Source organism: Patagioenas fasciata, unplaced genomic scaffold (genome assembly GCF_037038585.1).
Source record: "Patagioenas fasciata isolate bPatFas1 unplaced genomic scaffold, bPatFas1.hap1 Unplaced_22, whole genome shotgun sequence".
In the NCBI taxonomy this organism is placed as follows: Eukaryota; Metazoa; Chordata; class Aves; order Columbiformes; family Columbidae; genus Patagioenas; species Patagioenas fasciata.
In genome coordinates this window covers 228,181-299,848 of record NW_027288644.1, presented here as the reverse complement: position 1 = coordinate 299,848, position 71,668 = coordinate 228,181, and positions in this window count along the sequence as shown.

Here is a 71,668-nt window from a genome sequence, read left to right as displayed (position 1 = left end):
TGTGTGCTTGTGGGAGAGCCTGTGTCTTTCCTGGAAGCGTTTGGGAGTTTTGCTCAGACGCGTGTTTCCTCAAGTTCAAGAATCAAGATCTAGGATACCTGCAGACAGGTGCCTGTTTGTGTGGAGACAGTCTGTTTGAAACTGCGTTCCTCAGCGCCCGCTCTTTCTCCCCGTCGCTCCACACGCCTGGGAGTCCCTTTCTTTCTCTCCACAAGCACGTGTGTTGACTTCGTCGCACATGTGCATCTGCACAAGCGTTGAGCTCAGCAGAGCATGTCTCTTGACACTTGATGTGCGTTGGCTGTGTCTGCCTGCTCCAGTGAAGAGAGAAACGGGAAATCATCTTGGTAGAGGCAACAAAGCAAAAGCGAGGCAGGATTGACATCTGCTCAACAGAGACGGATTCCCTGCGCTGACACAGTTCACAGTTACACGAGAAGCAATCTGAGCGGTCCGTCGACCGGAGACGTGTTTCCCAAGAGGTCGTTTAGCGAGTGAACAGCAGTGTGCGCGACTTTCAGGAGTGTGCCTGGAAAGTGCCAGAATCACCAGGAGCATCTGTGCAAAAGCTGCTGCCTCTGTGACCGCATTGAGGCACGTTCGCGTGTCTGCGAGTATATAGACGGCTCTTTCGCGTTCACTCCGAGGGAAACGGTCCGCTATTGCTTCTGTGCGCACAGACGCGATTCCCTTGTCTCTTGCGAACACAGGGAACTCTGTGCATCCAAATCTACAGGCTAAGGACGCGTCTGCATATGTTTTGGTGAACAATCGAGTGTGCGTGTTCTGACAGCTGCCTCTATGCAGACGTCTCCACAGAGCCACTTCTGAATGCCCCGCAGCCCAGGACTGAATGGATACACTAACAAGTGCACCGGTGTGAGCAAGCACATATGCAGAAGGACGTCTTTCATCTCACAGAAGCGCGAACGTCTTGGCGTTCAAGCACATGGCAGAAACAAGGTGTGAACAGATGAGCTGCTGCTATTTTCTCCGTTCGGCATGCTTCGTTGTAGCTCTCTTGCCGGTCGCCGGCTTAGCGGCTTGCTTTGCGCGACTAGCTCTGGGGAGAGAAGGAGATAGCGCCGGAAACCTCGCCTTTTGCCTTCTTCGGCGCTGGAACCTGGTTGCTGCGCCTTCTCTTTGTCCATGTGCACACACACGATTCCTCAGCGAAAACCATGCAGAAACCTTTCCACGAGCACCCAGGGATGTGCACCCAGCACCACGTGCACGCACACGCAGCTAGAGAAAAGCACCTACCTTTTCACACACTGATGCCTAAGCAAACGCGTGGCCACACACACGCACACATCCGCAAGCGCGCCTACTCCCATCTATTGAGGGAAAGACGGACGAGCAACGTCCTGACAGGCTTGAGGGGAAAAACGTCCGTTGACGGTTGGCGTACTGCACGCCCGCCTACGGGGCTGCAGGGGAATCCACATTTGGAAGGTACCTGAAGATGTGTGCCTGTTCTTGGAGCTCCGCTAGTAGGGTAGAAAAGACACTCGTAGGCAGTACTGAATGCTGCTCCGTGCTACTTCTCCTCCGCTGGCAAATGCTTCACAGTCGCCCTAGGAAAGACGTTTAACAATCGATCTCCAAGAGGAACGAAACACATGATGCCGTAAGGCGAAAGAATAGCAGGGCATCTCTTCACAGGCTTGTCCCTGATCTATAGCTGAGGGCAAACACTTGTGTGCTTGTGGGAGAGCCTGTGTCTTTCCTGGAAGCGTTTGGGAGTTTTGCTCAGACGCGTGTTTCCTCAAGTTCAAGAATCAAGATCTAGGATACCTGCAGACAGGTGCCTGTTTGTGTGGAGACAGTCTGTTTGAAACTGTGTTCCTCAGCGCCCGCTCTTTCTCCCCGTCGCTCCACACGCCTGGGAGTCCCTTTCTTTCTCTCCACAAGCACGTGTGTTGACTTCGTCGCACATGTGCATCTGCACAAGCGTTGAGCTCAGCAGAGCGTGTCTCTTGACACTTGATGTGCGTTGGCTGTGTCTGCCTGCTCCAGTGAAGAGAGAAACGGGAAATCATCTTGGTAGAGGCAACAAAGCAAAAGCGAGGCAGGATTGACATCTGCTCAACAGAGACGGATTCCCTGCGCTGACACAGTTCACAGTTACACGAGAAGCAATCTGAGCGGTCCGTCGACCGGAGACGTGTTTCCCAAGAGGTCGTTTAGCGAGTGAACAGCAGTGTGCGCGACTTTCAGGAGTGTGCCTGGAAAGTGCCAGAATCACCAGGAGCATCTGTGCAAAAGCTGCTGCCTCTGTGACCGCATTGAGGCACGTTCGCGTGTCTGCGAGTATATAGACGGCTCTTTCGCGTTCACTCCGAGGGAAACGGTCCGCTATTGCTTCTGTGCGCACAGACGCGATTCCCTTGTCTCTTGCGAACACAGGGAACTCTGTGCATCCAAATCTACAGGCTAAGGACGCGTCTGCATATGTTTTGGTGAACAATCGAGTGTGCGTGTTCTGACAGCTGCCTCTATGCAGACGTCTCCACAGAGCCACTTCTGAATGCCCCGCAGCCCAGGACTGAATGGATACACTAACAAGTGCACCGGTGTGAGCAAGCACATATGCAGAAGGACGTCTTTCATCTCACAGAAGCGCGAACGTCTTGGCGTTCAAGCACATGGCAGAAACAAGGTGTGAACAGATGAGCTGCTGCTATTTTCTCCGTTCGGCATGCTTCGTTGTAGCTCTCTTGCCGGTCGCCGGCTTAGCGGCTTGCTTTGCGCGACTAGCTCTGGGGAGAGAAGGAGATAGCGCCGGAAACCTCGCCTTTTGCCTTCTTCGGCGCTGGAACCTGGTTGCTGCGCCTTCTCTTTGTCCATGTGCACACACACGATTCCTCAGCGAAAACCATGCAGAAACCTTTCCACGAGCACCCAGGGATGTGCACCCAGCACCACGTGCACGCACACGCAGCTAGAGAAAAGCACCTACCTTTTCACACACTGATGCCTAAGCAAACGCGTGGCCACACACACGCACACATCCGCAAGCGCGCCTACTCCCATCTATTGAGGGAAAGACGGACGAGCAACGTCCTGACAGGCTTGAGGGGAAAAACGTCCGTTGACGGTTGGCGTACTGCACGCCCGCCTACGGGGCTGCAGGGGAATCCACATTTGGAAGGTACCTGAAGATGTGTGCCTGTTCTTGGAGCTCCGCTAGTAGGGTAGCAAAGACACTCGTAGGCAGTACTGAATGCTGCTCCGTGCTACTTCTCCTCCGCTGGCAAATGCTTCACAGTCGCCCTAGGAAAGACGTTTAAAAATCGATCTCCAAGAGGAACGAAACACATGATGCCGTAAGGCGAAAGAATAGCAGGGCATCTCTTCACAGGCTTGTCCCTGATCTATAGCTGAGGGCAAACACTTGTGTGCTTGTGGGAGAGCCTGTGTCTTTCCTGGAAGCGTTTGGGAGTTTTGCTCAGACGCGTGTTTCCTCAAGTTCAAGAATCAAGATCTAGGATACCTGCAGACAGGTGCCTGTTTGTGTGGAGACAGTCTGTTTGAAACTGTGTTCCTCAGCGCCCGCTCTTTCTCCCCGTCGCTCCACACGCCTGGGAGTCCCTTTCTTTCTCTCCACAAGCACGTGTGTTGACTTCGTCGCACATGTGCATCTGCACAAGCGTTGAGCTCAGCAGAGCGTGTCTCTTGACACTTGATGTGCGTTGGCTGTGTCTGCCTGCTCCAGTGAAGAGAGAAACGGGAAATCATCTTGGTAGAGGCAACAAAGCAAAAGCGAGGCAGGATTGACATCTGCTCAACAGAGACGGATTCCCTGCGCTGACACAGTTCACAGTTACACGAGAAGCAATCTGAGCGGTCCGTCGACCGGAGACGTGTTTCCCAAGAGGTCGTTTAGCGAGTGAACAGCAGTGTGCGCGACTTTCAGGAGTGTGCCTGGAAAGTGCCAGAATCACCAGGAGCATCTGTGCAAAAGCTGCTGCCTCTGTGACCGCATTGAGGCACGTTCGCGTGTCTGCGAGTATATAGACGGCTCTTTCGCGTTCACTCCGAGGGAAACGGTCCGCTATTGCTTCTGTGCGCACAGACGCGATTCCCTTGTCTCTTGCGAACACAGGGAACTCTGTGCATCCAAATCTACAGGCTAAGGACGCGTCTGCATATGTTTTGGTGAACAATCGAGTGTGCGTGTTCTGACAGCTGCCTCTATGCAGACGTCTCCACAGAGCCACTTCTGAATGCCCCGCAGCCCAGGACTGAATGGATACACTAACAAGTGCACCGGTGTGAGCAACCACATATGCAGAAGGACGTCTTTCATCTCACAGAAGCGCGAACGTCTTGGCGTTCAAGCACATGGCAGAAACAAGGTGTGAACAGATGAGCTGCTGCTATTTTCTCCGTTCGGCATGCTTCGTTGTAGCTCTCTTGCCGGTCGCCGGCTTAGCGGCTTGCTTTGCGCGACTAGCTCTGGGGAGAGAAGGAGATAGCGCCGGAAACCTCGCCTTTTGCCTTCTTCGGCGCTGGAACCTGGTTGCTGCGCCTTCTCTTTGTCCATGTGCACACACACGATTCCTCAGCGAAAACCATGCAGAAACCTTTCCACCAGCACCCAGGGATGTGCACCCAGCACCACGTGCACGCACACGCAGCTAGAGAAAAGCACCTACCTTTTCACACACTGATGCCTAAGCAAACGCGTGGCCACACACACGCACACATCCGCAAGCGCGCCTACTCCCATCTATTGAGGGAAAGACGGACGAGCAACGTCCTGACAGGCTTGAGGGGAAAAACGTCCGTTGACGGTTGGCGTACTGCACGCCCGCCTACGGGGCTGCAGGGGAATCCACATTTGGAAGGTACCTGAAGATGTGTGCCTGTTCTTGGAGCTCCGCTAGTAGGGTAGCAAAGACACTCGTAGGCAGTACTGAATGCTGCTCCGTGCTACTTCTCCTCCGCTGGCAAATGCTTCACAGTCGCCCTAGGAAAGACGTTTAAAAATCGATCTCCAAGAGGAACGAAACACATGATGCCGTAAGGCGAAAGAATAGCAGGGCATCTCTTCACAGGCTTGTCCCTGATCTATAGCTGAGGGCAAACACTTGTGTGCTTGTGGGAGAGCCTGTGTCTTTCCTGGAAGCGTTTGGGAGTTTTGCTCAGACGCGTGTTTCCTCAAGTTCAAGAATCAAGATCTAGGATACCTGCAGACAGGTGCCTGTTTGTGTGGAGACAGTCTGTTTGAAACTGTGTTCCTCAGCGCCCGCTCTTTCTCCCCGTCGCTCCACACGCCTGGGAGTCCCTTTCTTTCTCTCCACAAGCACGTGTGTTGACTTCGTCGCACATGTGCATCTGCACAAGCGTTGAGCTCAGCAGAGCGTGTCTCTTGACACTTGATGTGCGTTGGCTGTGTCTGCCTGCTCCAGTGAAGAGAGAAACGGGAAATCATCTTGGTAGAGGCAACAAAGCAAAAGCGAGGCAGGATTGACATCTGCTCAACAGAGACGGATTCCCTGCGCTGACACAGTTCACAGTTACACGAGAAGCAATCTGAGCGGTCCGTCGACCGGAGACGTGTTTCCCAAGAGGTCGTTTAGCGAGTGAACAGCAGTGTGCGCGACTTTCAGGAGTGTGCCTGGAAAGTGCCAGAATCACCAGGAGCATCTGTGCAAAAGCTGCTGCCTCTGTGACCGCATTGAGGCACGTTCGCGTGTCTGCGAGTATATAGACGGCTCTTTCGCGTTCACTCCGAGGGAAACGGTCCGCTATTGCTTCTGTGCGCACAGACGCGATTCCCTTGTCTCTTGCGAACACAGGGAACTCTGTGCATCCAAATCTACAGGCTAAGGACGCGTCTGCATATGTTTTGGTGAACAATCGAGTGTGCGTGTTCTGACAGCTGCCTCTATGCAGACGTCTCCACAGAGCCACTTCTGAATGCCCCGCAGCCCAGGACTGAATGGATACACTAACAAGTGCACCGGTGTGAGCAACCACATATGCAGAAGGACGTCTTTCATCTCACAGAAGCGCGAACGTCTTGGCGTTCAAGCACATGGCAGAAACAAGGTGTGAACAGATGAGCTGCTGCTATTTTCTCCGTTCGGCATGCTTCGTTGTAGCTCTCTTGCCGGTCGCCGGCTTAGCGGCTTGCTTTGCGCGACTAGCTCTGGGGAGAGAAGGAGATAGCGCCGGAAACCTCGCCTTTTGCCTTCTTCGGCGCTGGAACCTGGTTGCTGCGCCTTCTCTTTGTCCATGTGCACACACACGATTCCTCAGCGAAAACCATGCAGAAACCTTTCCACCAGCACCCAGGGATGTGCACCCAGCACCACGTGCACGCACACGCAGCTAGAGAAAAGCACCTACCTTTTCACACACTGATGCCTAAGCAAACGCGTGGCCACACACACGCACACATCCGCAAGCGCGCCTACTCCCATCTATTGAGGGAAAGACGGACGAGCAACGTCCTGACAGGCTTGAGGGGAAAAACGTCCGTTGACGGTTGGCGTACTGCACGCCCGCCTACGGGGCTGCAGGGGAATCCACATTTGGAAGGTACCTGAAGATGTGTGCCTGTTCTTGGAGCTCCGCTAGTAGGGTAGCAAAGACACTCATAGGCAGTACTGAATGCTGCTCCGTGCTACTTCTCCTCCGCTGGCAAATGCTTCACAGTCGCCCTAGGAAAGACGTTTAACAATCGATCTCCAAGAGGAACGAAACACATGATGCCATAAGGCGAAAGAATAGCAGGGCATCTCTTCACAAGCTTGTCCCTGATCTATAGCTGAGGGCAAACACTTGTGTGCTTGTGGGAGAGCCTGTGTCTTTCCTGGAAGCGTTTGGGAGTTTTGCTCAGACGCGTGTTTCCTCAAGTTCAAGAATCAAGATCTAGGATACCTGCAGACAGGTGCCTGTTTGTGTGGAGACAGTCTGTTTGAAACTGCGTTCCTCAGCGCCCGCTCTTTCTCCCCGTCGCTCCACACGCCTGGGAGTCCCTTTCTTTCTCTCCACAAGCACGTGTGTTGACTTCGTCGCACATGTGCATCTGCACAAGCGTTGAGCTCAGCAGAGCATGTCTCTTGACACTTGATGTGCGTTGGCTGTGTCTGCCTGCTCCAGTGAAGAGAGAAACGGGAAATCATCTTGGTAGAGGCAACAAAGCAAAAGCGAGGCAGGATTGACATCTGCTCAACAGAGACGGATTCCCTGCGCTGACACAGTTCACAGTTACACGAGAAGCAATCTGAGCGGTCCGTCGACCGGAGACGTGTTTCCCAAGAGGTCGTTTAGCGAGTGAACAGCAGTGTGCGCGACTTTCAGGAGTGTGCCTGGAAAGTGCCAGAATCACCAGGAGCATCTGTGCAAAAGCTGCTGCCTCTGTGACCGCATTGAGGCACGTTCGCGTGTCTGCGAGTATATAGACGGCTCTTTCGCGTTCACTCCGAGGGAAACGGTCCGCTATTGCTTCTGTGCGCACAGACGCGATTCCCTTGTCTCTTGCGAACACAGGGAACTCTGTGCATCCAAATCTACAGGCTAAGGACGCGTCTGCATATGTTTTGGTGAACAATCGAGTGTGCGTGTTCTGACAGCTGCCTCTATGCAGACGTCTCCACAGAGCCACTTCTGAATGCCCCGCAGCCCAGGACTGAATGGATACACTAACAAGTGCACCGGTGTGAGCAACCACATATGCAGAAGGACGTCTTTCATCTCACAGAAGCGCGAACGTCTTGGCGTTCAAGCACATGGCAGAAACAAGGTGTGAACAGATGAGCTGCTGCTATTTTCTCCGTTCGGCATGCTTCGTTGTAGCTCTCTTGCCGGTCGCCGGCTTAGCGGCTTGCTTTGCGCGACTAGCTCTGGGGAGAGAAGGAGATAGCGCCGGAAACCTCGCCTTTTGCCTTCTTCGGCGCTGGAACCTGGTTGCTGCGCCTTCTCTTTGTCCATGTGCACACACACGATTCCTCAGCGAAAACCATGCAGAAACCTTTCCACGAGCACCCAGGGATGTGCACCCAGCACCACGTGCACGCACACGCAGCTAGAGAAAAGCACCTACCTTTTCACACACTGATGCCTAAGCAAACGCGTGGCCACACACACGCACACATCCGCAAGCGCGCCTACTCCCATCTATTGAGGGAAAGACGGACGAGCAACGTCCTGACAGGCTTGAGGGGAAAAACGTCCGTTGACGGTTGGCGTACTGCACGCCCGCCTACGGGGCTGCAGGGGAATCCACATTTGGAAGGTACCTGAAGATGTGTGCCTGTTCTTGGAGCTCCGCTAGTAGGGTAGCAAAGACACTCGTAGGCAGTACTGAACGCTGCTCCGTGCTACTTCTCCTCCGCTGGCAAATGCTTCACAGTCGCCCTAGGAAAGACGTTTAACAATCGATCTCCAAGAGGAACGAAACACATGATGCCGTAAGGCGAAAGAATAGCAGGGCATCTCTTCACAGGCTTGTCCCTGATCTATAGCTGAGGGCAAACACTTGTGTGCTTGTGGGAGAGCCTGTGTCTTTCCTGGAAGCGTTTGGGAGTTTTGCTCAGACGCGTGTTTCCTCAAGTTCAAGAATCAAGATCTAGGATACCTGCAGACAGGTGCCTGTTTGTGTGGAGACAGTCTGTTTGAAACTGTGTTCCTCAGCGCCCGCTCTTTCTCCCCGTCGCTCCACACGCCTGGGAGTCCCTTTCTTTCTCTCCACAAGCACGTGTGTTGACTTCGTCGCACATGTGCATCTGCACAAGCGTTGAGCTCAGCAGAGCGTGTCTCTTGACACTTGATGTGCGTTGGCTGTGTCTGCCTGCTCCAGTGAAGAGAGAAACGGGAAATCATCTTGGTAGAGGCAACAAAGCAAAAGCGAGGCAGGATTGACATCTGCTCAACAGAGACGGATTCCCTGCGCTGACACAGTTCACAGTTACACGAGAAGCAATCTGAGCGGTCCGTCGACCGGAGACGTGTTTCCCAAGAGGTCGTTTAGCGAGTGAACAGCAGTGTGCGCGACTTTCAGGAGTGTGCCTGGAAAGTGCCAGAATCACCAGGAGCATCTGTGCAAAAGCTGCTGCCTCTGTGACCGCATTGAGGCACGTTCGCGTGTCTGCGAGTATATAGACGGCTCTTTCGCGTTCACTCCGAGGGAAACGGTCCGCTATTGCTTCTGTGCGCACAGACGCGATTCCCTTGTCTCTTGCGAACACAGGGAACTCTGTGCATCCAAATCTACAGGCTAAGGACGCGTCTGCATATGTTTTGGTGAACAATCGAGTGTGCGTGTTCTGACAGCTGCCTCTATGCAGACGTCTCCACAGAGCCACTTCTGAATGCCCCGCAGCCCAGGACTGAATGGATACACTAACAAGTGCACCGGTGTGAGCAAGCACATATGCAGAAGGACGTCTTTCATCTCACAGAAGCGCGAACGTCTTGGCGTTCAAGCACATGGCAGAAACAAGGTGTGAACAGATGAGCTGCTGCTATTTTCTCCGTTCGGCATGCTTCGTTGTAGCTCTCTTGCCGGTCGCCGGCTTAGCGGCTTGCTTTGCGCGACTAGCTCTGGGGAGAGAAGGAGATAGCGCCGGAAACCTCGCCTTTTGCCTTCTTCGGCGCTGGAACCTGGTTGCTGCGCCTTCTCTTTGTCCATGTGCACACACACGATTCCTCAGCGAAAACCATGCAGAAACCTTTCCACGAGCACCCAGGGATGTGCACCCAGCACCACGTGCACGCACACGCAGCTAGAGAAAAGCACCTACCTTTTCACACACTGATGCCTAAGCAAACGCGTGGCCACACACACGCACACATCCGCAAGCGCGCCTACTCCCATCTATTGAGGGAAAGACGGACGAGCAACGTCCTGACAGGCTTGAGGGGAAAAACGTCCGTTGACGGTTGGCGTACTGCACGCCCGCCTACGGGGCTGCAGGGGAATCCACATTTGGAAGGTACCTGAAGATGTGTGCCTGTTCTTGGAGCTCCGCTAGTAGGGTAGCAAAGACACTCGTAGGCAGTACTGAATGCTGCTCCGTGCTACTTCTCCTCCGCTGGCAAATGCTTCACAGTCGCCCTAGGAAAGACGTTTAACAATCGATCTCCAAGAGGAACGAAACACATGATGCCGTAAGGCGAAAGAATAGCAGGGCATCTCTTCACAGGCTTGTCCCTGATCTATAGCTGAGGGCAAACACTTGTGTGCTTGTGGGAGAGCCTGTGTCTTTCCTGGAAGCGTTTGGGAGTTTTGCTCAGACGCGTGTTTCCTCAAGTTCAAGAATCAAGATCTAGGATACCTGCAGACAGGTGCCTGTTTGTGTGGAGACAGTCTGTTTGAAACTGTGTTCCTCAGCGCCCGCTCTTTCTCCCCGTCGCTCCACACGCCTGGGAGTCCCTTTCTTTCTCTCCACAAGCACGTGTGTTGACTTCGTCGCACATGTGCATCTGCACAAGCGTTGAGCTCAGCAGAGCGTGTCTCTTGACACTTGATGTGCGTTGGCTGTGTCTGCCTGCTCCAGTGAAGAGAGAAACGGGAAATCATCTTGGTAGAGGCAACAAAGCAAAAGCGAGGCAGGATTGACATCTGCTCAACAGAGACGGATTCCCTGCGCTGACACAGTTCACAGTTACACGAGAAGCAATCTGAGCGGTCCGTCGACCGGAGACGTGTTTCCCAAGAGGTCGTTTAGCGAGTGAACAGCAGTGTGCGCGACTTTCAGGAGTGTGCCTGGAAAGTGCCAGAATCACCAGGAGCATCTGTGCAAAAGCTGCTGCCTCTGTGACCGCATTGAGGCACGTTCGCGTGTCTGCGAGTATATAGACGGCTCTTTCGCGTTCACTCCGAGGGAAACGGTCCGCTATTGCTTCTGTGCGCACAGACGCGATTCCCTTGTCTCTTGCGAACACAGGGAACTCTGTGCATCCAAATCTACAGGCTAAGGACGCGTCTGCATATGTTTTGGTGAACAATCGAGTGTGCGTGTTCTGACAGCTGCCTCTATGCAGACGTCTCCACAGAGCCACTTCTGAATGCCCCGCAGCCCAGGACTGAATGGATACACTAACAAGTGCACCGGTGTGAGCAAGCACATATGCAGAAGGACGTCTTTCATCTCACAGAAGCGCGAACGTCTTGGCGTTCAAGCACATGGCAGAAACAAGGTGTGAACAGATGAGCTGCTGCTATTTTCTCCGTTCGGCATGCTTCGTTGTAGCTCTCTTGCCGGTCGCCGGCTTAGCGGCTTGCTTTGCGCGACTAGCTCTGGGGAGAGAAGGAGATAGCGCCGGAAACCTCGCCTTTTGCCTTCTTCGGCGCTGGAACCTGGTTGCTGCGCCTTCTCTTTGTCCATGTGCACACACACGATTCCTCAGCGAAAACCATGCAGAAACCTTTCCACGAGCACCCAGGGATGTGCACCCAGCACCACGTGCACGCACACGCAGCTAGAGAAAAGCACCTACCTTTTCACACACTGATGCCTAAGCAAACGCGTGGCCACACACACGCACACATCCGCAAGCGCGCCTACTCCCATCTATTGAGGGAAAGACGGACGAGCAACGTCCTGACAGGCTTGAGGGGAAAAACGTCCGTTGACGGTTGGCGTACTGCACGCCCGCCTACGGGGCTGCAGGGGAATCCACATTTGGAAGGTACCTGAAGATGTGTGCCTGTTCTTGGAGCTCCGCTAGTAGGGTAGCAAAGACACTCGTAGGCAGTACTGAATGCTGCTCCGTGCTACTTCTCCTCCGCTGGCAAATGCTTCACAGTCGCCCTAGGAAAGACGTTTAACAATCGATCTCCAAGAGGAACGAAACACATGATGCCGTAAGGCGAAAGAATAGCAGGGCATCTCTTCACAGGCTTGTCCCTGATCTATAGCTGAGGGCAAACACTTGTGTGCTTGTGGGAGAGCCTGTGTCTTTCCTGGAAGCGTTTGGGAGTTTTGCTCAGACGCGTGTTTCCTCAAGTTCAAGAATCAAGATCTAGGATACCTGCAGACAGGTGCCTGTTTGTGTGGAGACAGTCTGTTTGAAACTGTGTTCCTCAGCGCCCGCTCTTTCTCCCCGTCGCTCCACACGCCTGGGAGTCCCTTTCTTTCTCTCCACAAGCACGTGTGTTGACTTCGTCGCACATGTGCATCTGCACAAGCGTTGAGCTCAGCAGAGCGTGTCTCTTGACACTTGATGTGCGTTGGCTGTGTCTGCCTGCTCCAGTGAAGAGAGAAACGGGAAATCATCTTGGTAGAGGCAACAAAGCAAAAGCGAGGCAGGATTGACATCTGCTCAACAGAGACGGATTCCCTGCGCTGACACAGTTCACAGTTACACGAGAAGCAATCTGAGCGGTCCGTCGACCGGAGACGTGTTTCCCAAGAGGTCGTTTAGCGAGTGAACAGCAGTGTGCGCGACTTTCAGGAGTGTGCCTGGAAAGTGCCAGAATCACCAGGAGCATCTGTGCAAAAGCTGCTGCCTCTGTGACCGCATTGAGGCACGTTCGCGTGTCTGCGAGTATATAGACGGCTCTTTCGCGTTCACTCCGAGGGAAACGGTCCGCTATTGCTTCTGTGCGCACAGACGCGATTCCCTTGTCTCTTGCGAACACAGGGAACTCTGTGCATCCAAATCTACAGGCTAAGGACGCGTCTGCATATGTTTTGGTGAACAATCGAGTGTGCGTGTTCTGATAGCTGCCTCTATGCAGACGTCTCCACAGAGCCACTTCTGAATGCCCCGCAGCCCAGGACTGAATGGATACACTAACAAGTGCACCGGTGTGAGCAAGCACATATGCAGAAGGACGTCTTTCATCTCACAGAAGCGCGAACGTCTTGGCGTTCAAGCACATGGCAGAAACAAGGTGTGAACAGATGAGCTGCTGCTATTTTCTCCGTTCGGCATGCTTCGTTGTAGCTCTCTTGCCGGTCGCCGGCTTAGCGGCTTGCTTTGCGCGACTAGCTCTGGGGAGAGAAGGAGATAGCGCCGGAAACCTCGCCTTTTGCCTTCTTCGGCGCTGGAACCTGGTTGCTGCGCCTTCTCTTTGTCCATGTGCACACACACGATTCCTCAGCGAAAACCATGCAGAAACCTTTCCACGAGCACCCAGGGATGTGCACCCAGCACCACGTGCACGCACACGCAGCTAGAGAAAAGCACCTACCTTTTCACACACTGATGCCTAAGCAAACGCGTGGCCACACACACGCACACATCCGCAAGCGCGCCTACTCCCATCTATTGAGGGAAAGACGGACGAGCAACGTCCTGACAGGCTTGAGGGGAAAAACGTCCGTTGACGGTTGGCGTACTGCACGCCCGCCTACGGGGCTGCAGGGGAATCCACATTTGGAAGGTACCTGAAGATGTGTGCCTGTTCTTGGAGCTCCGCTAGTAGGGTAGCAAAGACACTCGTAGGCAGTACTGAACGCTGCTCCGTGCTACTTCTCCTCCGCTGGCAAATGCTTCACAGTCGCCCTAGGAAAGACGTTTAACAATCGATCTCCAAGAGGAACGAAACACATGATGCCGTAAGGCGAAAGAATAGCAGGGCATCTCTTCACAGGCTTGTCCCTGATCTATAGCTGAGGGCAAACACTTGTGTGCTTGTGGGAGAGCCTGTGTCTTTCCTGGAAGCGTTTGGGAGTTTTGCTCAGACGCGTGTTTCCTCAAGTTCAAGAATCAAGATCTAGGATACCTGCAGACAGGTGCCTGTTTGTGTGGAGACAGTCTGTTTGAAACTGTGTTCCTCAGCGCCCGCTCTTTCTCCCCGTCGCTCCACACGCCTGGGAGTCCCTTTCTTTCTCTCCACAAGCACGTGTGTTGACTTCGTCGCACATGTGCATCTGCACAAGCGTTGAGCTCAGCAGAGCGTGTCTCTTGACACTTGATGTGCGTTGGCTGTGTCTGCCTGCTCCAGTGAAGAGAGAAACGGGAAATCATCTTGGTAGAGGCAACAAAGCAAAAGCGAGGCAGGATTGACATCTGCTCAACAGAGACGGATTCCCTGCGCTGACACAGTTCACAGTTACACGAGAAGCAATCTGAGCGGTCCGTCGACCGGAGACGTGTTTCCCAAGAGGTCGTTTAGCGAGTGAACAGCAGTGTGCGCGACTTTCAGGAGTGTGCCTGGAAAGTGCCAGAATCACCAGGAGCATCTGTGCAAAAGCTGCTGCCTCTGTGACCGCATTGAGGCACGTTCGCGTGTCTGCGAGTATATAGACGGCTCTTTCGCGTTCACTCCGAGGGAAACGGTCCGCTATTGCTTCTGTGCGCACAGACGCGATTCCCTTGTCTCTTGCGAACACAGGGAACTCTGTGCATCCAAATCTACAGGCTAAGGACGCGTCTGCATATGTTTTGGTGAACAATCGAGTGTGCGTGTTCTGACAGCTGCCTCTATGCAGACGTCTCCACAGAGCCACTTCTGAATGCCCCGCAGCCCAGGACTGAATGGATACACTAACAAGTGCACCGGTGTGAGCAAGCACATATGCAGAAGGACGTCTTTCATCTCACAGAAGCGCGAACGTCTTGGCGTTCAAGCACATGGCAGAAACAAGGTGTGAACAGATGAGCTGCTGCTATTTTCTCCGTTCGGCATGCTTCGTTGTAGCTCTCTTGCCGGTCGCCGGCTTAGCGGCTTGCTTTGCGCGACTAGCTCTGGGGAGAGAAGGAGATAGCGCCGGAAACCTCGCCTTTTGCCTTCTTCGGCGCTGGAACCTGGTTGCTGCGCCTTCTCTTTGTCCATGTGCACACACACGATTCCTCAGCGAAAACCATGCAGAAACCTTTCCACCAGCACCCAGGGATGTGCACCCAGCACCACGTGCACGCACACGCAGCTAGAGAAAAGCACCTACCTTTTCACACACTGATGCCTAAGCAAACGCGTGGCCACACACACGCACACATCCGCAAGCGCGCCTACTCCCATCTATTGAGGGAAAGACGGACGAGCAACGTCCTGACAGGCTTGAGGGGAAAAACGTCCGTTGACGGTTGGCGTACTGCACGCCCGCCTACGGGGCTGCAGGGGAATCCACATTTGGAAGGTACCTGAAGATGTGTGCCTGTTCTTGGAGCTCCGCTAGTAGGGTAGCAAAGACACTCGTAGGCAGTACTGAATGCTGCTCCGTGCTACTTCTCCTCCGCTGGCAAATGCTTCACAGTCGCCCTAGGAAAGACGTTTAACAATCGATCTCCAAGAGGAACGAAACACATGATGCCGTAAGGCGAAAGAATAGCAGGGCATCTCTTCACAGGCTTGTCCCTGATCTATAGCTGAGGGCAAACACTTGTGTGCTTGTGGGAGAGCCTGTGTCTTTCCTGGAAGCGTTTGGGAGTTTTGCTCAGACGCGTGTTTCCTCAAGTTCAAGAATCAAGATCTAGGATACCTGCAGACAGGTGCCTGTTTGTGTGGAGACAGTCTGTTTGAAACTGTGTTCCTCAGCGCCCGCTCTTTCTCCCCGTCGCTCCACACGCCTGGGAGTCCCTTTCTTTCTCTCCACAAGCACGTGTGTTGACTTCGTCGCACATGTGCATCTGCACAAGCGTTGAGCTCAGCAGAGCGTGTCTCTTGACACTTGATGTGCGTTGGCTGTGTCTGCCTGCTCCAGTGAAGAGAGAAACGGGAAATCATCTTGGTAGAGGCAACAAAGCAAAAGCGAGGCAGGATTGACATCTGCTCAACAGAGACGGATTCCCTGCGCTGACACAGTTCACAGTTACACGAGAAGCAATCTGAGCGGTCCGTCGACCGGAGACGTGTTTCCCAAGAGGTCGTTTAGCGAGTGAACAGCAGTGTGCGCGACTTTCAGGAGTGTGCCTGGAAAGTGCCAGAATCACCAGGAGCATCTGTGCAAAAGCTGCTGCCTCTGTGACCGCATTGAGGCACGTTCGCGTGTCTGCGAGTATATAGACGGCTCTTTCGCGTTCACTCCGAGGGAAACGGTCCGCTATTGCTTCTGTGCGCACAGACGCGATTCCCTTGTCTCTTGCGAACACAGGGAACTCTGTGCATCCAAATCTACAGGCTAAGGACGCGTCTGCATATGTTTTGGTGAACAATCGAGTGTGCGTGTTCTGACAGCTGCCTCTATGCAGACGTCTCCACAGAGCCACTTCTGAATGCCCCGCAGCCCAGGACTGAATGGATACACTAACAAGTGCACCGGTGTGAGCAAGCACATATGCAGAAGGACGTCTTTCATCTCACAGAAGCGCGAACGTCTTGGCGTTCAAGCACATGGCAGAAACAAGGTGTGAACAGATGAGCTGCTGCTATTTTCTCCGTTCGGCATGCTTCGTTGTAGCTCTCTTGCCGGTCGCCGGCTTAGCGGCTTGCTTTGCGCGACTAGCTCTGGGGAGAGAAGGAGATAGCGCCGGAAACCTCGCCTTTTGCCTTCTTCGGCGCTGGAACCTGGTTGCTGCGCCTTCTCTTTGTCCATGTGCACACACACGATTCCTCAGCGAAAACCATGCAGAAACCTTTCCACGAGCACCCAGGGATGTGCACCCAGCACCACGTGCACGCACACGCAGCTAGAGAAAAGCACCTACCTTTTCACACACTGATGCCTAAGCAAACGCGTGGCCACACACACGCACACATCCGCAAGCGCGCCTACTCCCATCTATTGAGGGAAAGACGGACGAGCAACGTCCTGACAGGCTTGAGGGGAAAAACGTCCGTTGACGGTTGGCGTACTGCACGCCCGCCTACGGGGCTGCAGGGGAATCCACATTTGGAAGGTACCTGAAGATGTGTGCCTGTTCTTGGAGCTCCGCTAGTAGGGTAGCAAAGACACTCGTAGGCAGTACTGAATGCTGCTCCGTGCTACTTCTCCTCCGCTGGCAAATGCTTCACAGTCGCCCTAGGAAAGACGTTTAACAATCGATCTCCAAGAGGAACGAAACACATGATGCCGTAAGGCGAAAGAATAGCAGGGCATCTCTTCACAGGCTTGTCCCTGATCTATAGCTGAGGGCAAACACTTGTGTGCTTGTGGGAGAGCCTGTGTCTTTCCTGGAAGCGTTTGGGAGTTTTGCTCAGACGCGTGTTTCCTCAAGTTCAAGAATCAAGATCTAGGATACCTGCAGACAGGTGCCTGTTTGTGTGGAGACAGTCTGTTTGAAACTGTGTTCCTCAGCGCCCGCTCTTTCTCCCCGTCGCTCCACACGCCTGGGAGTCCCTTTCTTTCTCTCCACAAGCACGTGTGTTGACTTCGTCGCACATGTGCATCTGCACAAGCGTTGAGCTCAGCAGAGCGTGTCTCTTGACACTTGATGTGCGTTGGCTGTGTCTGCCTGCTCCAGTGAAGAGAGAAACGGGAAATCATCTTGGTAGAGGCAACAAAGCAAAAGCGAGGCAGGATTGACATCTGCTCAACAGAGACGGATTCCCTGCGCTGACACAGTTCACAGTTACACGAGAAGCAATCTGAGCGGTCCGTCGACCGGAGACGTGTTTCCCAAGAGGTCGTTTAGCGAGTGAACAGCAGTGTGCGCGACTTTCAGGAGTGTGCCTGGAAAGTGCCAGAATCACCAGGAGCATCTGTGCAAAAGCTGCTGCCTCTGTGACCGCATTGAGGCACGTTCGCGTGTCTGCGAGTATATAGACGGCTCTTTCGCGTTCACTCCGAGGGAAACGGTCCGCTATTGCTTCTGTGCGCACAGACGCGATTCCCTTGTCTCTTGCGAACACAGGGAACTCTGTGCATCCAAATCTACAGGCTAAGGACGCGTCTGCATATGTTTTGGTGAACAATCGAGTGTGCGTGTTCTGACAGCTGCCTCTATGCAGACGTCTCCACAGAGCCACTTCTGAATGCCCCGCAGCCCAGGACTGAATGGATACACTAACAAGTGCACCGGTGTGAGCAAGCACATATGCAGAAGGACGTCTTTCATCTCACAGAAGCGCGAACGTCTTGGCGTTCAAGCACATGGCAGAAACAAGGTGTGAACAGATGAGCTGCTGCTATTTTCTCCGTTCGGCATGCTTCGTTGTAGCTCTCTTGCCGGTCGCCGGCTTAGCGGCTTGCTTTGCGCGACTAGCTCTGGGGAGAGAAGGAGATAGCGCCGGAAACCTCGCCTTTTGCCTTCTTCGGCGCTGGAACCTGGTTGCTGCGCCTTCTCTTTGTCCATGTGCACACACACGATTCCTCAGCGAAAACCATGCAGAAACCTTTCCACGAGCACCCAGGGATGTGCACCCAGCACCACGTGCACGCACACGCAGCTAGAGAAAAGCACCTACCTTTTCACACACTGATGCCTAAGCAAACGCGTGGCCACACACACGCACACATCCGCAAGCGCGCCTACTCCCATCTATTGAGGGAAAGACGGACGAGCAACGTCCTGACAGGCTTGAGGGGAAAAACGTCCGTTGACGGTTGGCGTACTGCACGCCCGCCTACGGGGCTGCAGGGGAATCCACATTTGGAAGGTACCTGAAGATGTGTGCCTGTTCTTGGAGCTCCGCTAGTAGGGTAGCAAAGACACTCGTAGGCAGTACTGAATGCTGCTCCGTGCTACTTCTCCTCCGCTGGCAAATGCTTCACAGTCGCCCTAGGAAAGACGTTTAACAATCGATCTCCAAGAGGAACGAAACACATGATGCCATAAGGCGAAAGAATAGCAGGGCATCTCTTCACAAGCTTGTCCCTGATCTATAGCTGAGGGCAAACACTTGTGTGCTTGTGGGAGAGCCTGTGTCTTTCCTGGAAGCGTTTGGGAGTTTTGCTCAGACGCGTGTTTCCTCAAGTTCAAGAATCAAGATCTAGGATACCTGCAGACAGGTGCCTGTTTGTGTGGAGACAGTCTGTTTGAAACTGCGTTCCTCAGCGCCCGCTCTTTCTCCCCGTCGCTCCACACGCCTGGGAGTCCCTTTCTTTCTCTCCACAAGCACGTGTGTTGACTTCGTCGCACATGTGCATCTGCACAAGCGTTGAGCTCAGCAGAGCATGTCTCTTGACACTTGATGTGCGTTGGCTGTGTCTGCCTGCTCCAGTGAAGAGAGAAACGGGAAATCATCTTGGTAGAGGCAACAAAGCAAAAGCGAGGCAGGATTGACATCTGCTCAACAGAGACGGATTCCCTGCGCTGACACAGTTCACAGTTACACGAGAAGCAATCTGAGCGGTCCGTCGACCGGAGACGTGTTTCCCAAGAGGTCGTTTAGCGAGTGAACAGCAGTGTGCGCGACTTTCAGGAGTGTGCCTGGAAAGTGCCAGAATCACCAGGAGCATCTGTGCAAAAGCTGCTGCCTCTGTGACCGCATTGAGGCACGTTCGCGTGTCTGCGAGTATATAGACGGCTCTTTCGCGTTCACTCCGAGGGAAACGGTCCGCTATTGCTTCTGTGCGCACAGACGCGATTCCCTTGTCTCTTGCGAACACAGGGAACTCTGTGCATCCAAATCTACAGGCTAAGGACGCGTCTGCATATGTTTTGGTGAACAATCGAGTGTGCGTGTTCTGACAGCTGCCTCTATGCAGACGTCTCCACAGAGCCACTTCTGAATGCCCCGCAGCCCAGGACTGAATGGATACACTAACAAGTGCACCGGTGTGAGCAACCACATATGCAGAAGGACGTCTTTCATCTCACAGAAGCGCGAACGTCTTGGCGTTCAAGCACATGGCAGAAACAAGGTGTGAACAGATGAGCTGCTGCTATTTTCTCCGTTCGGCATGCTTCGTTGTAGCTCTCTTGCCGGTCGCCGGCTTAGCGGCTTGCTTTGCGCGACTAGCTCTGGGGAGAGAAGGAGATAGCGCCGGAAACCTCGCCTTTTGCCTTCTTCGGCGCTGGAACCTGGTTGCTGCGCCTTCTCTTTGTCCATGTGCACACACACGATTCCTCAGCGAAAACCATGCAGAAACCTTTCCACGAGCACCCAGGGATGTGCACCCAGCACCACGTGCACGCACACGCAGCTAGAGAAAAGCACCTACCTTTTCACACACTGATGCCTAAGCAAACGCGTGGCCACACACACGCACACATCCGCAAGCGCGCCTACTCCCATCTATTGAGGGAAAGACGGACGAGCAACGTCCTGACAGGCTTGAGGGGAAAAACGTCCGTTGACGGTTGGCGTACTGCACGCCCGCCTACGGGGCTGCAGGGGAATCCACATTTGGAAGGTACCTGAAGATGTGTGCCTGTTCTTGGAGCTCCGCTAGTAGGGTAGCAAAGACACTCGTAGGCAGTACTGAATGCTGCTCCGTGCTACTTCTCCTCCGCTGGCAAATGCTTCACAGTCGCCCTAGGAAAGACGTTTAACAATCGATCTCCAAGAGGAACGAAACACATGATGCCGTAAGGCGAAAGAATAGCAGGGCATCTCTTCACAGGCTTGTCCCTGATCTATAGCTGAGGGCAAACACTTGTGTGCTTGTGGGAGAGCCTGTGTCTTTCCTGGAAGCGTTTGGGAGTTTTGCTCAGACGCGTGTTTCCTCAAGTTCAAGAATCAAGATCTAGGATACCTGCAGACAGGTGCCTGTTTGTGTGGAGACAGTCTGTTTGAAACTGTGTTCCTCAGCGCCCGCTCTTTCTCCCCGTCGCTCCACACGCCTGGGAGTCCCTTTCTTTCTCTCCACAAGCACGTGTGTTGACTTCGTCGCACATGTGCATCTGCACAAGCGTTGAGCTCAGCAGAGCGTGTCTCTTGACACTTGATGTGCGTTGGCTGTGTCTGCCTGCTCCAGTGAAGAGAGAAACGGGAAATCATCTTGGTAGAGGCAACAAAGCAAAAGCGAGGCAGGATTGACATCTGCTCAACAGAGACGGATTCCCTGCGCTGACACAGTTCACAGTTACACGAGAAGCAATCTGAGCGGTCCGTCGACCGGAGACGTGTTTCCCAAGAGGTCGTTTAGCGAGTGAACAGCAGTGTGCGCGACTTTCAGGAGTGTGCCTGGAAAGTGCCAGAATCACCAGGAGCATCTGTGCAAAAGCTGCTGCCTCTGTGACCGCATTGAGGCACGTTCGCGTGTCTGCGAGTATATAGACGGCTCTTTCGCGTTCACTCCGAGGGAAACGGTCCGCTATTGCTTCTGTGCGCACAGACGCGATTCCCTTGTCTCTTGCGAACACAGGGAACTCTGTGCATCCAAATCTACAGGCTAAGGACGCGTCTGCATATGTTTTGGTGAACAATCGAGTGTGCGTGTTCTGACAGCTGCCTCTATGCAGACGTCTCCACAGAGCCACTTCTGAATGCCCCGCAGCCCAGGACTGAATGGATACACTAACAAGTGCACCGGTGTGAGCAACCACATATGCAGAAGGACGTCTTTCATCTCACAGAAGCGCGAACGTCTTGGCGTTCAAGCACATGGCAGAAACAAGGTGTGAACAGATGAGCTGCTGCTATTTTCTCCGTTCGGCATGCTTCGTTGTAGCTCTCTTGCCGGTCGCCGGCTTAGCGGCTTGCTTTGCGCGACTAGCTCTGGGGAGAGAAGGAGATAGCGCCGGAAACCTCGCCTTTTGCCTTCTTCGGCGCTGGAACCTGGTTGCTGCGCCTTCTCTTTGTCCATGTGCACACACACGATTCCTCAGCGAAAACCATGCAGAAACCTTTCCACGAGCACCCAGGGATGTGCACCCAGCACCACGTGCACGCACACGCAGCTAGAGAAAAGCACCTACCTTTTCACACACTGATGCCTAAGCAAACGCGTGGCCACACACACGCACACATCCGCAAGCGCGCCTACTCCCATCTATTGAGGGAAAGACGGACGAGCAACGTCCTGACAGGCTTGAGGTGAAAAACGTCCGTTGACGGTTGGCGTACTGCACGCCCGCCTACGGGGCTGCAGGGGAATCCACATTTGGAAGGTACCTGAAGATGTGTGCCTGTTCTTGGAGCTCCGCTAGTAGGGTAGCAAAGACACTCGTAGGCAGTACTGAACGCTGCTCCGTGCTACTTCTCCTCCGCTGGCAAATGCTTCACAGTCGCCCTAGGAAAGACGTTTAACAATCGATCTCCAAGAGGAACGAAACACATGATGCCGTAAGGCGAAAGAATAGCAGGGCATCTCTTCACAGGCTTGTCCCTGATCTATAGCTGAGGGCAAACACTTGTGTGCTTGTGGGAGAGCCTGTGTCTTTCCTGGAAGCGTTTGGGAGTTTTGCTCAGACGCGTGTTTCCTCAAGTTCAAGAATCAAGATCTAGGATACCTGCAGACAGGTGCCTGTTTGTGTGGAGACAGTCTGTTTGAAACTGTGTTCCTCAGCGCCCGCTCTTTCTCCCCGTCGCTCCACACGCCTGGGAGTCCCTTTCTTTCTCTCCACAAGCACGTGTGTTGACTTCGTCGCACATGTGCATCTGCACAAGCGTTGAGCTCAGCAGAGCGTGTCTCTTGACACTTGATGTGCGTTGGCTGTGTCTGCCTGCTCCAGTGAAGAGAGAAACGGGAAATCATCTTGGTAGAGGCAACAAAGCAAAAGCGAGGCAGGATTGACATCTGCTCAACAGAGACGGATTCCCTGCGCTGACACAGTTCACAGTTACACGAGAAGCAATCTGAGCGGTCCGTCGACCGGAGACGTGTTTCCCAAGAGGTCGTTTAGCGAGTGAACAGCAGTGTGCGCGACTTTCAGGAGTGTGCCTGGAAAGTGCCAGAATCACCAGGAGCATCTGTGCAAAAGCTGCTGCCTCTGTGACCGCATTGAGGCACGTTCGCGTGTCTGCGAGTATATAGACGGCTCTTTCGCGTTCACTCCGAGGGAAACGGTCCGCTATTGCTTCTGTGCGCACAGACGCGATTCCCTTGTCTCTTGCGAACACAGGGAACTCTGTGCATCCAAATCTACAGGCTAAGGACGCGTCTGCATATGTTTTGGTGAACAATCGAGTGTGCGTGTTCTGACAGCTGCCTCTATGCAGACGTCTCCACAGAGCCACTTCTGAATGCCCCGCAGCCCAGGACTGAATGGATACACTAACAAGTGCACCGGTGTGAGCAAGCACATATGCAGAAGGACGTCTTTCATCTCACAGAAGCGCGAACGTCTTGGCGTTCAAGCACATGGCAGAAACAAGGTGTGAACAGATGAGCTGCTGCTATTTTCTCCGTTCGGCATGCTTCGTTGTAGCTCTCTTGCCGGTCGCCGGCTTAGCGGCTTGCTTTGCGCGACTAGCTCTGGGGAGAGAAGGAGATAGCGCCGGAAACCTCGCCTTTTGCCTTCTTCGGCGCTGGAACCTGGTTGCTGCGCCTTCTCTTTGTCCATGTGCACACACACGATTCCTCAGCGAAAACCATGCAGAAACCTTTCCACGAGCACCCAGGGATGTGCACCCAGCACCACGTGCACGCACACGCAGCTAGAGAAAAGCACCTACCTTTTCACACACTGATGCCTAAGCAGACGCGTGGCCACACACACGCACACATCCGCAAGCGCGCCTACTCCCATCTATTGAGGGAAAGACGGACGAGCAACGTCCTGACAGGCTTGAGGGGAAAAACGTCCGTTGACGGTTGGCGTACTGCACGCCCGCCTACGGGGCTGCAGGGGAATCCACATTTGGAAGGTACCTGAAGATGTGTGCCTGTTCTTGGAGCTCCGCTAGTAGGGTAGCAAAGACACTCGTAGGCAGTACTGAACGCTGCTCCGTGCTACTTCTCCTCCGCTGGCAAATGCTTCACAGTCGCCCTAGGAAAGACGTTTAACAATCGATCTCCAAGAGGAACGAAACACATGATGCCGTAAGGCGAAAGAATAGCAGGGCATCTCTTCACAGGCTTGTCCCTGATCTATAGCTGAGGGCAAACACTTGTGTGCTTGTGGGAGAGCCTGTGTCTTTCCTGGAAGCGTTTGGGAGTTTTGCTCAGACGCGTGTTTCCTCAAGTTCAAGAATCAAGATCTAGGATACCTGCAGACAGGTGCCTGTTTGTGTGGAGACAGTCTGTTTGAAACTGTGTTCCTCAGCGCCCGCTCTTTCTCCCCGTCGCTCCACACGCCTGGGAGTCCCTTTCTTTCTCTCCACAAGCACGTGTGTTGACTTCGTCGCACATGTGCATCTGCACAAGCGTTGAGCTCAGCAGAGCGTGTCTCTTGACACTTGATGTGCGTTGGCTGTGTCTGCCTGCTCCAGTGAAGAGAGAAACGGGAAATCATCTTGGTAGAGGCAACAAAGCAAAAGCGAGGCAGGATTGACATCTGCTCAACAGAGACGGATTCCCTGCGCTGACACAGTTCACAGTTACACGAGAAGCAATCTGAGCGGTCCGTCGACCGGAGACGTGTTTCCCAAGAGGTCGTTTAGCGAGTGAACAGCAGTGTGCGCGACTTTCAGGAGTGTGCCTGGAAAGTGCCAGAATCACCAGGAGCATCTGTGCAAAAGCTGCTGCCTCTGTGACCGCATTGAGGCACGTTCGCGTGTCTGCGAGTATATAGACGGCTCTTTCGCGTTCACTCCGAGGGAAACGGTCCGCTATTGCTTCTGTGCGCACAGACGCGATTCCCTTGTCTCTTGCGAACACAGGGAACTCTGTGCATCCAAATCTACAGGCTAAGGACGCGTCTGCATATGTTTTGGTGAACAATCGAGTGTGCGTGTTCTGACAGCTGCCTCTATGCAGACGTCTCCACAGAGCCACTTCTGAATGCCCCGCAGCCCAGGACTGAATGGATACACTAACAAGTGCACCGGTGTGAGCAAGCACATATGCAGAAGGACGTCTTTCATCTCACAGAAGCGCGAACGTCTTGGCGTTCAAGCACATGGCAGAAACAAGGTGTGAACAGATGAGCTGCTGCTATTTTCTCCGTTCGGCATGCTTCGTTGTAGCTCTCTTGCCGGTCGCCGGCTTAGCGGCTTGCTTTGCGCGACTAGCTCTGGGGAGAGAAGGAGATAGCGCCGGAAACCTCGCCTTTTGCCTTCTTCGGCGCTGGAACCTGGTTGCTGCGCCTTCTCTTTGTCCATGTGCACACACACGATTCCTCAGCGAAAACCATGCAGAAACCTTTCCACGAGCACCCAGGGATGTGCACCCAGCACCACGTGCACGCACACGCAGCTAGAGAAAAGCACCTACCTTTTCACACACTGATGCCTAAGCAAACGCGTGGCCACACACACGCACACATCCGCAAGCGCGCCTACTCCCATCTATTGAGGGAAAGACGGACGAGCAACGTCCTGACAGGCTTGAGGGGAAAAACGTCCGTTGACGGTTGGCGTACTGCACGCCCGCCTACGGGGCTGCAGGGGAATCCACATTTGGAAGGTACCTGAAGATGTGTGCCTGTTCTTGGAGCTCCGCTAGTAGGGTAGCAAAGACACTCGTAGGCAGTACTGAACGCTGCTCCGTGCTACTTCTCCTCCGCTGGCAAATGCTTCACAGTCGCCCTAGGAAAGACGTTTAACAATCGATCTCCAAGAGGAACGAAACACATGATGCCGTAAGGCGAAAGAATAGCAGGGCATCTCTTCACAGGCTTGTCCCTGATCTATAGCTGAGGGCAAACACTTGTGTGCTTGTGGGAGAGCCTGTGTCTTTCCTGGAAGCGTTTGGGAGTTTTGCTCAGACGCGTGTTTCCTCAAGTTCAAGAATCAAGAGCTAGGATACCTGCAGACAGGTGCCTGTTTGTGTGGAGACAGTCTGTTTGAAACTGTGTTCCTCAGCGCCCGCTCTTTCTCCCCGTCGCTCCACACGCCTGGGAGTCCCTTTCTTTCTCTCCACAAGCACGTGTGTTGACTTCGTCGCACATGTGCATCTGCACAAGCGTTGAGCTCAGCAGAGCGTGTCTCTTGACACTTGATGTGCGTTGGCTGTGTCTGCCTGCTCCAGTGAAGAGAGAAACGGGAAATCATCTTGGTAGAGGCAACAAAGCAAAAGCGAGGCAGGATTGACATCTGCTCAACAGAGACGGATTCCCTGCGCTGACACAGTTCACAGTTACACGAGAAGCAATCTGAGCGGTCCGTCGACCGGAGACGTGTTTCCCAAGAGGTCGTTTAGCGAGTGAACAGCAGTGTGCGCGACTTTCAGGAGTGTGCCTGGAAAGTGCCAGAATCACCAGGAGCATCTGTGCAAAAGCTGCTGCCTCTGTGACCGCATTGAGGCACGTTCGCGTGTCTGCGAGTATATAGACGGCTCTTTCGCGTTCACTCCGAGGGAAACGGTCCGCTATTGCTTCTGTGCGCACAGACGCGATTCCCTTGTCTCTTGCGAACACAGGGAACTCTGTGCATCCAAATCTACAGGCTAAGGACGCGTCTGCATATGTTTTGGTGAACAATCGAGTGTGCGTGTTCTGACAGCTGCCTCTATGCAGACGTCTCCACAGAGCCACTTCTGAATGCCCCGCAGCCCAGGACTGAATGGATACACTAACAAGTGCACCGGTGTGAGCAAGCACATATGCAGAAGGACGTCTTTCATCTCACAGAAGCGCGAACGTCTTGGCGTTCAAGCACATGGCAGAAACAAGGTGTGAACAGATGAGCTGCTGCTATTTTCTCCGTTCGGCATGCTTCGTTGTAGCTCTCTTGCCGGTCGCCGGCTTAGCGGCTTGCTTTGCGCGACTAGCTCTGGGGAGAGAAGGAGATAGCGCCGGAAACCTCGCCTTTTGCCTTCTTCGGCGCTGGAACCTGGTTGCTGCGCCTTCTCTTTGTCCATGTGCACACACACGATTCCTCAGCGAAAACCATGCAGAAACCTTTCCACGAGCACCCAGGGATGTGCACCCAGCACCACGTGCACGCACACGCAGCTAGAGAAAAGCACCTACCTTTTCACACACTGATGCCTAAGCAAACGCGTGGCCACACACACGCACACATCCGCAAGCGCGCCTACTCCCATCTATTGAGGGAAAGACGGACGAGCAACGTCCTGACAGGCTTGAGGGGAAAAACGTCCGTTGACGGTTGGCGTACTGCACGCCCGCCTACGGGGCTGCAGGGGAATCCACATTTGGAAGGTACCTGAAGATGTGTGCCTGTTCTTGGAGCTCCGCTAGTAGGGTAGCAAAGACACTCGTAGGCAGTACTGAACGCTGCTCCGTGCTACTTCTCCTCCGCTGGCAAATGCTTCACAGTCGCCCTAGGAAAGACGTTTAACAATCGATCTCCAAGAGGAACGAAACACATGATGCCGTAAGGCGAAAGAATAGCAGGGCATCTCTTCACAGGCTTGTCCCTGATCTATAGCTGAGGGCAAACACTTGTGTGCTTGTGGGAGAGCCTGTGTCTTTCCTGGAAGCGTTTGGGAGTTTTGCTCAGACGCGTGTTTCCTCAAGTTCAAGAATCAAGATCTAGGATACCTGCAGACAGGTGCCTGTTTGTGTGGAGACAGTCTGTTTGAAACTGTGTTCCTCAGCGCCCGCTCTTTCTCCCCGTCGCTCCACACGCCTGGGAGTCCCTTTCTTTCTCTCCACAAGCACGTGTGTTGACTTCGTCGCACATGTGCATCTGCACAAGCGTTGAGCTCAGCAGAGCGTGTCTCTTGACACTTGATGTGCGTTGGCTGTGTCTGCCTGCTCCAGTGAAGAGAGAAACGGGAAATCATCTTGGTAGAGGCAACAAAGCAAAAGCGAGGCAGGATTGACATCTGCTCAACAGAGACGGATTCCCTGCGCTGACACAGTTCACAGTTACACGAGAAGCAATCTGAGCGGTCCGTCGACCGGAGACGTGTTTCCCAAGAGGTCGTTTAGCGAGTGAACAGCAGTGTGCGCGACTTTCAGGAGTGTGCCTGGAAAGTGCCAGAATCACCAGGAGCATCTGTGCAAAAGCTGCTGCCTCTGTGACCGCATTGAGGCACGTTCGCGTGTCTGCGAGTATATAGACGGCTCTTTCGCGTTCACTCCGAGGGAAACGGTCCGCTATTGCTTCTGTGTGCACAGACGCGATTCCCTTGTCTCTTGCGAACACAGGGAACTCTGTGCATCCAAATCTACAGGCTAAGGACGCGTCTGCATATGTTTTGGTGAACAATCGAGTGTGCGTGTTCTGACAGCTGCCTCTATGCAGACGTCTCCACAGAGCCACTTCTGAATGCCCCGCAGCCCAGGACTGAATGGATACACTAACAAGTGCACCGGTGTGAGCAACCACATATGCAGAAGGACGTCTTTCATCTCACAGAAGCGCGAACGTCTTGGCGTTCAAGCACATGGCAGAAACAAGGTGTGAACAGATGAGCTGCTGCTATTTTCTCCGTTCGGCATGCTTCGTTGTAGCTCTCTTGCCGGTCGCCGGCTTAGCGGCTTGCTTTGCGCGACTAGCTCTGGGGAGAGAAGGAGATAGCGCCGGAAACCTCGCCTTTTGCCTTCTTCGGCGCTGGAACCTGGTTGCTGCGCCTTCTCTTTGTCCATGTGCACACACACGATTCCTCAGCGAAAACCATGCAGAAACCTTTCCACGAGCACCCAGGGATGTGCACCCAGCACCACGTGCACGCACACGCAGCTAGAGAAAAGCACCTACCTTTTCACACACTGATGCCTAAGCAAACGCGTGGCCACACACACGCACACATCCGCAAGCGCGCCTACTCCCATCTATTGAGGGAAAGACGGACGAGCAACGTCCTGACAGGCTTGAGGGGAAAAACGTCCGTTGACGGTTGGCGTACTGCACGCCCGCCTACGGGGCTGCAGGGGAATCCACATTTGGAAGGTACCTGAAGATGTGTGCCTGTTCTTGGAGCTCCGCTAGTAGGGTAGCAAAGACACTCGTAGGCAGTACTGAACGCTGCTCCGTGCTACTTCTCCTCCGCTGGCAAATGCTTCACAGTCGCCCTAGGAAAGACGTTTAACAATCGATCTCCAAGAGGAACGAAACACATGATGCCGTAAGGCGAAAGAATAGCAGGGCATCTCTTCACAGGCTTGTCCCTGATCTATAGCTGAGGGCAAACACTTGTGTGCTTGTGGGAGAGCCTGTGTCTTTCCTGGAAGCGTTTGGGAGTTTTGCTCAGACGCGTGTTTCCTCAAGTTCAAGAATCAAGATCTAGGATACCTGCAGACAGGTGCCTGTTTGTGTGGAGACAGTCTGTTTGAAACTGCGTTCCTCAGCGCCCGCTCTTTCTCCCCGTCGCTCCACACGCCTGGGAGTCCCTTTCTTTCTCTCCACAAGCACGTGTGTTGACTTCGTCGCACATGTGCATCTGCACAAGCGTTGAGCTCAGCAGAGCGTGTCTCTTGACACTTGATGTGCGTTGGCTGTGTCTGCCTGCTCCAGTGAAGAGAGAAACGGGAAATCATCTTGGTAGAGGCAACAAAGCAAAAGCGAGGCAGGATTGACATCTGCTCAACAGAGACGGATTCCCTGCGCTGACACAGTTCACAGTTACACGAGAAGCAATCTGAGCGGTCCGTCGACCGGAGACGTGTTTCCCAAGAGGTCGTTTAGCGAGTGAACAGCAGTGTGCGCGACTTTCAGGAGTGTGCCTGGAAAGTGCCAGAATCACCAGGAGCATCTGTGCAAAAGCTGCTGCCTCTGTGACCGCATTGAGGCACGTTCGCGTGTCTGCGAGTATATAGACGGCTCTTTCGCGTTCACTCCGAGGGAAACGGTCCGCTATTGCTTCTGTGCGCACAGACGCGATTCCCTTGTCTCTTGCGAACACAGGGAACTCTGTGCATCCAAATCTACAGGCTAAGGACGCGTCTGCATATGTTTTGGTGAACAATCGAGTGTGCGTGTTCTGACAGCTGCCTCTATGCAGACGTCTCCACAGAGCCACTTCTGAATGCCCCGCAGCCCAGGACTGAATGGATACACTAACAAGTGCACCGGTGTGAGCAACCACATATGCAGAAGGACGTCTTTCATCTCACAGAAGCGCGAACGTCTTGGCGTTCAAGCACATGGCAGAAACAAGGTGTGAACAGATGAGCTGCTGCTATTTTCTCCGTTCGGCATGCTTCGTTGTAGCTCTCTTGCCGGTCGCCGGCTTAGCGGCTTGCTTTGCGCGACTAGCTCTGGGGAGAGAAGGAGATAGCGCCGGAAACCTCGCCTTTTGCCTTCTTCGGCGCTGGAACCTGGTTGCTGCGCCTTCTCTTTGTCCATGTGCACACACACGATTCCTCAGCGAAAACCATGCAGAAACCTTTCCACGAGCACCCAGGGATGTGCACCCAGCACCACGTGCACGCACACGCAGCTAGAGAAAAGCACCTACCTTTTCACACACTGATGCCTAAGCAGACGCGTGGCCACACACACGCACACATCCGCAAGCGCGCCTACTCCCATCTATTGAGGGAAAGACGGACGAGCAACGTCCTGACAGGCTTGAGGGGAAAAACGTCCGTTGACGGTTGGCGTACTGCACGCCCGCCTACGGGGCTGCAGGGGAATCCACATTTGGAAGGTACCTGAAGATGTGTGCCTGTTCTTGGAGCTCCGCTAGTAGGGTAGCAAAGACACTCGTAGGCAGTACTGAACGCTGCTCCGTGCTACTTCTCCTCCGCTGGCAAATGCTTCACAGTCGCCCTAGGAAAGACGTTTAACAATCGATCTCCAAGAGGAACGAAACACATGATGCCGTAAGGCGAAAGAATAGCAGGGCATCTCTTCACAGGCTTGTCCCTGATCTATAGCTGAGGGCAAACACTTGTGTGCTTGTGGGAGAGCCTGTGTCTTTCCTGGAAGCGTTTGGGAGTTTTGCTCAGACGCGTGTTTCCTCAAGTTCAAGAATCAAGATCTAGGATACCTGCAGACAGGTGCCTGTTTGTGTGGAGACAGTCTGTTTGAAACTGTGTTCCTCAGCGCCCGCTCTTTCTCCCCGTCGCTCCACACGCCTGGGAGTCCCTTTCTTTCTCTCCACAAGCACGTGTGTTGACTTCGTCGCACATGTGCATCTGCACAAGCGTTGAGCTCAGCAGAGCGTGTCTCTTGACACTTGATGTGCGTTGGCTGTGTCTGCCTGCTCCAGTGAAGAGAGAAACGGGAAATCATCTTGGTAGAGGCAACAAAGCAAAAGCGAGGCAGGATTGACATCTGCTCAACAGAGACGGATTCCCTGCGCTGACACAGTTCACAGTTACACGAGAAGCAATCTGAGCGGTCCGTCGACCGGAGACGTGTTTCCCAAGAGGTCGTTTAGCGAGTGAACAGCAGTGTGCGCGACTTTCAGGAGTGTGCCTGGAAAGTGCCAGAATCACCAGGAGCATCTGTGCAAAAGCTGCTGCCTCTGTGACCGCATTGAGGCACGTTCGCGTGTCTGCGAGTATATAGACGGCTCTTTCGCGTTCACTCCGAGGGAAACGGTCCGCTATTGCTTCTGTGCGCACAGACGCGATTCCCTTGTCTCTTGCGAACACAGGGAACTCTGTGCATCCAAATCTACAGGCTAAGGACGCGTCTGCATATGTTTTGGTGAACAATCGAGTGTGCGTGTTCTGACAGCTGCCTCTATGCAGACGTCTCCACAGAGCCACTTCTGAATGCCCCGCAGCCCAGGACTGAATGGATACACTAACAAGTGCACCGGTGTGAGCAACCACATATGCAGAAGGACGTCTTTCATCTCACAGAAGCGCGAACGTCTTGGCGTTCAAGCACATGGCAGAAACAAGGTGTGAACAGATGAGCTGCTGCTATTTTCTCCGTTCGGCATGCTTCGTTGTAGCTCTCTTGCCGGTCGCCGGCTTAGCGGCTTGCTTTGCGCGACTAGCTCTGGGGAGAGAAGGAGATAGCGCCGGAAACCTCGCCTTTTGCCTTCTTCAGCGCTGGAACCTGGTTGCTGCGCCTTCTCTTTGTCCATGTGCACACACACGATTCCTCAGCGAAAACCATGCAGAAACCTTTCCACGAGCACCCAGGGATGTGCACCCAGCACCACGTGCACGCACACGCAGCTAGAGAAAAGCACCTACCTTTTCACACACTGATGCCTAAGCAAACGCGTGGCCACACACACGCACACATCCGCAAGCGCGCCTACTCCCATCTATTGAGGGAAAGACGGACGAGCAACGTCCTGACAGGCTTGAGGGGAAAAACGTCCGTTGACGGTTGGCGTACTGCACGCCCGCCTACGGGGCTGCAGGGGAATCCACATTTGGAAGGTACCTGAAGATGTGTGCCTGTTCTTGGAGCTCCGCTAGTAGGGTAGCAAAGACACTCGTAGGCAGTACTGAACGCTGCTCCGTGCTACTTCTCCTCCGCTGGCAAATGCTTCACAGTCGCCCTAGGAAAGACGTTTAACAATCGATCTCCAAGAGGAACGAAACACATGATGCCGTAAGGCGAAAGAATAGCAGGGCATCTCTTCACAGGCTTGTCCCTGATCTATAGCTGAGGGCAAACACTTGTGTGCTTGTGGGAGAGCCTGTGTCTTTCCTGGAAGCGTTTGGGAGTTTTGCTCAGACGCGTGTTTCCTCAAGTTCAAGAATCAAGATCTAGGATACCTGCAGACAGGTGCCTGTTTGTGTGGAGACAGTCTGTTTGAAACTGTGTTCCTCAGCGCCCGCTCTTTCTCCCCGTCGCTCCACACGCCTGGGAGTCCCTTTCTTTCTCTCCACAAGCACGTGTGTTGACTTCGTCGCACATGTGCATCTGCACAAGCGTTGAGCTCAGCAGAGCGTGTCTCTTGACACTTGATGTGCGTTGGCTGTGTCTGCCTGCTCCAGTGAAGAGAGAAACGGGAAATCATCTTGGTAGAGGCAACAAAGCAAAAGCGAGGCAGGATTGACATCTGCTCAACAGAGACGGATTCCCTGCGCTGACACAGTTCACAGTTACACGAGAAGCAATCTGAGCGGTCCGTCGACCGGAGACGTGTTTCCCAAGAGGTCGTTTAGCGAGTGAACAGCAGTGTGCGCGACTTTCAGGAGTGTGCCTGGAAAGTGCCAGAATCACCAGGAGCATCTGTGCAAAAGCTGCTGCCTCTGTGACCGCATTGAGGCACGTTCGCGTGTCTGCGAGTATATAGACGGCTCTTTCGCGTTCACTCCGAGGGAAACGGTCCGCTATTGCTTCTGTGCGCACAGACGCGATTCCCTTGTCTCTTGCGAACACAGGGAACTCTGTGCATCCAAATCTACAGGCTAAGGACGCGTCTGCATATGTTTTGGTGAACAATCGAGTGTGCGTGTTCTGACAGCTGCCTCTATGCAGACGTCTCCACAGAGCCACTTCTGAATGCCCCGCAGCCCAGGACTGAATGGATACACTAACAAGTGCACCGGTGTGAGCAACCACATATGCAGAAGGACGTCTTTCATCTCACAGAAGCGCGAACGTCTTGGCGTTCAAGCACATGGCAGAAACAAGGTGTGAACAGATGAGCTGCTGCTATTTTCTCCGTTCGGCATGCTTCGTTGTAGCTCTCTTGCCGGTCGCCGGCTTAGCGGCTTGCTTTGCGCGACTAGCTCTGGGGAGAGAAGGAGATAGCGCCGGAAACCTCGCCTTTTGCCTTCTTCGGCGCTGGAACCTGGTTGCTGCGCCTTCTCTTTGTCCATGTGCACACACACGATTCCTCAGCGAAAACCATGCAGAAACCTTTCCACGAGCACCCAGGGATGTGCACCCAGCACCACGTGCACGCACACGCAGCTAGAGAAAAGCACCTACCTTTTCACACACTGATGCCTAAGCAGACGCGTGGCCACACACACGCACACATCCGCAAGCGCGCCTACTCCCATCTATTGAGGGAAAGACGGACGAGCAACGTCCTGACAGGCTTGAGGGGAAAAACGTCCGTTGACGGTTGGCGTACTGCACGCCCGCCTACGGGGCTGCAGGGGAATCCACATTTGGAAGGTACCTGAAGATGTGTGCCTGTTCTTGGAGCTCCGCTAGTAGGGTAGCAAAGACACTCGTAGGCAGTACTGAACGCTGCTCCGTGCTACTTCTCCTCCGCTGGCAAATGCTTCACAGTCGCCCTAGGAAAGACGTTTAACAATCGATCTCCAAGAGGAACGAAACACATGATGCCGTAAGGCGAAAGAATAGCAGGGCATCTCTTCACAGGCTTGTCCCTGATCTATAGCTGAGGGCAAACACTTGTGTGCTTGTGGGAGAGCCTGTGTCTTTCCTGGAAGCGTTTGGGAGTTTTGCTCAGACGCGTGTTTCCTCAAGTTCAAGAATCAAGATCTAGGATACCTGCAGACAGGTGCCTGTTTGTGTGGAGACAGTCTGTTTGAAACTGTGTTCCTCAGCGCCCGCTCTTTCTCCCCGTCGCTCCACACGCCTGGGAGTCCCTTTCTTTCTCTCCACAAGCACGTGTGTTGACTTCGTCGCACATGTGCATCTGCACAAGCGTTGAGCTCAGCAGAGCGTGTCTCTTGACACTTGATGTGCGTTGGCTGTGTCTGCCTGCTCCAGTGAAGAGAGAAACGGGAAATCATCTTGGTAGAGGCAACAAAGCAAAAGCGAGGCAGGATTGACATCTGCTCAACAGAGACGGATTCCCTGCGCTGACACAGTTCACAGTTACACGAGAAGCAATCTGAGCGGTCCGTCGACCGGAGACGTGTTTCCCAAGAGGTCGTTTAGCGAGTGAACAGCAGTGTGCGCGACTTTCAGGAGTGTGCCTGGAAAGTGCCAGAATCACCAGGAGCATCTGTGCAAAAGCTGCTGCCTCTGTGACCGCATTGAGGCACGTTCGCGTGTCTGCGAGTATATAGACGGCTCTTTCGCGTTCACTCCGAGGGAAACGGTCCGCTATTGCTTCTGTGCGCACAGACGCGATTCCCTTGTCTCTTGCGAACACAGGGAACTCTGTGCATCCAAATCTACAGGCTAAGGACGCGTCTGCATATGTTTTGGTGAACAATCGAGTGTGCGTGTTCTGACAGCTGCCTCTATGCAGACGTCTCCACAGAGCCACTTCTGAATGCCCCGCAGCCCAGGACTGAATGGATACACTAACAAGTGCACCGGTGTGAGCAACCACATATGCAGAAGGACGTCTTTCATCTCACAGAAGCGCGAACGTCTTGGCGTTCAAGCACATGGCAGAAACAAGGTGTGAACAGATGAGCTGCTGCTATTTTCTCCGTTCGGCATGCTTCGTTGTAGCTCTCTTGCCGGTCGCCGGCTTAGCGGCTTGCTTTGCGCGACTAGCTCTGGGGAGAGAAGGAGATAGCGCCGGAAACCTCGCCTTTTGCCTTCTTCAGCGCTGGAACCTGGTTGCTGCGCCTTCTCTTTGTCCATGTGCACACACACGATTCCTCAGCGAAAACCATGCAGAAACCTTTCCACGAGCACCCAGGGATGTGCACCCAGCACCACGTGCACGCACACGCAGCTAGAGAAAAGCACCTACCTTTTCACACACTGATGCCTAAGCAAACGCGTGGCCACACACACGCACACATCCGCAAGCGCGCCTACTCCCATCTATTGAGGGAAAGACGGACGAGCAACGTCCTGACAGGCTTGAGGGGAAAAACGTCCGTTGACGGTTGGCGTACTGCACGCCCGCCTACGGGGCTGCAGGGGAATCCACATTTGGAAGGTACCTGAAGATGTGTGCCTGTTCTTGGAGCTCCGCTAGTAGGGTAGCAAAGACACTCGTAGGCAGTACTGAACGCTGCTCCGTGCTACTTCTCCTCCGCTGGCAAATGCTTCACAGTCGCCCTAGGAAAGACGTTTAACAATCGATCTCCAAGAGGAACGAAACACATGATGCCGTAAGGCGAAAGAATAGCAGGGCATCTCTTCACAGGCTTGTCCCTGATCTATAGCTGAGGGCAAACACTTGTGTGCTTGTGGGAGAGCCTGTGTCTTTCCTGGAAGCGTTTGGGAGTTTTGCTCAGACGCGTGTTTCCTCAAGTTCAAGAATCAAGATCTAGGATACCTGCAGACAGGTGCCTGTTTGTGTGGAGACAGTCTGTTTGAAACTGTGTTCCTCAGCGCCCGCTCTTTCTCCCCGTCGCTCCACACGCCTGGGAGTCCCTTTCTTTCTCTCCACAAGCACGTGTGTTGACTTCGTCGCACATGTGCATCTGCACAAGCGTTGAGCTCAGCAGAGCGTGTCTCTTGACACTTGATGTGCGTTGGCTGTGTCTGCCTGCTCCAGTGAAGAGAGAAACGGGAAATCATCTTGGTAGAGGCAACAAAGCAAAAGCGAGGCAGGATTGACATCTGCTCAACAGAGACGGATTCCCTGCGCTGACACAGTTCACAGTTACACGAGAAGCAATCTGAGCGGTCCGTCGACCGGAGACGTGTTTCCCAAGAGGTCGTTTAGCGAGTGAACAGCAGTGTGCGCGACTTTCAGGAGTGTGCCTGGAAAGTGCCAGAATCACCAGGAGCATCTGTGCAAAAGCTGCTGCCTCTGTGACCGCATTGAGGCACGTTCGCGTGTCTGCGAGTATATAGACGGCTCTTTCGCGTTCACTCCGAGGGAAACGGTCCGCTATTGCTTCTGTGTGCACAGACGCGATTCCCTTGTCTCTTGCGAACACAGGGAACTCTGTGCATCCAAATCTACAGGCTAAGGACGCGTCTGCATATGTTTTGGTGAACAATCGAGTGTGCGTGTTCTGACAGCTGCCTCTATGCAGACGTCTCCACAGAGCCACTTCTGAATGCCCCGCAGCCCAGGACTGAATGGATACACTAACAAGTGCACCGGTGTGAGCAACCACATATGCAGAAGGACGTCTTTCATCTCACAGAAGCGCGAACGTCTTGGCGTTCAAGCACATGGCAGAAACAAGGTGTGAACAGATGAGCTGCTGCTATTTTCTCCGTTCGGCATGCTTCGTTGTAGCTCTCTTGCCGGTCGCCGGCTTAGCGGCTTGCTTTGCGCGACTAGCTCTGGGGAGAGAAGGAGATAGCGCCGGAAACCTCGCCTTTTGCCTTCTTCGGCGCTGGAACCTGGTTGCTGCGCCTTCTCTTTGTCCATGTGCACACACACGATTCCTCAGCGAAAACCATGCAGAAACCTTTCCACGAGCACCCAGGGATGTGCACACAGCACCACGTGCACGCACACGCAGCTAGAGAAAAGCACCTACCTTTTCACACACTGATGCCTAAGCAGACGCGTGGCCACACACACGCACACATCCGCAAGCGCGCCTACTCCCATCTATTGAGGGAAAGACGGACGAGCAACGTCCTGACAGGCTTGAGGGGAAAAACGTCCGTTGACGGTTGGCGTACTGCACGCCCGCCTACGGGGCTGCAGGGGAATCCACATTTGGAAGGTACCTGAAGATGTGTGCCTGTTCTTGGAGCTCCGCTAGTAGGGTAGCAAAGACACTCGTAGGCAGTACTGAATGCTGCTCCGTGCTACTTCTCCTCCGCTGGCAAATGCTTCACAGTCGCCCTAGGAAAGACGTTTAACAATCGATCTCCAAGAGGAACGAAACACATGATGCCGTAAGGCGAAAGAATAGCAGGGCATCTCTTCACAGGCTTGTCCCTGATCTATAGCTGAGGGCAAACACTTGTGTGCTTGTGGGAGAGCCTGTGTCTTTCCTGGAAGCGTTTGGGAGTTTTGCTCAGACGCGTGTTTCCTCAAGTTCAAGAATCAAGATCTAGGATACCTGCAGACAGGTGCCTGTTTGTGTGGAGACAGTCTGTTTGAAACTGCGTTCCTCAGCGCCCGCTCTTTCTCCCCGTCGCTCCACACGCCTGGGAGTCCCTTTCTTTCTCTCCACAAGCACGTGTGTTGACTTCGTCGCACATGTGCATCTGCACAAGCGTTGAGCTCAGCAGAGCGTGTCTCTTGACACTTGATGTGCGTTGGCTGTGTCTGCCTGCTCCAGTGAAGAGAGAAACGGGAAATCATCTTGGTAGAGGCAACAAAGCAAAAGCGAGGCAGGATTGACATCTGCTCAACAGAGACGGATTCCCTGCGCTGACACAGTTCACAGTTACACGAGAAGCAATCTGAGCGGTCCGTCGACCGGAGACGTGTTTCCCAAGAGGTCGTTTAGCGAGTGAACAGCAGTGTGCGCGACTTTCAGGAGTGTGCCTGGAAAGTGCCAGAATCACCAGGAGCATCTGTGCAAAAGCTGCTGCCTCTGTGACCGCATTGAGGCACGTTCGCGTGTCTGCGAGTATATAGACGGCTCTTTCGCGTTCACTCCGAGGGAAACGGTCCGCTATTGCTTCTGTGTGCACAGACGCGATTCCCTTGTCTCTTGCGAACACAGGGAACTCTGTGCATCCAAATCTACAGGCTAAGGACGCGTCTGCATATGTTTTGGTGAACAATCGAGTGTGCGTGTTCTGACAGCTGCCTCTATGCAGACGTCTCCACAGAGCCACTTCTGAATGCCCCGCAGCCCAGGACTGAATGGATACACTAACAAGTGCACCGGTGTGAGCAACCACATATGCAGAAGGACGTCTTTCATCTCACAGAAGCGCGAACGTCTTGGCGTTCAAGCACATGGCAGAAACAAGGTGTGAACAGATGAGCTGCTGCTATTTTCTCCGTTCGGCATGCTTCGTTGTAGCTCTCTTGCCGGTCGCCGGCTTAGCGGCTTGCTTTGCGCGACTAGCTCTGGGGAGAGAAGGAGATAGCGCCGGAAACCTCGCCTTTTGCCTTCTTCGGCGCTGGAACCTGGTTGCTGCGCCTTCTCTTTGTCCATGTGCACACACACGATTCCTCAGCGAAAACCATGCAGAAACCTTTCCACCAGCACCCAGGGATGTGCACCCAGCACCACGTGCACGCACACGCAGCTAGAGAAAAGCACCTACCTTTTCACACACTGATGCCTAAGCAAACGCGTGGCCACACACACGCACACATCCGCAAGCGCGCCTACTCCCATCTATTGAGGGAAAGACGGACGAGCAACGTCCTGACAGGCTTGAGGGGAAAAACGTCCGTTGACGGTTGGCGTACTGCACGCCCGCCTACGGGGCTGCAGGGGAATCCACATTTGGAAGGTACCTGAAGATGTGTGCCTGTTCTTGGAGCTCCGCTAGTAGGGTAGCAAAGACACTCGTAGGCAGTACTGAATGCTGCTCCGTGCTACTTCTCCTCCGCTGGCAAATGCTTCACAGTCGCCCTAGGAAAGACGTTTAACAATCGATCTCCAAGAGGAACGAAACACATGATGCCATAAGGCGAAAGAATAGCAGGGCATCTCTTCACAAGCTTGTCCCTGATCTATAGCTGAGGGCAAACACTTGTGTGCTTGTGGGAGAGCCTGTGTCTTTCCTGGAAGCGTTTGGGAGTTTTGCTCAGACGCGTGTTTCCTCAAGTTCAAGAATCAAGATCTAGGATACCTGCAGACAGGTGCCTGTTTGTGTGGAGACAGTCTGTTTGAAACTGCGTTCCTCAGCGCCCGCTCTTTCTCCCCGTCGCTCCACACGCCTGGGAGTCCCTTTCTTTCTCTCCACAAGCACGTGTGTTGACTTCGTCGCACATGTGCATCTGCACAAGCGTTGAGCTCAGCAGAGCATGTCTCTTGACACTTGATGTGCGTTGGCTGTGTCTGCCTGCTCCAGTGAAGAGAGAAACGGGAAATCATCTTGGTAGAGGCAACAAAGCAAAAGCGAGGCAGGATTGACATCTGCTCAACAGAGACGGATTCCCTGCGCTGACACAGTTCACAGTTACACGAGAAGCAATCTGAGCGGTCCGTCGACCGGAGACGTGTTTCCCAAGAGGTCGTTTAGCGAGTGAACAGCAGTGTGCGCGACTTTCAGGAGTGTGCCTGGAAAGTGCCAGAATCACCAGGAGCATCTGTGCAAAAGCTGCTGCCTCTGTGACCGCATTGAGGCACGTTCGCGTGTCTGCGAGTATATAGACGGCTCTTTCGCGTTCACTCCGAGGGAAACGGTCCGCTATTGCTTCTGTGCGTACAGACGCGATTCCCTTGTCTCTTGCGAACACAGGGAACTCTGTGCATCCAAATCTACAGGCTAAGGACGCGTCTGCATATGTTTTGGTGAACAATCGAGTGTGCGTGTTCTGACAGCTGCCTCTATGCAGACGTCTCCACAGAGCCACTTCTGAATGCCCCGCAGCCCAGGACTGAATGGATACACTAACAAGTGCACCGGTGTGAGCAACCACATATGCAGAAGGACGTCTTTCATCTCACAGAAGCGCGAACGTCTTGGCGTTCAAGCACATGGCAGAAACAAGGTGTGAACAGATGTGCTGCTGCTATTTTCTCCGTTCGGCATGCTTCGTTGTAGCTCTCTTGCCGGTCGCCGGCTTAGCGGCTTGCTTTGCGCGACTAGCTCTGGGGAGAGAAGGAGATAGCGCCGGAAACCTCGCCTTTTGCCTTCTTCGGCGCTGGAACCTGGTTGCTGCGCCTTCTCTTTGTCCATGTGCACACACACGATTCCTCAGCGAAAACCATGCAGAAACCTTTCCACGAGCACCCAGGGATGTGCACCCAGCACCACGTGCACGCACACGCAGCTAGAGAAAAGCACCTACCTTTTCACACACTGATGCCTAAGCAAACGCGTGGCCACACACACGCACACATCCGCAAGCGCGCCTACTCCCATCTATTGAGGGAAAGACGGACGAGCAACGTCCTGACAGGCTTGAGGGGAAAAACGTCCGTTGACGGTTGGCGTACTGCACGCCCGCCTACGGGGCTGCAGGGGAATCCACATTTGGAAGGTACCTGAAGATGTGTGCCTGTTCTTGGAGCTCCGCTAGTAGGGTAGCAAAGACACTCGTAGGCAGTACTGAACGCTGCTCCGTGCTACTTCTCCTCCGCTGGCAAATGCTTCACAGTCGCCCTAGGAAAGACGTTTAACAATCGATCTCCAAGAGGAACGAAACACATGATGCCGTAAGGCGAAAGAATAGCAGGGCATCTCTTCACAGGCTTGTCCCTGATCTATAGCTGAGGGCAAACACTTGTGTGCTTGTGGGAGAGCCTGTGTCTTTCCTGGAAGCGTTTGGGAGTTTTGCTCAGACGCGTGTTTCCTCAAGTTCAAGAATCAAGATCTAGGATACCTGCAGACAGGTGCCTGTTTGTGTGGAGACAGTCTGTTTGAAACTGCGTTCCTCAGCGCCCGCTCTTTCTCCCCGTCGCTCCACACGCCTGGGAGTCCCTTTCTTTCTCTCCACAAGCACGTGTGTTGACTTCGTCGCACATGTGCATCTGCACAAGCGTTGAGCTCAGCAGAGCGTGTCTCTTGACACTTGATGTGCGTTGGCTGTGTCTGCCTGCTCCAGTGAAGAGAGAAACGGGAAATCATCTTGGTAGAGGCAACAAAGCAAAAGCGAGGCAGGATTGACATCTGCTCAACAGAGACGGATTCCCTGCGCTGACACAGTTCACAGTTACACGAGAAGCAATCTGAGCGGTCCGTCGACCGGAGACGTGTTTCCCAAGAGGTCGTTTAGCGAGTGAACAGCAGTGTGCGCGACTTTCAGGAGTGTGCCTGGAAAGTGCCAGAATCACCAGGAGCATCTGTGCAAAAGCTGCTGCCTCTGTGACCGCATTGAGGCACGTTCGCGTGTCTGCGAGTATATAGACGGCTCTTTCGCGTTCACTCCGAGGGAAACGGTCCGCTATTGCTTCTGTGCGCACAGACGCGATTCCCTTGTCTCTTGCGAACACAGGGAACTCTGTGCATCCAAATCTACAGGCTAAGGACGCGTCTGCATATGTTTTGGTGAACAATCGAGTGTGCGTGTTCTGACAGCTGCCTCTATGCAGACGTCTCCACAGAGCCACTTCTGAATGCCCCGCAGCCCAGGACTGAATGGATACACTAACAAGTGCACCGGTGTGAGCAAGCACATATGCAGAAGGACGTCTTTCATCTCACAGAAGCGCGAACGTCTTGACGTTCAAGCACATGGCAGAAACAAGGTGTGAACAGATGAGCTGCTGCTATTTTCTCCGTTCGGCATGCTTCGTTGTAGCTCTCTTGCCGGTCGCCGGCTTAGCGGCTTGCTTTGCGCGACTAGCTCTGGGGAGAGAAGGAGATAGCGCCGGAAACCTCGCCTTTTGCCTTCTTCGGCGCTGGAACCTGGTTGCTGCGCCTTCTCTTTGTCCATGTGCACACACACGATTCCTCAGCGAAAACCATGCAGAAACCTTTCCACGAGCACCCAGGGATGTGCACCCAGCACCACGTGCACGCACACGCAGCTAGAGAAAAGCACCTACCTTTTCACACACTGATGCCTAAGCAAACGCGTGGCCACACACACGCACACATCCGCAAGCGCGCCTACTCCCATCTATTGAGGGAAAGACGGACGAGCAACGTCCTGACAGGCTTGAGGGGAAAAACGTCCGTTGACGGTTGGCGTACTGCACGCCCGCCTACGGGGCTGCAGGGGAATCCACATTTGGAAGGTACCTGAAGATGTGTGCCTGTTCTTGGAGCTCCGCTAGTAGGGTAGCAAAGACACTCGTAGGCAGTACTGAACGCTGCTCCGTGCTACTTCTCCTCCGCTGGCAAATGCTTCACAGTCGCCCTAGGAAAGACGTTTAACAATCGATCTCCAAGAGGAACGAAACACATGATGCCGTAAGGCGAAAGAATAGCAGGGCATCTCTTCACAGGCTTGTCCCTGATCTATAGCTGAGGGCAAACACTTGTGTTCTTGTGGGAGAGCCTGTGTCTTTCCTGGAAGCGTTTGGGAGTTTTGCTCAGACGCGTGTTTCCTCAAGTTCAAGAATCAAGATCTAGGATACCTGCAGACAGGTGCCTGTTTGTGTGGAGACAGTCTGTTTGAAACTGCGTTCCTCAGCGCCCGCTCTTTCTCCCCGTCGCTCCACACGCCTGGGAGTCCCTTTCTTTCTCTCCACAAGCACGTGTGTTGACTTCGTCGCACATGTGCATCTGCACAAGCGTTGAGCTCAGCAGAGCGTGTCTCTTGACACTTGATGTGCGTTGGCTGTGTCTGCCTGCTCCAGTGAAGAGAGAAACGGGAAATCATCTTGGTAGAGGCAACAAAGCAAAAGCGAGGCAGGATTGACATCTGCTCAACAGAGACGGATTCCCTGCGCTGACACAGTTCACAGTTACACGAGAAGCAATCTGAGCGGTCCGTCGACCGGAGACGTGTTTCCCAAGAGGTCGTTTAGCGAGTGAACAGCAGTGTGCGCGACTTTCAGGAGTGTGCCTGGAAAGTGCCAGAATCACCAGGAGCATCTGTGCAAAAGCTGCTGCCTCTGTGACCGCATTGAGGCACGTTCGCGTGTCTGCGAGTATATAGACGGCTCTTTCGCGTTCACTCCGAGGGAAACGGTCCGCTATTGCTTCTGTGCGCACAGACGCGATTCCCTTGTCTCTTGCGAACACAGGGAACTCTGTGCATCCAAATCTACAGGCTAAGGACGCGTCTGCATATGTTTTGGTGAACAATCGAGTGTGCGTGTTCTGACAGCTGCCTCTATGCAGACGTCTCCACAGAGCCACTTCTGAATGCCCCGCAGCCCAGGACTGAATGGATACACTAACAAGTGCACCGGTGTGAGCAAGCACATATGCAGAAGGACGTCTTTCATCTCACAGAAGCGCGAACGTCTTGACGTTCAAGCACATGGCAGAAACAAGGTGTGAACAGATGAGCTGCTGCTATTTTCTCCGTTCGGCATGCTTCGTTGTAGCTCTCTTGCCGGTCGCCGGCTTAGCGGCTTGCTTTGCGCGACTAGCTCTGGGGAGAGAAGGAGATAGCGCCGGAAACCTCGCCTTTTGCCTTCTTCGGCGCTGGAACCTGGTTGCTGCGCCTTCTCTTTGTCCATGTGCACACACACGATTCCTCAGCGAAAACCATGCAGAAACCTTTCCACGAGCACCCAGGGATGTGCACCCAGCACCACGTGCACGCACACGCAGCTAGAGAAAAGCACCTACCTTTTCACACACTGATGCCTAAGCAAACGCGTGGCCACACACACGCACACATCCGCAAGCGCGCCTACTCCCATCTATTGAGGGAAAGACGGACGAGCAACGTCCTGACAGGCTTGAGGGGAAAAACGTCCGTTGACGGTTGGCGTACTGCACGCCCGCCTACGGGGCTGCAGGGGAATCCACATTTGGAAGGTACCTGAAGATGTGTGCCTGTTCTTGGAGCTCCGCTAGTAGGGTAGCAAAGACACTCGTAGGCAGTACTGAACGCTGCTCCGTGCTACTTCTCCTCCGCTGGCAAATGCTTCACAGTCGCCCTAGGAAAGACGTTTAACAATCGATCTCCAAGAGGAACGAAACACATGATGCCGTAAGGCGAAAGAATAGCAGGGCATCTCTTCACAGGCTTGTCCCTGATCTATAGCTGAGGGCAAACACTTGTGTGCTTGTGGGAGAGCCTGTGTCTTTCCTGGAAGCGTTTGGGAGTTTTGCTCAGACGCGTGTTTCCTCAAGTTCAAGAATCAAGATCTAGGATACCTGCAGACAGGTGCCTGTTTGTGTGGAGACAGTCTGTTTGAAACTGCGTTCCTCAGCGCCCGCTCTTTCTCCCCGTCGCTCCACACGCCTGGGAGTCCCTTTCTTTCTCTCCACAAGCACGTGTGTTGACTTCGTCGCACATGTGCATCTGCACAAGCGTTGAGCTCAGCAGAGCGTGTCTCTTGACACTTGATGTGCGTTGGCTGTGTCTGCCTGCTCCAGTGAAGAGAGAAACGGGAAATCATCTTGGTAGAGGCAACAAAGCAAAAGCGAGGCAGGATTGACATCTGCTCAACAGAGACGGATTCCCTGCGCTGACACAGTTCACAGTTACACGAGAAGCAATCTGAGCGGTCCGTCGACCGGAGACGTGTTTCCCAAGAGGTCGTTTAGCGAGTGAACAGCAGTGTGCGCGACTTTCAGGAGTGTGCCTGGAAAGTGCCAGAATCACCAGGAGCATCTGTGCAAAAGCTGCTGCCTCTGTGACCGCATTGAGGCACGTTCGCGTGTCTGCGAGTATATAGACGGCTCTTTCGCGTTCACTCCGAGGGAAACGGTCCGCTATTGCTTCTGTGCGCACAGACGCGATTCCCTTGTCTCTTGCGAACACAGGGAACTCTGTGCATCCAAATCTACAGGCTAAGGACGCGTCTGCATATGTTTTGGTGAACAATCGAGTGTGCGTGTTCTGACAGCTGCCTCTATGCAGACGTCTCCACAGAGCCACTTCTGAATGCCCCGCAGCCCAGGACTGAATGGATACACTAACAAGTGCACCGGTGTGAGCAAGCACATATGCAGAAGGACGTCTTTCATCTCACAGAAGCGCGAACGTCTTGACGTTCAAGCACATGGCAGAAACAAGGTGTGAACAGATGAGCTGCTGCTATTTTCTCCGTTCGGCATGCTTCGTTGTAGCTCTCTTGCCGGTCGCCGGCTTAGCGGCTTGCTTTGCGCGACTAGCTCTGGGGAGAGAAGGAGATAGCGCCGGAAACCTCGCCTTTTGCCTTCTTCGGCGCTGGAACCTGGTTGCTGCGCCTTCTCTTTGTCCATGTGCACACACACGATTCCTCAGCGAAAACCATGCAGAAACCTTTCCACGAGCACCCAGGGATGTGCACCCAGCACCACGTGCACGCACACGCAGCTAGAGAAAAGCACCTACCTTTTCACACACTGATGCCTAAGCAAACGCGTGGCCACACACACGCACACATCCGCAAGCGCGCCTACTCCCATCTATTGAGGGAAAGACGGACGAGCAACGTCCTGACAGGCTTGAGGGGAAAAACGTCCGTTGACGGTTGGCGTACTGCACGCCCGCCTACGGGGCTGCAGGGGAATCCACATTTGGAAGGTACCTGAAGATGTGTGCCTGTTCTTGGAGCTCCGCTAGTAGGGTAGCAAAGACACTCGTAGGCAGTACTGAATGCTGCTCCGTGCTACTTCTCCTCCGCTGGCAAATGCTTCACAGTCGCCCTAGGAAAGACGTTTAACAATCGATCTCCAAGAGGAACGAAACACATGATGCCGTAAGGCGAAAGAATAGCAGGGCATCTCTTCACAGGCTTGTCCCTGATCTATAGCTGAGGGCAAACACTTGTGTGCTTGTGGGAGAGCCTGTGTCTTTCCTGGAAGCGTTTGGGAGTTTTGCTCAGACGCGTGTTTCCTCAAGTTCAAGAATCAAGATCTAGGATACCTGCAGACAGGTGCCTGTTTGTGTGGAGACAGTCTGTTTGAAACTGCGTTCCTCAGCACCCGCTCTTTCTCCCCGTCGCTCCACACGCCTGGGAGTCCCTTTCTTTCTCTCCACAAGCACGTGTGTTGACTTCGTCGCACATGTGCATCTGCACAAGCGTTGAGCTCAGCAGAGCGTGTCTCTTGACACTTGATGTGCGTTGGCTGTGTCTGCCTGCTCCAGTGAAGAGAGAAACGGGAAATCATCTTGGTAGAGGCAACAAAGCAAAAGCGAGGCAGGATTGACATCTGCTCAACAGAGACGGATTCCCTGCGCTGACACAGTTCACAGTTACACGAGAAGCAATCTGAGCGGTCCGTCGACCGGAGACGTGTTTCCCAAGAGGTCGTTTAGCGAGTGAACAGCAGTGTGCGCGACTTTCAGGAGTGTGCCTGGAAAGTGCCAGAATCACCAGGAGCATCTGTGCAAAAGCTGCTGCCTCTGTGACCGCATTGAGGCACGTTCGCGTGTCTGCGAGTATATAGACGGCTCTTTCGCGTTCACTCCGAGGGAAACGGTCCGCTATTGCTTCTGTGCGCACAGACGCGATTCCCTTGTCTCTTGCGAACACAGGGAACTCTGTGCATCCAAATCTACAGGCTAAGGACGCGTCTGCATATGTTTTGGTGAACAATCGAGTGTGCGTGTTCTGACAGCTGCCTCTATGCAGACGTCTCCACAGAGCCACTTCTGAATGCCCCGCAGCCCAGGACTGAATGGATACACTAACAAGTGCACCGGTGTGAGCAAGCACATATGCAGAAGGACGTCTTTCATCTCACAGAAGCGCGAACGTCTTGGCGTTCAAGCACATGGCAGAAACAAGGTGTGAACAGATGAGCTGCTGCTATTTTCTCCGTTCGGCATGCTTCGTTGTAGCTCTCTTGCCGGTCGCCGGCTTAGCGGCTTGCTTTGCGCGACTAGCTCTGGGGAGAGAAGGAGATAGCGCCGGAAACCTCGCCTTTTGCCTTCTTCGGCGCTGGAACCTGGTTGCTGCGCCTTCTCTTTGTCCATGTGCACACACACGATTCCTCAGCGAAAACCATGCAGAAACCTTTCCACCAGCACCCAGGGATGTGCACCCAGCACCACGTGCACGCACACGCAGCTAGAGAAAAGCACCTACCTTTTCACACACTGATGCCTAAGCAAACGCGTGGCCACACACACGCACACATCCGCAAGCGCGCCTACTCCCATCTATTGAGGGAAAGACGGACGAGCAACGTCCTGACAGGCTTGAGGGGAAAAACGTCCGTTGACGGTTGGCGTACTGCACGCCCGCCTACGGGGCTGCAGGGGAATCCACATTTGGAAGGTACCTGAAGATGTGTGCCTGTTCTTGGAGCTCCGCTAGTAGGGTAGCAAAGACACTCGTAGGCAGTACTGAATGCTGCTCCGTGCTACTTCTCCTCCGCTGGCAAATGCTTCACAGTCGCCCTAGGAAAGACGTTTAACAATCGATCTCCAAGAGAAACGAAACACATGATGCCATAAGGCGAAAGAATAGCAGGGCATCTCTTCACAAGCTTGTCCCTGATCTATAGCTGAGGGCAAACACTTGTGTGCTTGTGGGAGAGCCTGTGTCTTTCCTGGAAGCGTTTGGGAGTTTTGCTCAGACGCGTGTTTCCTCAAGTTCAAGAATCAAGATCTAGGATACCTGCAGACAGGTGCCTGTTTGTGTGGAGACAGTCTGTTTGAAACTGCGTTCCTCAGCGCCCGCTCTTTCTCCCCGTCGCTCCACACGCCTGGGAGTCCCTTTCTTTCTCTCCACAAGCACGTGTGTTGACTTCGTCGCACATGTGCATCTGCACAAGCGTTGAGCTCAGCAGAGCGTGTCTCTTGACACTTGATGTGCGTTGGCTGTGTCTGCCTGCTCCAGTGAAGAGAGAAACGGGAAATCATCTTGGTAGAGGCAACAAAGCAAAAGCGAGGCAGGATTGACATCTGCTCAACAGAGACGGATTCCCTGCGCTGACACAGTTCACAGTTACACGAGAAGCAATCTGAGCGGTCCGTCGACCGGAGACGTGTTTCCCAAGAGGTCGTTTAGCGAGTGAACAGCAGTGTGCGCGACTTTCAGGAGTGTGCCTGGAAAGTGCCAGAATCACCAGGAGCATCTGTGCAAAAGCTGCTGCCTCTGTGACCGCATTGAGGCACGTTCGCGTGTCTGCGAGTATATAGACGGCTCTTTCGCGTTCACTCCGAGGGAAACGGTCCGCTATTGCTTCTGTGTGCACAGACGCGATTCCCTTGTCTCTTGCGAACACAGGGAACTCTGTGCATCCAAATCTACAGGCTAAGGACGCGTCTGCATATGTTTTGGTGAACAATCGAGTGTGCGTGTTCTGACAGCTGCCTCTATGCAGACGTCTCCACAGAGCCACTTCTGAATGCCCCGCAGCCCAGGACTGAATGGATACACTAACAAGTGCACCGGTGTGAGCAAGCACATATGCAGAAGGACGTCTTTCATCTCACAGAAGCGCGAACGTCTTGGCGTTCAAGCACATGGCAGAAACAAGGTGTGAACAGATGAGCTGCTGCTATTTTCTCCGTTCGGCATGCTTCGTTGTAGCTCTCTTGCCGGTCGCCGGCTTAGCGGCTTGCTTTGCGCGACTAGCTCTGGGGAGAGAAGGAGATAGCGCCGGAAACCTCGCCTTTTGCCTTCTTCGGCGCTGGAACCTGGTTGCTGCGCCTTCTCTTTGTCCATGTGCACACACACGATTCCTCAGCGAAAACCATGCAGAAACCTTTCCACGAGCACCCAGGGATGTGCACCCAGCACCACGTGCACGCACACGCAGCTAGAGAAAAGCACCTACCTTTTCACACACTGATGCCTAAGCAAACGCGTGGCCACACACACGCACACATCCGCAAGCGCGCCTACTCCCATCTATTGAGGGAAAGACGGACGAGCAACGTCCTGACAGGCTTGAGGGGAAAAACGTCCGTTGACGGTTGGCGTACTGCACGCCCGCCTACGGGGCTGCAGGGGAATCCACATTTGGAAGGTACCTGAAGATGTGTGCCTGTTCTTGGAGCTCCGCTAGTAGGGTAGCAAAGACACTCGTAGGCAGTACTGAATGCTGCTCCGTGCTACTTCTCCTCCGCTGGCAAATGCTTCACAGTCGCCCTAGGAAAGACGTTTAACAATCGATCTCCAAGAGGAACGAAAGACATGATGCCATAAGGCGAAAGAATAGCAGGGCATCTCTTCACAATCTTGTCCCTGATCTATAGCTGAGGGCAAACACTTGTGTGCTTGTGGGAGAGCCTGTGTCTTTCCTGGAAGCGTTTGGGAGTTTTGCTCAGACGCGTTTTTCCTCAAGTTCAAGAATCAAGATCTAGGATACCTGCAGACAGGTGCCTGTTTGTGTGGAGACAGTCTGTTTGAAACTGTGTTCCTCAGCGCCCGCTCTTTCTCCCCGTCGCTCCACACGCCTGGGAGTCCCTTTCTTTCTCTCCACAAGCACGTGTGTTGACTTCGTCGCACATGTGCATCTGCACAAGCGTTGAGCTCAGCAGAGCGTGTCTCTTGACACTTGATGTGCGTTGGCTGTGTCTGCCTGCTCCAGTGAAGAGAGAAACGGGAAATCATCTTGGTAGAGGCAACAAAGCAAAAGCGAGGCAGGATTGACATCTGCTCAACAGAGACGGATTCCCTGCGCTGACACAGTTCACAGTTACACGAGAAGCAATCTGAGCGGTCCGTCGACCGGAGACGTGTTTCCCAAGAGGTCGTTTAGCGAGTGAACAGCAGTGTGCGCGACTTTCAGGAGTGTGCCTGGAAAGTGCCAGAATCACCAGGAGCATCTGTGCAAAAGCTGCTGCCTCTGTGACCGCATTGAGGCACGTTCGCGTGTCTGCGAGTATATGCACGGCTCTTTCGCCTTCACTCCGAGGGAAACGGTCCGCTATTGCTTCTGTGCGTACAGACGCGATTCCCTTGTCTCTTGCGAACACAGGGAACTCTGTGCATCCAAATCTACAGGCTAAGGACGCGTCTGCATATGTTTTGGTGAACAATCGAGTGTGCGTGTTCTGACAGCTGCCTCTATGCAGACGTCTCCACAGAGCCACTTCTGAATGCCCCGCAGCCCAGGACTGAATGGATACACTAACAAGTGCACCGGTGTGAGCAAGCACATATGCAGAAGGACGTCTTTCATCTCACAGAAGCGCGAACGTCTTGGCGTTCAAGCACATGGCAGAAACAAGGTGTGAACAGATGAGCTGCTGCTATTTTCTCCGTTCGGCATGCTTCGTTGTAGCTCTCTTGCCGGTCGCCGGCTTAGCGGCTTGCTTTGCGCGACTAGCTCTGGGGAGAGAAGGAGATAGCGCCGGAAACCTCGCCTTTTGCCTTCTTCGGCGCTGGAACCTGGTTGCTGCGCCTTCTCTTTGTCCATGTGCACACACACGATTCCTCAGCGAAAACCATGCAGAAACCTTTCCACGAGCACCCAGGGATGTGCACCCAGCACCACGTGCACGCACACGCAGCTAGAGAAAAGCACCTACCTTTTCACACACTGATGCCTAAGCAGACGCGTGGCCACACACACGCACACATCCGCAAGCGCGCCTACTCCCATCTATTGAGGGAAAGACGGACGAGCAACGTCCTGACAGGCTTGAGGGAAAAAACGTCCGTTGACGGTTGGCGTACTGCACGCCCGCCTACGGGGCTGCAGGGGAATCCACATTTGGAAGGTACCTGAAGATGTGTGCCTGTTCTTGGAGCTCCGCTAGTAGGGTAGCAAAGACACTCGTAGGCAGTACTGAATGCTGCTCCGTGCTACTTCTCCTCCGCTGGCAAATGCTTCACAGTCGCCCTAGGAAAGACGTTTAACAATCGATCTCCGAGAGGAACGAAACACATGATGCCATAAGGCGAAAGAATAGCAGGGCATCTCTTCACAAGCTTGTCCCTGATCTATAGCTGAGGGCAAACACTTGTGTGCTTGTGGGAGAGCCTGTGTCTTTCCTGGAAGCGTTTGGGAGTTTTGCTCAGACGCGTGTTTCCTCAAGTTCAAGAATCAAGATCTAGGATACCTGCAGACAGGTGCCTGTTTGTGTGGAGACAGTCTGTTTGAAACTGTGTTCCTCAGCGCCCGCTCTTTCTCCCCGTCGCTCCACACGCCTGGGAGTCCCTTTCTTTCTCTCCACAAGCACGTGTGTTGACTTCGTCGCACATGTGCATCTGCACAAGCGTTGAGCTCAGCAGAGCGTGTCTCTTGACACTTGATGTGCGTTGGCTGTGTCTGCGTGCTCCAGTGAAGAGAGAAACGGGAAATCATCTTGGTAGAGGCAACAAAGCAAAAGCGAGGCAGGATTGACATCTGCTCAACAGAGACGGATTCCGTGCGCTGACACAGTTCACAGTTACACGAGAAGCAATCTGAGCGGTCCGTCGACCGGAGACGTGTTTCCCAAGAGGTCGTTTAGCGAGTGAACAGCAGTGTGCGCGACTTTCAGGAGTGTGCCTGGAAAGTGCCAGAATCACCAGGAGCATCTGTGCAAAAGCTGCTGCCTCTGTGACCGCATTGAGGCACGTTCGCGTGTCTGCGAGTATATAGACGGCTCTTTCGCGTTCACTCCGAGGGAAACGGTCCGCTATTGCTTCTGTGCGCACAGACGCGATTCCCTTGTCTCTTGCGAACACAGGGAACTCTGTGCATCCAAATCTACAGGCTAAGGACGCGTCTGCATATGTTTTGGTGAACAATCGAGTGTGCGTGTTCTGACAGCTGCCTCTATGCAGACGTCTCCACAGAGCCACTTCTGAATGCCCCGCAGCCCAGGACTGAATGGATACACTAACAAGTGCACCGGTGTGAGCAAGCACATATGCAGAAGGACGTCTTTCATCTCACAGAAGCGCGAACGTCTTGGCGTTCAAGCACATGGCAGAAACAAGGTGTGAACAGATGAGCTGCTGCTATTTTCTCCGTTCGGCATGCTTCGTTGTAGCTCTCTTGCCGGTCGCCGGCTTAGCGGCTTGCTTTGCGCGACTAGCTCTGGGGAGAGAAGGAGATAGCGCCGGAAACCTCGCCTTTTGCCTTCTTCGGCGCTGGAACCTGGTTGCTGCGCCTTCTCTTTGTCCATGTGCACACACACGATTCCTCAGCGAAAACCATGCAGAAACCTTTCCACGAGCACCCAGGGATGTGCACACAGCACCACGTGCACGCACACGCAGCTAGAGAAAAGCACCTACCTTTTCACACACTGATGCCTAAGCAGACGCGTGGCCACACACACGCACACATCCGCAAGCGCGCCTACTCCCATCTATTGAGGGAAAGACGGACGAGCAACGTCCTGACAGGCTTGAGGGGAAAAACGTCCGTTGACGGTTGGCGTACTGCACGCCCGCCTACGGGGCTGCAGGGGAATCCACATTTGGAAGGTACCTGAAGATGTGTGCCTGTTCTTGGAGCTCCGCTAGTAGGGTAGCAAAGACACTCGTAGGCAGTACTGAATGCTGCTCCGTGCTACTTCTCCTCCGCTGGCAAATGCTTCACAGTCGCCCTAGGAAAGACGTTTAACAATCGATCTCCAAGAGGAACGAAACACATGATGCCGTAAGGCGAAAGAATAGCAGGGCATCTCTTCACAGGCTTGTCCCTGATCTATAGCTGAGGGCAAACACTTGTGTGCTTGTGGGAGAGCCTGTGTCTTTCCTGGAAGCGTTTGGGAGTTTTGCTCAGACGCGTGTTTCCTCAAGTTCAAGAATCAAGATCTAGGATACCTGCAGACAGGTGCCTGTTTGTGTGGAGACAGTCTGTTTGAAACTGTGTTCCTCAGCGCCCGCTCTTTCTCCCCGTCGCTCCACACGCCTGGGAGTCCCTTTCTTTCTCTCCACAAGCACGTGTGTTGACTTCGTCGCACATGTGCATCTGCACAAGCGTTGAGCTCAGCAGAGCGTGTCTCTTGACACTTGATGTGCGTTGGCTGTGTCTGCCTGCTCCAGTGAAGAGAGAAACGGGAAATCATCTTGGTAGAGGCAACAAAGCAAAAGCGAGGCAGGATTGACATCTGCTCAACAGAGACGGATTCCCTGCGCTGACACAGTTCACAGTTACACGAGAAGCAATCTGAGCGGTCCGTCGACCGGAGACGTGTTTCCCAAGAGGTCGTTTAGCGAGTGAACAGCAGTGTGCGCGACTTTCAGGAGTGTGCCTGGAAAGTGCCAGAATCACCAGGAGCATCTGTGCAAAAGCTGCTGCCTCTGTGACCGCATTGAGGCACGTTCGCGTGTCTGCGAGTATATAGACGGCTCTTTCGCGTTCACTCCGAGGGAAACGGTCCGCTATTGCTTCTGTGTGCACAGACGCGATTCCCTTGTCTCTTGCGAACACAGGGAACTCTGTGCATCCAAATCTACAGGCTAAGGACGCGTCTGCATATGTTTTGGTGAACAATCGAGTGTGCGTGTTCTGACAGCTGCCTCTATGCAGACGTCTCCACAAAGCCACTTCTGAATGCCCCGCAGCCCAGGACTGAATGGATACACTAACAAGTGCACCGGTGTGAGCAAGCACATATGCAGAAGGACGTCTTTCATCTCACAGAAGCGCGAACGTCTTGGCGTTCAAGCACATGGCAGAAACAAGGTGTGAACAGATGAGCTGCTGCTATTTTCTCCGTTCGGCATGCTTCGTTGTAGCTCTCTTGCCGGTCGCCGGCTTAGCGGCTTGCTTTGCGCGACTAGCTCTGGGGAGAGAAGGAGATAGCGCCGGAAACCTCGCCTTTTGCCTTCTTCGGCGCTGGAACCTGGTTGCTGCGCCTTCTCTTTGTCCATGTGCACACACACGATTCCTCAGCGAAAACCATGCAGAAACCTTTCCACGAGCACCCAGGGATGTGCACCCAGCACCACGTGCACGCACACGCAGCTAGAGAAAAGCACCTACCTTTTCACACACTGATGCCTAAGCAAACGCGTGGCCACACACACGCACACATCCGCAAGCGCGCCTACTCCCATCTATTGAGGGAAAGACGGACGAGCAACGTCCTGACAGGCTTGAGGGGAAAAACGTCCGTTGACGGTTGGCGTACTGCACGCCCGCCTACGGGGCTGCAGGGGAATCCACATTTGGAAGGTACCTGAAGATGTGTGCCTGTTCTTGGAGCTCCGCTAGTAGGGTAGCAAAGACACTCGTAGGCAGTACTGAATGCTGCTCCGTGCTACTTCTCCTCCGCTGGCAAATGCTTCACAGTCGCCCTAGGAAAGACGTTTAACAATCGATCTCCAAGAGGAACGAAACACATGATGCCATAAGGCGAAAGAATAGCAGGGCATCTCTTCACAATCTTGTCCCTGATCTATAGCTGAGGGCAAACACTTGTGTGCTTGTGGGAGAGCCTGTGTCTTTCCTGGAAGCGTTTGGGAGTTTTGCTCAGACGCGTGTTTCCTCAAGTTCAAGAATCAAGATCTAGGATACCTGCAGACAGGTGCCTGTTTGTGTGGAGACAGTCTGTTTGAAACTGTGTTCCTCAGCGCCCGCTCTTTCTCCCCGTCGCTCCACACGCCTGGGAGTCCCTTTCTTTCTCTCCACAAGCACGTGTGTTGACTTCGTCGCACATGTGCATCTGCACAAGCGTTGAGCTCAGCAGAGCGTGTCTCTTGACACTTGATGTGCGTTGGCTGTGTCTGCCTGCTCCAGTGAAGAGAGAAACGGGAAATCATCTTGGTAGAGGCAACAAAGCAAAAGCGAGGCAGGATTGACATCTGCTCAACAGAGACGGATTCCCTGCGCTGACACAGTTCACAGTTACACGAGAAGCAATCTGAGCGGTCCGTCGACCGGAGACGTGTTTCCCAAGAGGTCGTTTAGCGAGTGAACAGCAGTGTGTGCGACTTTCAGGAGTGTGCCTGGAAAGTGCCAGAATCACCAGGAGCATCTGTGCAAAAGCTGCTGCCTCTGTGACCGCATTGAGGCACGTTCGCGTGTCTGCGAGTATATGCACGGCTCTTTCGCGTTCACTCCGAGGGAAACGGTCCGCTATTGCTTCTGTGCGTACAGACGCGATTCCCTTGTCTCTTGCGAACACAGGGAACTCTGTGCATCCAAATCTACAGGCTAAGGACGCGTCTGCATATGTTTTGGTGAACAATCGAGTGTGCGTGTTCTGACAGCTGCCTCTATGCAGACGTCTCCACAGAGCCACTTCTGAATGCCCCGCAGCCCAGGACTGAATGGATACACTAACAAGTGCACCGGTGTGAGCAACCACATATGCAGAAGGACGTCTTTCATCTCACAGAAGCGCGAACGTCTTGGCGTTCAAGCACATGGCAGAAACAAGGTGTGAACAGATGAGCTGCTGCTATTTTCTCCGTTCGGCATGCTTCGTTGTAGCTCTCTTGCCGGTCGCCGGCTTAGCGGCTTGCTTTGCGCGACTAGCTCTGGGGAGAGAAGGAGATAGCGCCGGAAACCTCGCCTTTTGCCTTCTTCGGCGCTGGAACCTGGTTGCTGCGCCTTCTCTTTGTCCATGTGCACACACACGATTCCTCAGCGAAAACCATGCAGAAACCTTTCCACGAGCACCCAGGGATGTGCACCCAGCACCACGTGCACGCACACGCAGCTAGAGAAAAGCACCTACCTTTTCACACACTGATGCCTAAGCAGACGCGTGGCCACACACACGCACACATCCGCAAGCGCGCCTACTCCCATCTATTGAGGGAAAGACGGACGAGCAACGTCCTGACAGGCTTGAGGGAAAAAACGTCCGTTGACGGTTGGCGTACTGCACGCCCGCCTACGGGGCTGCAGGGGAATCCACATTTGGAAGGTACCTGAAGATGTGTGCCTGTTCTTGGAGCTCCGCTAGTAGGGTAGCAAAGACACTCGTAGGCAGTACTGAATGCTGCTCCGTGCTACTTCTCCTCCGCTGGCAAATGCTTCACAGTCGCCCTAGGAAAGACGTTTAACAATCGATCTCCGAGAGGAACGAAACACATGATGCCATAAGGCGAAAGAATAGCAGGGCATCTCTTCACAAGCTTGTCCCTGATCTATAGCTGAGGGCAAACACTTGTGTGCTTGTGGGAGAGCCTGTGTCTTTCCTGGAAGCGTTTGGGAGTTTTGCTCAGACGCGTGTTTCCTCAAGTTCAAGAATCAAGATCTAGGATACCTGCAGACAGGTGCCTGTTTGTGTGGAGACAGTCTGTTTGAAACTGTGTTCCTCAGCGCCCGCTCTTTCTCCCTGTCGCTCCACACGCCTGGGAGTCCCTTTCTTTCTCTCCACAAGCACGTGTGTTGACTTCGTCGCACATGTGCATCTGCACAAGCGTTGAGCTCAGCAGAGCGTGTCTCTTGACACTTGATGTGCGTTGGCTGTGTCTGCGTGCTCCAGTGAAGAGAGAAACGGGAAATCATCTTGGTAGAGGCAACAAAGCAAAAGCGAGGCAGGATTGACATCTGCTCAACAGAGACGGATTCCGTGCGCTGACACAGTTCACAGTTACACGAGAAGCAATCTGAGCGGTCCGTCGACCGGAGACGTGTTTCCCAAGAGGTCGTTTAGCGAGTGAACAGCAGTGTGCGCGACTTTCAGGAGTGTGCCTGGAAAGTGCCAGAATCACCAGGAGCATCTGTGCAAAAGCTGCTGCCTCTGTGACCGCATTGAGGCACGTTCGCGTGTCTGCGAGTATATAGACGGCTCTTTCGCGTTCACTCCGAGGGAAACGGTCCGCTATTGCTTCTGTGCGCACAGACGCGATTCCCTTGTCTCTTGCGAACACAGGGAACTCTGTGCATCCAAATCTACAGGCTAAGGACGCGTCTGCATATGTTTTGGTGAACAATCGAGTGTGCGTGTTCTGACAGCTGCCTCTATGCAGACGTCTCCACAGAGCCACTTCTGAATGCCCCGCAGCCCAGGACTGAATGGATACACTAACAAGTGCACCGGTGTGAGCAACCACATATGCAGAAGGACGTCTTTCATCTCACAGAAGCGCGAACGTCTTGGCGTTCAAGCACATGGCAGAAACAAGGTGTGAACAGATGAGCTGCTGCTATTTTCTCCGTTCGGCATGCTTCGTTGTAGCTCTCTTGCCGGTCGCCGGCTTAGCGGCTTGCTTTGCGCGACTAGCTCTGGGGAGAGAAGGAGATAGCGCCGGAAACCTCGCCTTTTGCCTTCTTCGGCGCTGGAACCTGGTTGCTGCGCCTTCTCTTTGTCCATGTGCACACACACGATTCCTCAGCGAAAACCATGCAGAAACCTTTCCACGAGCACCCAGGGATGTGCACACAGCACCACGTGCACGCACACGCAGCTAGAGAAAAGCACCTACCTTTTCACACACTGATGCCTAAGCAGACGCGTGGCCACACACACGCACACATCCGCAAGCGCGCCTACTCCCATCTATTGAGGGAAAGACGGACGAGCAACGTCCTGACAGGCTTGAGGGGAAAAACGTCCGTTGACGGTTGGCGTACTGCACGCCCGCCTACGGGGCTGCAGGGGAATCCACATTTGGAAGGTACCTGAAGATGTGTGCCTGTTCTTGGAGCTCCGCTAGTAGGGTAGCAAAGACACTCGTAGGCAGTACTGAATGCTGCTCCGTGCTACTTCTCCTCCGCTGGCAAATGCTTCACAGTCGCCCTAGGAAAGACGTTTAACAATCGATCTCCAAGAGGAACGAAACACATGATGCCGTAAGGCGAAAGAATAGCAGGGCATCTCTTCACAGGCTTGTCCCTGATCTATAGCTGAGGGCAAACACTTGTGTGCTTGTGGGAGAGCCTGTGTCTTTCCTGGAAGCGTTTGGGAGTTTTGCTCAGACGCGTGTTTCCTCAAGTTCAAGAATCAAGATCTAGGATACCTGCAGACAGGTGCCTGTTTGTGTGGAGACAGTCTGTTTGAAACTGTGTTCCTCAGCGCCCGCTCTTTCTCCCCGTCGCTCCACACGCCTGGGAGTCCCTTTCTTTCTCTCCACAAGCACGTGTGTTGACTTCGTCGCACATGTGCATCTGCACAAGCGTTGAGCTCAGCAGAGCGTGTCTCTTGACACTTGATGTGCGTTGGCTGTGTCTGCCTGCTCCAGTGAAGAGAGAAACGGGAAATCATCTTGGTAGAGGCAACAAAGCAAAAGCGAGGCAGGATTGACATCTGCTCAACAGAGACGGATTCCCTGCGCTGACACAGTTCACAGTTACACGAGAAGCAATCTGAGCGGTCCGTCGACCGGAGACGTGTTTCCCAAGAGGTCGTTTAGCGAGTGAACAGCAGTGTGCGCGACTTTCAGGAGTGTGCCTGGAAAGTGCCAGAATCACCAGGAGCATCTGTGCAAAAGCTGCTGCCTCTGTGACCGCATTGAGGCACGTTCGCGTGTCTGCGAGTATATAGACGGCTCTTTCGCGTTCACTCCGAGGGAAACGGTCCGCTATTGCTTCTGTGCGCACAGACGCGATTCCCTTGTCTCTTGCGAACACAGGGAACTCTGTGCATCCAAATCTACAGGCTAAGGACGCGTCTGCATATGTTTTGGTGAACAATCGAGTGTGCGTGTTCTGACAGCTGCCTCTATGCAGACGTCTCCACAGAGCCACTTCTGAATGCCCCGCAGCCCAGGACTGAATGGATACACTAACAAGTGCACCGGTGTGAGCAAGCACATATGCAGAAGGACGTCTTTCATCTCACAGAAGCGCGAACGTCTTGACGTTCAAGCACATGGCAGAAACAAGGTGTGAACAGATGAGCTGCTGCTATTTTCTCCGTTCGGCATGCTTCGTTGTAGCTCTCTTGCCGGTCGCCGGCTTAGCGGCTTGCTTTGCGCGACTAGCTCTGGGGAGAGAAGGAGATAGCGCCGGAAACCTCGCCTTTTGCCTTCTTCGGCGCTGGAACCTGGTTGCTGCGCCTTCTCTTTGTCCATGTGCACACACACGATTCCTCAGCGAAAACCATGCAGAAACCTTTCCACGAGCACCCAGGGATGTGCACCCAGCACCACGTGCACGCACACGCAGCTAGAGAAAAGCACCTACCTTTTCACACACTGATGCCTAAGCAAACGCGTGGCCACACACACGCACACATCCGCAAGCGCGCCTACTCCCATCTATTGAGGGAAAGACGGACGAGCAACGTCCTGACAGGCTTGAGGGGAAAAACGTCCGTTGACGGTTGGCGTACTGCACGCCCGCCTACGGGGCTGCAGGGGAATCCACATTTGGAAGGTACCTGAAGATGTGTGCCTGTTCTTGGAGCTCCGCTAGTAGGGTAGCAAAGACACTCGTAGGCAGTACTGAACGCTGCTCCGTGCTACTTCTCCTCCGCTGGCAAATGCTTCACAGTCGCCCTAGGAAAGACGTTTAACAATCGATCTCCAAGAGGAACGAAACACATGATGCCGTAAGGCGAAAGAATAGCAGGGCATCTCTTCACAGGCTTGTCCCTGATCTATAGCTGAGGGCAAACACTTGTGTGCTTGTGGGAGAGCCTGTGTCTTTCCTGGAAGCGTTTGGGAGTTTTGCTCAGACGCGTGTTTCCTCAAGTTCAAGAATCAAGATCTAGGATACCTGCAGACAGGTGCCTGTTTGTGTGGAGACAGTCTGTTTGAAACTGCGTTCCTCAGCGCCCGCTCTTTCTCCCCGTCGCTCCACACGCCTGGGAGTCCCTTTCTTTCTCTCCACAAGCACGTGTGTTGACTTCGTCGCACATGTGCATCTGCACAAGCGTTGAGCTCAGCAGAGCGTGTCTCTTGACACTTGATGTGCGTTGGCTGTGTCTGCCTGCTCCAGTGAAGAGAGAAACGGGAAATCATCTTGGTAGAGGCAACAAAGCAAAAGCGAGGCAGGATTGACATCTGCTCAACAGAGACGGATTCCCTGCGCTGACACAGTTCACAGTTACACGAGAAGCAATCTGAGCGGTCCGTCGACCGGAGACGTGTTTCCCAAGAGGTCGTTTAGCGAGTGAACAGCAGTGTGCGCGACTTTCAGGAGTGTGCCTGGAAAGTGCCAGAATCACCAGGAGCATCTGTGCAAAAGCTGCTGCCTCTGTGACCGCATTGAGGCACGTTCGCGTGTCTGCGAGTATATAGACGGCTCTTTCGCGTTCACTCCGAGGGAAACGGTCCGCTATTGCTTCTGTGCGCACAGACGCGATTCCCTTGTCTCTTGCGAACACAGGGAACTCTGTGCATCCAAATCTACAGGCTAAGGACGCGTCTGCATATGTTTTGGTGAACAATCGAGTGTGCGTGTTCTGACAGCTGCCTCTATGCAGACGTCTCCACAGAGCCACTTCTGAATGCCCCGCAGCCCAGGACTGAATGGATACACTAACAAGTGCACCGGTGTGAGCAAGCACATATGCAGAAGGACGTCTTTCATCTCACAGAAGCGCGAACGTCTTGACGTTCAAGCACATGGCAGAAACAAGGTGTGAACAGATGAGCTGCTGCTATTTTCTCCGTTCGGCATGCTTCGTTGTAGCTCTCTTGCCGGTCGCCGGCTTAGCGGCTTGCTTTGCGCGACTAGCTCTGGGGAGAGAAGGAGATAGCGCCGGAAACCTCGCCTTTTGCCTTCTTCGGCGCTGGAACCTGGTTGCTGCGCCTTCTCTTTGTCCATGTGCACACACACGATTCCTCAGCGAAAACCATGCAGAAACCTTTCCACGAGCACCCAGGGATGTGCACCCAGCACCACGTGCACGCACACGCAGCTAGAGAAAAGCACCTACCTTTTCACACACTGATGCCTAAGCAAACGCGTGGCCACACACACGCACACATCCGCAAGCGCGCCTACTCCCATCTATTGAGGGAAAGACGGACGAGCAACGTCCTGACAGGCTTGAGGGGAAAAACGTCCGTTGACGGTTGGCGTACTGCACGCCCGCCTACGGGGCTGCAGGGGAATCCACATTTGGAAGGTACCTGAAGATGTGTGCCTGTTCTTGGAGCTCCGCTAGTAGGGTAGCAAAGACACTCGTAGGCAGTACTGAACGCTGCTCCGTGCTACTTCTCCTCCGCTGGCAAATGCTTCACAGTCGCCCTAGGAAAGACGTTTAACAATCGATCTCCAAGAGGAACGAAACACATGATGCCGTAAGGCGAAAGAATAGCAGGGCATCTCTTCACAGGCTTGTCCCTGATCTATAGCTGAGGGCAAACACTTGTGTGCTTGTGGGAGAGCCTGTGTCTTTCCTGGAAGCGTTTGGGAGTTTTGCTCAGACGCGTGTTTCCTCAAGTTCAAGAATCAAGATCTAGGATACCTGCAGACAGGTGCCTGTTTGTGTGGAGACAGTCTGTTTGAAACTGCGTTCCTCAGCGCCCGCTCTTTCTCCCCGTCGCTCCACACGCCTGGGAGTCCCTTTCTTTCTCTCCACAAGCACGTGTGTTGACTTCGTCGCACATGTGCATCTGCACAAGCGTTGAGCTCAGCAGAGCGTGTCTCTTGACACTTGATGTGCGTTGGCTGTGTCTGCCTGCTCCAGTGAAGAGAGAAACGGGAAATCATCTTGGTAGAGGCAACAAAGCAAAAGCGAGGCAGGATTGACATCTGCTCAACAGAGACGGATTCCCTGCGCTGACACAGTTCACAGTTACACGAGAAGCAATCTGAGCGGTCCGTCGACCGGAGACGTGTTTCCCAAGAGGTCGTTTAGCGAGTGAACAGCAGTGTGCGCGACTTTCAGGAGTGTGCCTGGAAAGTGCCAGAATCACCAGGAGCATCTGTGCAAAAGCTGCTGCCTCTGTGACCGCATTGAGGCACGTTCGCGTGTCTGCGAGTATATAGACGGCTCTTTCGCGTTCACTCCGAGGGAAACGGTCCGCTATTGCTTCTGTGCGCACAGACGCGATTCCCTTGTCTCTTGCGAACACAGGGAACTCTGTGCATCCAAATCTACAGGCTAAGGACGCGTCTGCATATGTTTTGGTGAACAATCGAGTGTGCGTGTTCTGACAGCTGCCTCTATGCAGACGTCTCCACAGAGCCACTTCTGAATGCCCCGCAGCCCAGGACTGAATGGATACACTAACAAGTGCACCGGTGTGAGCAAGCACATATGCAGAAGGACGTCTTTCATCTCACAGAAGCGCGAACGTCTTGACGTTCAAGCACATGGCAGAAACAAGGTGTGAACAGATGAGCTGCTGCTATTTTCTCCGTTCGGCATGCTTCGTTGTAGCTCTCTTGCCGGTCGCCGGCTTAGCGGCTTGCTTTGCGCGACTAGCTCTGGGGAGAGAAGGAGATAGCGCCGGAAACCTCGCCTTTTGCCTTCTTCGGCGCTGGAACCTGGTTGCTGCGCCTTCTCTTTGTCCATGTGCACACACACGATTCCTCAGCGAAAACCATGCAGAAACCTTTCCACGAGCACCCAGGGATGTGCACCCAGCACCACGTGCACGCACACGCAGCTAGAGAAAAGCACCTACCTTTTCACACACTGATGCCTAAGCAAACGCGTGGCCACACACACGCACACATCCGCAAGCGCGCCTACTCCCATCTATTGAGGGAAAGACGGACGAGCAACGTCCTGACAGGCTTGAGGGGAAAAACGTCCGTTGACGGTTGGCGTACTGCACGCCCGCCTACGGGGCTGCAGGGGAATCCACATTTGGAAGGTACCTGAAGATGTGTGCCTGTTCTTGGAGCTCCGCTAGTAGGGTAGCAAAGACACTCGTAGGCAGTACTGAATGCTGCTCCGTGCTACTTCTCCTCCGCTGGCAAATGCTTCACAGTCGCCCTAGGAAAGACGTTTAACAATCGATCTCCAAGAGGAACGAAACACATGATGCCGTAAGGCGAAAGAATAGCAGGGCATCTCTTCACAGGCTTGTCCCTGATCTATAGCTGAGGGCAAACACTTGTGTGCTTGTGGGAGAGCCTGTGTCTTTCCTGGAAGCGTTTGGGAGTTTTGCTCAGACGCGTGTTTCCTCAAGTTCAAGAATCAAGATCTAGGATACCTGCAGACAGGTGCCTGTTTGTGTGGAGACAGTCTGTTTGAAACTGCGTTCCTCAGCACCCGCTCTTTCTCCCCGTCGCTCCACACGCCTGGGAGTCCCTTTCTTTCTCTCCACAAGCACGTGTGTTGACTTCGTCGCACATGTGCATCTGCACAAGCGTTGAGCTCAGCAGAGCGTGTCTCTTGACACTTGATGTGCGTTGGCTGTGTCTGCCTGCTCCAGTGAAGAGAGAAACGGGAAATCATCTTGGTAGAGGCAACAAAGCAAAAGCGAGGCAGGATTGACATCTGCTCAACAGAGACGGATTCCCTGCGCTGACACAGTTCACAGTTACACGAGAAGCAATCTGAGCGGTCCGTCGACCGGAGACGTGTTTCCCAAGAGGTCGTTTAGCGAGTGAACAGCAGTGTGCGCGACTTTCAGGAGTGTGCCTGGAAAGTGCCAGAATCACCAGGAGCATCTGTGCAAAAGCTGCTGCCTCTGTGACCGCATTGAGGCACGTTCGCGTGTCTGCGAGTATATAGACGGCTCTTTCGCGTTCACTCCGAGGGAAACGGTCCGCTATTGCTTCTGTGCGCACAGACGCGATTCCCTTGTCTCTTGCGAACACAGGGAACTCTGTGCATCCAAATCTACAGGCTAAGGACGCGTCTGCATATGTTTTGGTGAACAATCGAGTGTGCGTGTTCTGACAGCTGCCTCTATGCAGACGTCTCCACAGAGCCACTTCTGAATGCCCCGCAGCCCAGGACTGAATGGATACACTAACAAGTGCACCGGTGTGAGCAAGCACATATGCAGAAGGACGTCTTTCATCTCACAGAAGCGCGAACGTCTTGGCGTTCAAGCACATGGCAGAAACAAGGTGTGAACAGATGAGCTGCTGCTATTTTCTCCGTTCGGCATGCTTCGTTGTAGCTCTCTTGCCGGTCGCCGGCTTAGCGGCTTGCTTTGCGCGACTAGCTCTGGGGAGAGAAGGAGATAGCGCCGGAAACCTCGCCTTTTGCCTTCTTCGGCGCTGGAACCTGGTTGCTGCGCCTTCTCTTTGTCCATGTGCACACACACGATTCCTCAGCGAAAACCATGCAGAAACCTTTCCACGAGCACCCAGGGATGTGCACCCAGCACCACGTGCACGCACACGCAGCTAGAGAAAAGCACCTACCTTTTCACACACTGATGCCTAAGCAAACGCGTGGCCACACACACGCACACATCCGCAAGCGCGCCTACTCCCATCTATTGAGGGAAAGACGGACGAGCAACGTCCTGACAGGCTTGAGGGGAAAAACGTCCGTTGACGGTTGGCGTACTGCACGCCCGCCTACGGGGCTGCAGGGGAATCCACATTTGGAAGGTACCTGAAGATGTGTGCCTGTTCTTGGAGCTCCGCTAGTAGGGTAGCAAAGACACTCGTAGGCAGTACTGAACGCTGCTCCGTGCTACTTCTCCTCCGCTGGCAAATGCTTCACAGTCGCCCTAGGAAAGACGTTTAACAATCGATCTCCAAGAGGAACGAAACACATGATGCCGTAAGGCGAAAGAATAGCAGGGCATCTCTTCACAGGCTTGTCCCTGATCTATAGCTGAGGGCAAACACTTGTGTGCTTGTGGGAGAGCCTGTGTCTTTCCTGGAAGCGTTTGGGAGTTTTGCTCAGACGCGTGTTTCCTCAAGTTCAAGAATCAAGATCTAGGATACCTGCAGACAGGTGCCTGTTTGTGTGGAGACAGTCTGTTTGAAACTGCGTTCCTCAGCGCCCGCTCTTTCTCCCCGTCGCTCCACACGCCTGGGAGTCCCTTTCTTTCTCTCCACAAGCACGTGTGTTGACTTCGTCGCACATGTGCATCTGCACAAGCGTTGAGCTCAGCAGAGCGTGTCTCTTGACACTTGATGTGCGTTGGCTGTGTCTGCCTGCTCCAGTGAAGAGAGAAACGGGAAATCATCTTGGTAGAGGCAACAAAGCAAAAGCGAGGCAGGATTGACATCTGCTCAACAGAGACGGATTCCCTGCGCTGACACAGTTCACAGTTACACGAGAAGCAATCTGAGCGGTCCGTCGACCGGAGACGTGTTTCCCAAGAGGTCGTTTAGCGAGTGAACAGCAGTGTGCGCGACTTTCAGGAGTGTGCCTGGAAAGTGCCAGAATCACCAGGAGCATCTGTGCAAAAGCTGCTGCCTCTGTGACCGCATTGAGGCACGTTCGCGTGTCTGCGAGTATATAGACGGCTCTTTCGCGTTCACTCCGAGGGAAACGGTCCGCTATTGCTTCTGTGCGCACAGACGCGATTCCCTTGTCTCTTGCGAACACAGGGAACTCTGTGCATCCAAATCTACAGGCTAAGGACGCGTCTGCATATGTTTTGGTGAACAATCGAGTGTGCGTGTTCTGACAGCTGCCTCTATGCAGACGTCTCCACAGAGCCACTTCTGAATGCCCCGCAGCCCAGGACTGAATGGATACACTAACAAGTGCACCGGTGTGAGCAAGCACATATGCAGAAGGACGTCTTTCATCTCACAGAAGCGCGAACGTCTTGACGTTCAAGCACATGGCAGAAACAAGGTGTGAACAGATGAGCTGCTGCTATTTTCTCCGTTCGGCATGCTTCGTTGTAGCTCTCTTGCCGGTCGCCGGCTTAGCGGCTTGCTTTGCGCGACTAGCTCTGGGGAGAGAAGGAGATAGCGCCGGAAACCTCGCCTTTTGCCTTCTTCGGCGCTGGAACCTGGTTGCTGCGCCTTCTCTTTGTCCATGTGCACACACACGATTCCTCAGCGAAAACCATGCAGAAACCTTTCCACGAGCACCCAGGGATGTGCACCCAGCACCACGTGCACGCACACGCAGCTAGAGAAAAGCACCTACCTTTTCACACACTGATGCCTAAGCAAACGCGTGGCCACACACACGCACACATCCGCAAGCGCGCCTACTCCCATCTATTGAGGGAAAGACGGACGAGCAACGTCCTGACAGGCTTGAGGGGAAAAACGTCCGTTGACGGTTGGCGTACTGCACGCCCGCCTACGGGGCTGCAGGGGAATCCACATTTGGAAGGTACCTGAAGATGTGTGCCTGTTCTTGGAGCTCCGCTAGTAGGGTAGCAAAGACACTCGTAGGCAGTACTGAACGCTGCTCCGTGCTACTTCTCCTCCGCTGGCAAATGCTTCACAGTCGCCCTAGGAAAGACGTTTAACAATCGATCTCCAAGAGGAACGAAACACATGATGCCGTAAGGCGAAAGAATAGCAGGGCATCTCTTCACAGGCTTGTCCCTGATCTATAGCTGAGGGCAAACACTTGTGTGCTTGTGGGAGAGCCTGTGTCTTTCCTGGAAGCGTTTGGGAGTTTTGCTCAGACGCGTGTTTCCTCAAGTTCAAGAATCAAGATCTAGGATACCTGCAGACAGGTGCCTGTTTGTGTGGAGACAGTCTGTTTGAAACTGCGTTCCTCAGCGCCCGCTCTTTCTCCCCGTCGCTCCACACGCCTGGGAGTCCCTTTCTTTCTCTCCACAAGCACGTGTGTTGACTTCGTCGCACATGTGCATCTGCACAAGCGTTGAGCTCAGCAGAGCGTGTCTCTTGACACTTGATGTGCGTTGGCTGTGTCTGCCTGCTCCAGTGAAGAGAGAAACGGGAAATCATCTTGGTAGAGGCAACAAAGCAAAAGCGAGGCAGGATTGACATCTGCTCAACAGAGACGGATTCCCTGCGCTGACACAGTTCACAGTTACACGAGAAGCAATCTGAGCGGTCCGTCGACCGGAGACGTGTTTCCCAAGAGGTCGTTTAGCGAGTGAACAGCAGTGTGCGCGACTTTCAGGAGTGTGCCTGGAAAGTGCCAGAATCACCAGGAGCATCTGTGCAAAAGCTGCTGCCTCTGTGACCGCATTGAGGCACGTTCGCGTGTCTGCGAGTATATAGACGGCTCTTTCGCGTTCACTCCGAGGGAAACGGTCCGCTATTGCTTCTGTGCGCACAGACGCGATTCCCTTGTCTCTTGCGAACACAGGGAACTCTGTGCATCCAAATCTACAGGCTAAGGACGCGTCTGCATATGTTTTGGTGAACAATCGAGTGTGCGTGTTCTGACAGCTGCCTCTATGCAGACGTCTCCACAGAGCCACTTCTGAATGCCCCGCAGCCCAGGACTGAATGGATACACTAACAAGTGCACCGGTGTGAGCAAGCACATATGCAGAAGGACGTCTTTCATCTCACAGAAGCGCGAACGTCTTGACGTTCAAGCACATGGCAGAAACAAGGTGTGAACAGATGAGCTGCTGCTATTTTCTCCGTTCGGCATGCTTCGTTGTAGCTCTCTTGCCGGTCGCCGGCTTAGCGGCTTGCTTTGCGCGACTAGCTCTGGGGAGAGAAGGAGATAGCGCCGGAAACCTCGCCTTTTGCCTTCTTCGGCGCTGGAACCTGGTTGCTGCGCCTTCTCTTTGTCCATGTGCACACACACGATTCCTCAGCGAAAACCATGCAGAAACCTTTCCACGAGCACCCAGGGATGTGCACCCAGCACCACGTGCACGCACACGCAGCTAGAGAAAAGCACCTACCTTTTCACACACTGATGCCTAAGCAAACGCGTGGCCACACACACGCACACATCCGCAAGCGCGCCTACTCCCATCTATTGAGGGAAAGACGGACGAGCAACGTCCTGACAGGCTTGAGGGGAAAAACGTCCGTTGACGGTTGGCGTACTGCACGCCCGCCTACGGGGCTGCAGGGGAATCCACATTTGGAAGGTACCTGAAGATGTGTGCCTGTTCTTGGAGCTCCGCTAGTAGGGTAGCAAAGACACTCGTAGGCAGTACTGAATGCTGCTCCGTGCTACTTCTCCTCCGCTGGCAAATGCTTCACAGTCGCCCTAGGAAAGACGTTTAACAATCGATCTCCAAGAGGAACGAAACACATGATGCCGTAAGGCGAAAGAATAGCAGGGCATCTCTTCACAGGCTTGTCCCTGATCTATAGCTGAGGGCAAACACTTGTGTGCTTGTGGGAGAGCCTGTGTCTTTCCTGGAAGCGTTTGGGAGTTTTGCTCAGACGCGTGTTTCCTCAAGTTCAAGAATCAAGATCTAGGATACCTGCAGACAGGTGCCTGTTTGTGTGGAGACAGTCTGTTTGAAACTGCGTTCCTCAGCACCCGCTCTTTCTCCCCGTCGCTCCACACGCCTGGGAGTCCCTTTCTTTCTCTCCACAAGCACGTGTGTTGACTTCGTCGCACATGTGCATCTGCACAAGCGTTGAGCTCAGCAGAGCGTGTCTCTTGACACTTGATGTGCGTTGGCTGTGTCTGCCTGCTCCAGTGAAGAGAGAAACGGGAAATCATCTTGGTAGAGGCAACAAAGCAAAAGCGAGGCAGGATTGACATCTGCTCAACAGAGACGGATTCCCTGCGCTGACACAGTTCACAGTTACACGAGAAGCAATCTGAGCGGTCCGTCGACCGGAGACGTGTTTCCCAAGAGGTCGTTTAGCGAGTGAACAGCAGTGTGCGCGACTTTCAGGAGTGTGCCTGGAAAGTGCCAGAATCACCAGGAGCATCTGTGCAAAAGCTGCTGCCTCTGTGACCGCATTGAGGCACGTTCGCGTGTCTGCGAGTATATAGACGGCTCTTTCGCGTTCACTCCGAGGGAAACGGTCCGCTATTGCTTCTGTGCGCACAGACGCGATTCCCTTGTCTCTTGCGAACACAGGGAACTCTGTGCATCCAAATCTACAGGCTAAGGACGCGTCTGCATATGTTTTGGTGAACAATCGAGTGTGCGTGTTCTGACAGCTGCCTCTATGCAGACGTCTCCACAGAGCCACTTCTGAATGCCCCGCAGCCCAGGACTGAATGGATACACTAACAAGTGCACCGGTGTGAGCAAGCACATATGCAGAAGGACGTCTTTCATCTCACAGAAGCGCGAACGTCTTGGCGTTCAAGCACATGGCAGAAACAAGGTGTGAACAGATGAGCTGCTGCTATTTTCTCCGTTCGGCATGCTTCGTTGTAGCTCTCTTGCCGGTCGCCGGCTTAGCGGCTTGCTTTGCGCGACTAGCTCTGGGGAGAGAAGGAGATAGCGCCGGAAACCTCGCCTTTTGCCTTCTTCGGCGCTGGAACCTGGTTGCTGCGCCTTCTCTTTGTCCATGTGCACACACACGATTCCTCAGCGAAAACCATGCAGAAACCTTTCCACCAGCACCCAGGGATGTGCACCCAGCACCACGTGCACGCACACGCAGCTAGAGAAAAGCACCTACCTTTTCACACACTGATGCCTAAGCAAACGCGTGGCCACACACACGCACACATCCGCAAGCGCGCCTACTCCCATCTATTGAGGGAAAGACGGACGAGCAACGTCCTGACAGGCTTGAGGGGAAAAACGTCCGTTGACGGTTGGCGTACTGCACGCCCGCCTACGGGGCTGCAGGGGAATCCACATTTGGAAGGTACCTGAAGATGTGTGCCTGTTCTTGGAGCTCCGCTAGTAGGGTAGCAAAGACACTCGTAGGCAGTACTGAATGCTGCTCCGTGCTACTTCTCCTCCGCTGGCAAATGCTTCACAGTCGCCCTAGGAAAGACGTTTAACAATCGATCTCCAAGAGAAACGAAACACATGATGCCATAAGGCGAAAGAATAGCAGGGCATCTCTTCACAAGCTTGTCCCTGATCTATAGCTGAGGGCAAACACTTGTGTGCTTGTGGGAGAGCCTGTGTCTTTCCTGGAAGCGTTTGGGAGTTTTGCTCAGACGCGTGTTTCCTCAAGTTCAAGAATCAAGATCTAGGATACCTGCAGACAGGTGCCTGTTTGTGTGGAGACAGTCTGTTTGAAACTGCGTTCCTCAGCGCCCGCTCTTTCTCCCCGTCGCTCCACACGCCTGGGAGTCCCTTTCTTTCTCTCCACAAGCACGTGTGTTGACTTCGTCGCACATGTGCATCTGCACAAGCGTTGAGCTCAGCAGAGCGTGTCTCTTGACACTTGATGTGCGTTGGCTGTGTCTGCCTGCTCCAGTGAAGAGAGAAACGGGAAATCATCTTGGTAGAGGCAACAAAGCAAAAGCGAGGCAGGATTGACATCTGCTCAACAGAGACGGATTCCCTGCGCTGACACAGTTCACAGTTACACGAGAAGCAATCTGAGCGGTCCGTCGACCGGAGACGTGTTTCCCAAGAGGTCGTTTAGCGAGTGAACAGCAGTGTGCGCGACTTTCAGGAGTGTGCCTGGAAAGTGCCAGAATCACCAGGAGCATCTGTGCAAAAGCTGCTGCCTCTGTGACCGCATTGAGGCACGTTCGCGTGTCTGCGAGTATATAGACGGCTCTTTCGCGTTCACTCCGAGGGAAACGGTCCGCTATTGCTTCTGTGTGCACAGACGCGATTCCCTTGTCTCTTGCGAACACAGGGAACTCTGTGCATCCAAATCTACAGGCTAAGGACGCGTCTGCATATGTTTTGGTGAACAATCGAGTGTGCGTGTTCTGACAGCTGCCTCTATGCAGACGTCTCCACAGAGCCACTTCTGAATGCCCCGCAGCCCAGGACTGAATGGATACACTAACAAGTGCACCGGTGTGAGCAAGCACATATGCAGAAGGACGTCTTTCATCTCACAGAAGCGCGAACGTCTTGGCGTTCAAGCACATGGCAGAAACAAGGTGTGAACAGATGAGCTGCTGCTATTTTCTCCGTTCGGCATGCTTCGTTGTAGCTCTCTTGCCGGTCGCCGGCTTAGCGGCTTGCTTTGCGCGACTAGCTCTGGGGAGAGAAGGAGATAGCGCCGGAAACCTCGCCTTTTGCCTTCTTCGGCGCTGGAACCTGGTTGCTGCGCCTTCTCTTTGTCCATGTGCACACACACGATTCCTCAGCGAAAACCATGCAGAAACCTTTCCACGAGCACCCAGGGATGTGCACCCAGCACCACGTGCACGCACACGCAGCTAGAGAAAAGCACCTACCTTTTCACACACTGATGCCTAAGCAAACGCGTGGCCACACACACGCACACATCCGCAAGCGCGCCTACTCCCATCTATTGAGGGAAAGACGGACGAGCAACGTCCTGACAGGCTTGAGGGGAAAAACGTCCGTTGACGGTTGGCGTACTGCACGCCCGCCTACGGGGCTGCAGGGGAATCCACATTTGGAAGGTACCTGAAGATGTGTGCCTGTTCTTGGAGCTCCGCTAGTAGGGTAGCAAAGACACTCGTAGGCAGTACTGAATGCTGCTCCGTGCTACTTCTCCTCCGCTGGCAAATGCTTCACAGTCGCCCTAGGAAAGACGTTTAACAATCGATCTCCAAGAGGAACGAAAGACATGATGCCATAAGGCGAAAGAATAGCAGGGCATCTCTTCACAATCTTGTCCCTGATCTATAGCTGAGGGCAAACACTTGTGTGCTTGTGGGAGAGCCTGTGTCTTTCCTGGAAGCGTTTGGGAGTTTTGCTCAGACGCGTTTTTCCTCAAGTTCAAGAATCAAGATCTAGGATACCTGCAGACAGGTGCCTGTTTGTGTGGAGACAGTCTGTTTGAAACTGTGTTCCTCAGCGCCCGCTCTTTCTCCCCGTCGCTCCACACGCCTGGGAGTCCCTTTCTTTCTCTCCACAAGCACGTGTGTTGACTTCGTCGCACATGTGCATCTGCACAAGCGTTGAGCTCAGCAGAGCGTGTCTCTTGACACTTGATGTGCGTTGGCTGTGTCTG